The 61,162-nt window shown below is 34.5% G+C and overlaps 2 protein-coding genes and 1 long non-coding RNA gene across 3 annotated transcripts; all 3 read left to right on the forward strand.

Annotated features, from left to right (window-relative positions):
• Nucleotides 1-23,772: 23,772 nt before the first annotated feature.
• Nucleotides 23,773-34,446, forward strand: LOC148253302 (uncharacterized). The gene is made up of 2 exons (XR_015821743.1): nt 23,773-23,980; nt 34,125-34,446. It is a non-coding gene; the product is annotated as an uncharacterized LOC148253302 (long non-coding RNA).
• Nucleotides 34,447-39,774: 5,328 nt separating this feature from the next.
• LOC110807267 (DNAJ heat shock family protein) lies at nt 39,775-46,359 on the forward strand. Its single transcript, XM_088222388.1, has 8 exons — nt 39,775-40,053; nt 40,613-40,731; nt 41,237-41,378; nt 41,561-41,618; nt 43,364-43,406; nt 44,745-44,793; nt 44,906-44,986; nt 45,098-46,359. Exons 2-8 carry the CDS (start codon nt 40,625-40,627, stop codon nt 45,944-45,946), a joined length of 1,329 nt encoding a protein of 442 aa, XP_088078514.1. The 5' UTR covers nt 39,775-40,053; nt 40,613-40,624; the 3' UTR covers nt 45,947-46,359.
• A 644-nt stretch (nt 46,360-47,003) lies between these two features.
• Nucleotides 47,004-48,302, forward strand: MES5 (methyl esterase 5). Its single transcript, XM_022050627.2, has 3 exons — nt 47,004-47,401; nt 47,537-47,674; nt 47,760-48,302. The coding sequence occupies exons 1-3, from the start codon at nt 47,042-47,044 to the stop codon at nt 48,039-48,041; spliced, it is 780 nt and encodes a 259-aa protein (XP_021906319.2). The 5' UTR covers nt 47,004-47,041; the 3' UTR covers nt 48,042-48,302.
• Nucleotides 48,303-61,162: the final 12,860 nt, after the last annotated feature.

Genomic DNA, 61,162 nt, shown 5'->3' on the forward strand with positions numbered 1-61,162 from the left:
CCCTTTGATTACTGTTTCGACGGTAAGGTTTTTGGCATTCTTATAGAGCGAGTGTTGCTCACCTCCTTCTTATTATACTTTTATATCAGCACGATCAAGACCAAATCCAGATAGTGAGAGAATAGATTAAAACATCATCCTTATCCATTCTGTCATATTCAAATTGAGATTGATCATTAATGTAGTAATTATCTTTCATTTTAAGTTTTAAACATTCTAGTAACCCCTATTTGGATATTCTAACAAACGTGCAAGGAATGTAACTTTTAAATTTTAATTCTTCTGTTAAATAAAAAGTTTCAGTATTATTCATATTGCTTTTACTGAGTTAAATGCTCAAAATCCTTGATAGAGGTTTGGCCTTTTACATTAAGTCTTTCTTTATCTTATGAAATATTTTCTAAATTTAAATAAAAATTTTACCCATAAAAACATATAAATTTATAACAAGGAGAAATATATAATATATGATTATAAAATTTAAAGTTTCAATAATATTTTATGATATATTTTCTATAAAATTATCCTTGTGTATTTTATTAGTGCATTGGGAGACAATGAATATATGTTATGAGCTATGTTTAGCATAGGTTAATAGGTTGGATAAGTTAAAAGAATTGGAATTTGTGTACGGTATGGTAAGTTAAGAGTAGATAAGATTCTTACATTAGCATTTATTTTGAATGATTAGATACCTAAGTAACATAGCACAAAAAGTGTGTTATAATTTTCTTGATTCATATTAATAATTGATAGTTATAATAGTGATAATTATGAATATGATAGTAACAATAATGACGAAAATAGTAACAATGATAATGAACATAAGATATATAATGTGACAATAACAATGATCGTTATAACAATATAAATAAAAATTGTTGACAACAATAGTGCAATCATTGTATGTGATGATAACGTCCTAGAGATGATTATTTATGGGGGTATAAGTATAAATAATAACAAGAGTATAATGTTAATTAAACGACAATAATAATATTAACTGCAGTAATAATAATGATAATAATAATAACAAGTGGTGATAGTGGTCGACAATAACATTAGTAATGATAGTAAAAGAAACATGAACAATATATCAATAGCAAGTATAGTATTCTTGTTTCTAATGGATAGCTGTGGGACAATAAAGATATAATGGATAATATGTTAGAATTTTATTCCTATATTAGTATTATGTAAAATAACTTAAGCATAATTATTTTAATAAAGATATATAAATAGTTTGCACCGGGTTACTAACTTTTGTGTATAATGTGGCACATTTAAATGAATATGAAAAATATATTATTATTATTATTTATTAGAGTTAATTGAGATTACTTGTAAATATAGGGTTGCAAATGTAATTATGTATAAGTGCAAGACTTTCTTCCCCAAATTTTCAGTCTAGATTTTTCTCTCATCTCTCTGTATCGACTTCCTAGCAAGTTTTCACTGTAAATTTTATTTTCTTCTTGAATCAGATTTCATCAGCTTATCATAAAGTCTAATATGGTATCAGAGCTATAAAGAGTCAATTCAAGCAACATCAAAAGTTTTTTTTTTTTTTTCAAAAAAAGCCTAGATCTTTGATTTGGAATCTAGTCATGTTAGCTTGTGACTTTCAGTAGTAATTTTGTTGAAGTGTTATCAAGTAAAATTGGAAACAATGTTTGCAAACTCAAAATCTTTGAATATTGAAGAGATCCCCACTAATTCTTTTTACCTCTATCCGAATGAAAGTCTAACATTAATGCTTACTTCTTCACTCTTGACATGCAATAATTTCTATTCATGGTCAAGATCGATGCATATGGCGTTAGTCACTAAAAACAAGTTCAAGTTCGTTGATGGTTCAATTCCTGTTTTGAGCAATGACAGCACATTTTACGGAGCGTGGGGGCATTATAACACTATTATACTAACCTGGATCTTAAAGTCCTTATCACATTCCATAGCTCAATATGTGCTTTCATTTGGTTATGCGAATGACCTCTGAAAGGATTTTCATGATCAATTTGCTCAAGGAAATATGACAAGAATTTCTAATCTCTAAGAGGAACTTTATACGCAGAAGTAAAGTACACGTTCTATACAAGAATATTTTACTCAAATGAAAATTTTATGGGATGAACTATTGAAATATAGACCAATTCCTGCATGTGAACATAATTTTAAGAGATATCAGGAGGAGATAAGGTGATTAGTTTTATTAGGGAACTAAATGAATCCTTTGGTGTTATAAAATCTCAAGTTCTTTTAATGGAGCCAATACCTAGCCTTACCAAAGTGGTTGGTCTAGTTCTACAGCATGAAAACAATTTAATTGCTAGATTTGGTATATAACAGGTTGAGCCGAGTGTATTCTATCCAAATAAGCTCACGCAATCATAAAAAGGAAATAAAACTCCACCTAATAGAGTTAATCCTAAGAGATCGACATGTACACATTGTGGTTTCTTAGGACATATGGTGGATAAATGCTATAAAAAACATGGTTATCCAACTATTTATAGGAATAAACCAAGAAATATATCTAATGTTAATCAAGCTAGTGTTCAAATGGCAAAGACAGGTTCGAATGTGACTGCCTCTCAAGTGAACAATTCTTCTTTGTGTGACAATTCAAAAGTTTTGCCTCCTACCTTTACTAAAGAACAATACAATAAAATCCTCGTATTGATTCAGCCATCAGCACTTTCACAAACCATTCCTTAGATTAGTACAATTTCTACCAATTTCTAGCCTATTTATGAATTAGGTACTATTCATTCCTCCTTTTTCAGTCCAATAAAGCCAAATGAGTGGATAATTGACTCTGGGGAAACTGATCATACAGTTAGGTCTAAGGAACTATTTGTTACATATAGACTAGATGATAACTTATATATAAAAATGCCAAACTCTCAAACTACCAAGGTCACTCATATAGGTGATGTACATATTTCACCTTTTCTTGTACTTAAAAATGCATTATTTGCTCCACAATTCTCTTTTAATCTTGTCTCAGTGAGTCGCTTGTTACAACACTCTAAATATTATTTAACATTTAACAATAGTTATTGTACTATTCAAGATATGAGCTGCCAAAAGATAATTGGTATAGCTGAAGAGAGACATGGATTGTATCTCCTGAAACCACTAAAGACCAAATATCTTTGTGTTGTAAATTCTGTTATTAAATTAAATACTTTATACTATTCTCAATTTGTCAATAATAAAATTATTTGGCATTTCCATCTAGGTCATATTTCTTCGCTAAGACTTCATATACTTCATGAAATTGAAAATTCTGTTGTTCCTTGATCAAATATTACATGTGTAATGATCCACTTTCTCTGTTGAGAAAGGAGCATTATTTTACACACATAACCTGATAAATTTTTGCAGTAATAAGCGAAAACTTAAGATTCAATTATTCTCTATACGGAATTATAAGTCATGAGGTTTACAAATTTTTTACATTACATCGCTATAATATAATTAAACCGACTTTACAAGATAAAACTCTCACTGTCACTAAAGGTTCTTCAAAATCTTTCTTCGACCTTGAACTTGTTCTTGATATGGACTAATATGTATTGAGGGGTGTGAATTGGGGTAAACTTCACAGACTCACTAAGGAAGAGGGGTAGTGCCCAAAGCAAAGACATGCATACACTTAATCACACAAGATTTACAAAACAAATGCATATTTTCTTTAAAACCAATTCTCAAGCAATACAGTAACTATAATTTCACATATCTTAATAATTTATTCTTTTACATATGATTTCATATACATTTACAAATACTCTAACATCACATTTATATAAACAAATAGTATTGTTCACTGGTTTTAGAATACTTGCACTTGCACTTTCTGACAATCATTTGCTCTTGTCATTGAATTACTTATCATTGTGTATGTCAATATTGTTTTCACCTTTCGTAGTTGACTTATCACTTTTCAGTTATACTTTCATTCTCAGTTACATTTTTATTAAGGTTTATAATTTATATTTTTTCGTCTTTTAAGAGTTTCATCACATGATGTTGTTTCCGCTGTCAATGAGGGCACTAAAGATCCTTTCTACCACGTGGATACATCACATATCATTTTTCACTTTTCACTTTCATTTTCACTTTCACCTTTCACTTTCATTTTGACTTTCACTTTTCACTTTCCCAATGCACCGGAACACATAACGATTATGCACTGGGTATCACTAATCACTTTCTAATCACGTCTGGCTGAGGTCATATCCACAGCTAGGGTTTACCACACTTCACCTGCCCAAATGGCTACACACACACCCTCTCCCCATTGATACTAGTTAAACATAATTTTCTGTCTTTTAAATATTCTTATGTTATTCTTTTACTAATCAAATTCATAACTAGATAACCTACTCATGCATGCACCTACATATAAATCATATATATTATATATAAACATACGTATGCAATAAACATAATATATACATCTTATATGCACGGTCATTGACTTAAATAAATATATATACATGCAACACATACAATATAAGTATACTTGCATTTATACAAAGCATATACATATTCCATAAGCATATACATACAAATTATTTACTCATACATACATACGTTATATAACATACAATTATCTATATATGTGTCATGTACACCTATAACTCGGTAATTGACATGCACAAAATCTGCATACACACTAGTAGTAATATACATATGTAAACATAGATCATATATAATATTATATAGATCTTCAATCATATGCAATTACACACACACACACACACACGATGAGTTCGTGAAAATCACGTTAGAAAATTTAAATAGTTTGTAAGGTATGTAAAGAATTTATTTTAATGTAACGAGTTTTATAAAAACATGAGGGCCTCTGAATGAGACTAACCCAATCCCACACCTACAGTCGAATCGAAAAGTGTCCAAATCCTTATTGGTTTGAGTCTACGATATTCTCTAAATTCTGATTACAGTTTGGATAATTCTCTCGTTCACAAACAAAAAATACATGAATTAAATGACGAATATTTGTGGAAATAATTAGAATATAAAGGTGAATTGAGTTTTACTGTAGCACAATCCCTGTCATTAGAATCACCACGCACCGTTGCCAGAGTGTCACAACCGCCACACACTTGGTCGCCGGAACCAGCACGCGCCACCAAAGCCACCCATGCGGCCCCATGCAAGCCAGAAACCATTACAAAATGAGCCACTCATGCAGATTTGGCCTGGATATGGCAGAATCGCATTGGAGAAAGGTGCAGATGCATAAAACCACACCTAGCCACCATTGCGGTTCTCCTTCTTCTCTGAGTGCACTATTACGTGTTCTCTCTCTTCGGCCTTCTGGTTTTGGGCCTCTTTGTTGTACTGCATGCCGCACGCACTAGACTCACCTCACTGTCAGTCTAGTCTGTTCCCTCCTATTCTCTCTTTTCTCTCTCTTCACGACCCTCTTTCTCCTCTATGCACGGATCTTTCTTTCCTCACACACAGGATCTCCCTCCCACAGAATGAGTCACTCCTTTTTTATTGGCAGAGAAGGGGATCCCTGCACGCCTCTTCTTCCTTCTTCTCTATTGTGCAGGTATGTTCTTCTTCTCCTCCTTTGGCTTCCAAAGGCATACACACTTCTGGTTGCCATTTTTTCCCCTTTTTAATCAAAACGACATTGTTTTGGGATTTTCCATAACGACATCGTTTTGTCCTTTACTTTTCTTAATGCCCAATTTTGGGCTATATTACCTGAAACCACTAAGGACCAAAGATCTTTTTTCTATAAATTATGTTATTAAATCAAATACTTTATACTATTTTTAATTTGTCAATAATAAAAATATATGGCATTTTCATGTTGGTCATATATCTTTGCAAAGACTTCAGATACTTCATGAGATTGAAAATTATGTTATTTCTTGTCTAAACATTATATGTGACATCTGTCACTTTGTTAAACAAAAGAGACTCTCTTTTACAATCAGTAAATCAACTAGTGTTTATTGTTTTGATCTTGTTCATATTGATATATGGGGACCAATCTTAATTCCTTCATTATATGGTCACCACTATTTTTTGACTATTGTTAGTGATAGGAGTAGGTATAAGTAGTTGTTTCCTATGAAAGCAAAATCTAAAACAAGAAAAATAGTGTATGACTTCTTTGTGTATGTTAACAATCAGTTCCATACAAGGATTAAAGTGGTTCGAATGGATAATGGGCAAGAATTTAACATGGCAGAATATTATGCGGAGAAAGGTGTTTTACACCAAAAAACTTATCCATACACACCACAACAAAATAATATGGTGGAGAGAAAACACCAATATATAATGAATGTAGTAAGGGCTTTAAGATTTCAAGCTACTTTGCCTATAAAATTCTAGATTGATTATGTCATGCATGCCACGTATTTGATCAACTGTACACCTTCCCCAATCATTAGCAATAAAACTCCATTTGAGCTCTTGTTCAATACTCCTCCAACTTTAAAACATCTTAGAGTTTTTGGTTATCTTTGTTATGGCTCTATACTTGATCCCCATCGTTCGAAATTTGATCTTCGTGCATCCAAATGTATATTTCTTGGATATCCATCTCAAATAAAAGGCTATCGTGTCTATGATCTTCAAATTCAAAGAGTCTTCATTTCTAGAGATGTTAATCTGGTTGAGCATATTTTTCCTCATGTATCCATGTCCTCAAATACTAAATGTCCTGTGCTACCTTTCACTGATGATTTTATGATAGAATTTGACAACAACTTAATCAGCTCTTATAGACAGCAGGATGATATAGTGCATGCCACCTCTAATACACCAAATAATTCTGGTAATCCTCCTTCACCTTCTCCTATTTATGATTCTACTGCTAACCAAAATGTTAAACCAGCATCAACAGAAACTAATCCTATTAGAGCCACAGAGTTTGTTCATAAAGATACCGTAAATCTACAACCAACCAAAAAGTGTATTAGGTTTGTAAAACAACCAATTCGATTTCAAGATTACCATCTATATGGTTTAAAGCCCCAGGTTAACTCCATTTCATCAACACCATATTGTATTTCACATGTACTGTCATATGACAAAATTATCTCAAAATATAAATCATTTATCTCATTTATCTCTAAAGATATTGAGCTAAGACCTACAATCAAGCAATCCAATTTTTCCATTAGAAAGAGGTAATGCATAGTGAATTGAAAACACTTGAAGAGAACCAAACTTGGGACTTGGTTACCCTACCATCTGACAAAAGGCCCATTGGTTATAAATGAGATTATAAAATAAAGAGAAAGGTTGATGGGTCTGTTGAGTGATACAAAGCCCAATTAGTGGCTAAAGGATATACACAACAATCTAGTATCAATTTTTTGGACGCCTTCTCTCTTGTTGCAAAGTTGACTACCATTAGAACTATTTTAGCAGTGGTTGCAGCTAAAGGCTGGTTTTTGTACTAGTTGGATATAAATAATGCCTTTTTACATGGTGATCTGCATGATGAGGTGTATATGACTCCTCTACCTAGTTTTTAAGTTTTTTTTACAGAAATTAAGTATGTAAACTGAAGAAAAGTCTGTATGGTTTAAAGTAAGACAGCCGATAATGGCATTTTAAGCTTACAGATGTATTAAGAAGCCAAGGGTTTTTGCAGGCTCATGCGGACTCATCATTATTTCTTAAATACAATGATTTTTCATTCATTGCTTTGGTCATATATGTAGATGATGTGATTTTAACAAGTAATGATTTTTCTCAAATTTAATCAATCAAGACATATTTGCATGATTAGTTTAGAATCAAAGATCTTGGTGAATTAAGATTTTTCCTGCTTCTGGAGGTTGCTAGATCACATGCAGGTATTAATATTTGCTAGAAGAAATACACTATGGATTTATTGAGAGACACTGGTTTTATTGGTTGTAAGCCAAGCTTCACTCCTATGTCTTTATTTCTTAAACTTTCTCGACAAGATGGGTCGTCTGCAGTTGATGTCATTGAATATCACCAATTTATAGGAAATTTGTTCTATCTTATAAATACTTGTTATGATATTTGTTATGTTGTTCAACAACTTTCTCAATTTTTAGATGCACCTACTCAAGTGCATCTACAAGCCGCTCATCGAGTCTTAAGATATCTCAAAGGTACATCTGGACAAGGGCTATTTTGTCCCAACAAGAATTCTTTACATTTTAAGACTTTTAGTGATCGCGACTAGGCATTTTATATTGATTCCCGATGGTCTATCGCTGGTTTTTACATTTTTCTTGGAAAGACAATTATTTCTTAAAAAATCAAGAAGCAGAATATTGTTTTTAGGCCTTCTTATAAAGCAGAGTATAGGGCTTTGGTTGCAGTCACATGTGAGTTGCAGTGGCTGAGGTACTTGTTTAGTGATTTGTGTCTACCTTTTTATACAATAGCTTTATATTGTGATAACTTGTTAGCTATAAATATTGCTGAAAATCCATTCTTTCATGAGAGAATCAAACATATAGAGATCGATTGTCATGTTGTCCAGAGAAAATTTTCAGAAGGTCTAATTCATTTGCTCTCAGTTCCCTTTTTCCACTAGCTGGCAGACTGTTTCATTAAGGCTTTAGCTATCTCACCATTTCAAAATGCTATGTCCAATATCGATATACAAAACCCATATACTCCACCTTGAGGAGGATTATTAGAATACTTAATAAGTTTTGTTATGATTATAATTAATGTATTTTGTTGGGTTTAGTTTGTAAATATTATAACTATAGGGTTTACTTTGTAATAACTAAAAGTTATGTTTCTCTCTTTGTATAAATACTAAGATCCCTAATTAATAAAATAGAAGAAATTGTCTTTCAAATGTCTTTACTTATGATAATCTTTACAATACACATAAGCATTTTATTTTTTCTCTATCCCAAGAAACTGAACTAACCACTTATACTCAAGCTATTAAAATATCTTGTTGGAGAGAGGTAATGGTCTCTGAGATACAAGCACTGGAAGCAAACTAAACCTGAGATCTTGTTCCTTTACTTTCTGATAAGCGACTCATTTTTTCTAAATGGGTTTATAAGATCAAATGATTGCAGATGTTATATCAAAAGATATAAATCCATATTGATTGCAAAAGAAAACACCCAGCAATTTGGAATTGATTTTCTTGACACTTTCTCACCTATTACCAAGTTGACCACCATTCGGACTTATTGGCAGTGGCTGCTGCAAAAGGCTGACATCTTCATCAGCTGGATATCAATAATGCCTTTTTTACATGGTGATTTAAAGGAGGAAGTGTATGTGACTCTTCCCCTGGGAGTTCATGGCTCTTAGCCCAATCAAGTTTGTAGATTAAAGAAGAGCTTGTACGGTCTTAAACAAGCTACTCAATAATGGAATTTCAAGTTGACTGAAGCCTTGAAAACTTATGGTTTGTGCAAGCTCATTCAGATTCCTCATTGTTCTTTAAACATATTGGTTCTTCTTTTATTATGATTCTGGTGTATGTAGATGATGTATTTCTAGCCAATGATAATTTGGATCAAATTAAATTAGTTAAAAATTTTCTGCATGATACTTTTAAAATAAAAGATCTTGGTGAAATGAAATATTTCTTGGGTATAGAGATCTTGCGTTCTTCTGCAGATATTAATGTTTGTCAACGCAAGTATACTTTGACTTTACTTCATGATATTGGATTTTTAGGCTGTAAACCAACTTTTACACCCATGGTTCCTTCTACTAAATTGACAAAATAGTATGGTCACCTTCTTTAAGATGCTTTCTTATACAGACAGCTCATTAGTAAGCTATTTTACCTTACCAATACTCGACTTGACATTTGTTATTATGTTCAACAGCTTTCTCAATTTTTAGATGCTTCCACTTAAACACATTTGCAAGTTGCACATCAGATTTTGAGGTATCTCAAAGGTACTTTAGTTCAAGGTCTTTTTTATCCGATTGAGAAATCTCTGCACCTTAAAGCTTTTAATGTCTCTAATTGGGCAACTTGTAGTGATTCTCACAAATCCTTTAATGGATTCTGTGTATTTTTTGGTGATGCACTCATTTTTTGGAAGACCAAAAAGCAACAAACAATTTCTCGATCTTCATCTAAAGTTGCGTATAGAGGCTTTGCTATTATAACCTGTGAGGTGCAGTGGCTATTTATTTGCTTAATGATTTGCAGATCTCTTTTCCACCTGCTGCATTATATTGTGATAATCTTTTTGCTATTAAAATTGCTGAAAATCCTTTGTTCCACAAGCGTAATAAATACATTGAAATCGATTGTCATGTTATTCGATAAAAGATTGTCGAAGGTCTTATGTGTTTATTGCAAGTTAGTTCTTCTTATCAACTTGCAGACTGTTTCACTAAGCCACAACTTGCAGACTGTTTCACTAAGCTACTTACTACTACTCAATTTCAGCAATTTGTTATCAAGCTGGGTATACAAAATTTGTATACTCGAGCTTGAGGGGGGGCTATTAGAGTTAATTGAGATTACTTGTAAATATAGAGTTACAAATGTAATTACTTATAAGTGCATGATGTAATACTCAATCCCAAAAATTAGCTTGGGATAATCTTTTTTATTTATTAAAATTATATAAAGAATTTAATTTAATTTAATTTATTTAAATTATTGAGAAAAAATAAAAATGGACAAAATTAAAAATAATTTTGGGAAAAAGGGATGCAATATTGAATAAAATGGGTGTTTTTGAAAGAAAATTTGAAAACATGGGATAAAATCGTAAAAACGGGCAATTTGACCACGTGGGACGACCCAGTTAGCAACCATTGCGAATTAGAGCACGCCGCGTGGCAAAACACTCTGACATCGGTGCCACGCGGGAGGCCACATGGACGATCCGTGTGCCTGACGATTCGACGGTCCCGATCACATCCCGCGCGCACGGATGGCTTAGATGCATTTTCTCTTTAAATATGATCGGATGGACGAGATCAATCGCGATGAACAGTTCAGATTCACCCACATAATCGGCCTAAAAAGGTAACAATCGGACGACTCTCTTCGCTCTACGTCGATGCAAACGAGCGGCCCAGATCGACGTGGGATGGGTATTTAAACAGTGTGTGTAACGCCCGGACCGAGGAGGAAAAAAAAAAAAAAAAAAAAAACACGTCGGCAGCCACGTCAGCAGGCCAGGTCAGCAGTCCCGGCCAACTGGGACCTGCCACGTGGCAAAACCACGTCGTTCCAAAAAGGGCCACGTTGGCGATCCGCGTGGACGCGATCGGACGGCCCAGATTTAAACGCACAGACGGCCTAGATTTAATCAAAAACGGACGGCCCAGATTAAAACAAAATGGACGGCTGAGATCAAAAGGCAAGGGTTATAAATAGAACCCCCACACCAGACCACAAACCCTAGCCGCCTGCCACTCGCCGGAGAAGACGAACCAGAAGCCGGCCGCCGCCACCCGCCACCGCACCGGAGGAACTTCCGATCGCCGATCGAGGTAAATTTCGTACCCCCGACTCGTTTTTCCACGCTGATTCCTCCTGTGGCCAAATCGGAGCCAAAATCCTGGCCAAACGGCCGGAATGCACGGCCGAAGCCTAGCGGCGCCACCGCGCCCTTCTCGGTTTTTGCCTCCGATGAGGCCCTTCCCGGCCTCCGTTTGATGCAATTTTTATATCACCGTGATCACCACTCTTTTCTCTACAGGTTGACTGGAGCCGAATCACCAAAACACGAACCTCGCCGGAGAGCCGCCGCACCCGAGAGCGCCGCCGCCGGTAAGCTCTGTTTTTCCGTGATTTTTTGGCCCCCCAGGGGCCTTAGGGTTGTTTTCTCGCAAGGACCGATGCGAGTGTGGCCGAATTCAGCCGGAAACGGCCGAAAACAGCCAACCCGATGCGAATCGCCGCCGCCAACGGCGGCGCCGTCGCCGGAGCACGGCGGAGCCGCCGTGCCGGAGTTGCGATTTGGGCCGAAAGGGGCCCTGGGCCTAATTTGGGATTTTTTTGGAACACGTGCAGGTACCAGTAGTGCGTTTCAGTTCCCCGAGGAAAATTCAAGAAAAATTAGGGACAGCCTGCAAGCGCACTGTGAAGCCGTGTTCGGACCCCGAAGCGAGTAAGGACCCCTCACCTTATTTCCTATCACGGTTTTAAAGTTCAATAAATGATAAAACGATATTTCATGAATCAACGAATGTGTGAAATTGCTTAGGGTCGCTAATGGAGCCCGAGTCTAGTGTGTTTGTCGGTTAACTGTTATTTGGCATGTTTTACAGTTTTGAATACAGCATAAGGTTCGATGTTTTCATTTTATAGTTTCGTGTGCATATTTTACTGTTTTATTGATTATGGATTGAATGACCGGGATATTGGTGCTATATGTTGTCTGTTTGGCATAAATTATCGTTTTGCTTGTTTGTATGTGATTGATAATACTGACTGAGGGAAAAGGAGAATGAAAGATTATGTGAATGGAAATTGTATAATGTGTTCAGCCCGACTAGATATCCTGGGAGATGGTGGACGGACCGGGTCCGTAGGGAACCCTACCGGGATTGTGGTCTCCCATACCGGACGGGGTATGGAGATCTTGTGTGTTTTGGCACCCATACCGGACGGGGTATGGGGACGGCCCGTTTCACCCTCATACCGGACGGGGAATTGAGGTTTATGGTTTTGGCGCCCATACCGGATGGGGTATGGGGACGGCCCGTTTCACCCTCATATCGGACGGGGTATTGAGGTTTATGGTTTTGGCGCCCATACCGGACGGGGTATGGGGACGGCCCTGGAATCCGATGACGAATGTTAAAGGTTAATGGGTAGCGGGATTGTGGTCTCCCATACCGGACGGGGTATGGAGATCTTGTGTGTTTTGGCGCCCATACCGGACGGGGTATGGGGACGGCCCGTTTCACCCTCATACCGGACGAGGAATTGAGGTTTATGGTTTTGGCGCCCATACCGGACAGGGTATGGGGACGGCCCGTTTCACCCTCATACCGGACGGGGTATTGAGGTTTATGGTTTTGGCGCCCATACTGGACGGGGTATGGGGACGGCCCTGGAATCCGATGACGAATGTTAAAGGTTAATGGGTAGCGGGACCCCTATGGACCCCCACGGATACTAGTAGGCTGGTAAATAAGGAAAAGATATGTTGTATAATGATTGAATTACGAAAGGCGTGATAAGTGTTATGTTTTACAGTTTATATGATTCCATTATTATGATAATGTTATTGCTTTCGTATATTGTTTTATAAATTCCACCGAGGTAAGTGGATGGTAAAGGTTTTATTATTAATAAAAGGATTTGTCGTAAATCATGTTCCATTGGTCTTTTGTGTTTTCTACCCACCTTTACCTCCGTGACGGTGAGATATCGTGATGTCTTTACTGGGCTAGTGTAGCTCATTCCTTATTTAATCATTTCAGATCAAGAGGACATCGTTCCCGAGCCGGTTCCGCAGGAGGATGACGAAGGGGACGCCTAAGGACTCCATAGTCACATTCGTAGTTTTTACTTTCAAGTTTCCCCTTTAGGTAGTTTAATCTTTTATATTTTGTGAGCACATTTTTGGTTTTAGTGTAAGGGAAGTTAATCAATTTTGTCTTCGTTTCCGCATTTGATGTTTATAATATAAATTCCATTTTAAATTTTCGGGGCTGTTACATTGTGTCTCAGGGAATCCTAACCCTAGCCACACCTACCCTAGTCACACCTACCCTCGCTAGAGAAGAAGAACCAGATGTTGGAGAAGGAGACCCCCCCCCCCCGGTCACCGCTGCACCGGAGCCACCGCCAACTGTCAAAACAAGTAAAATTTTCCCATTCCCACTCGAAATTTGATTTAAAGTCTCCTTATGGCCATATTGGAGCAAAAACGATGGCGGATGAGTTAAAAATTTTGGGCAAATCCCGGTAGAGTCGTCGCGACAAAAATCCTAAAACCCCTTCAATCAAGCCCTTTTCATTTTCCATTTCACACAATTCTTTGACCATTGTGTTCATCGTCCCTTTTTGTAAAGGTTAACCAAAGGAGAAACCCCAGTCGCGAAGAAGAATTGGCAGAGCCGTCGCACCCGGAGACCCCTCCTGCTGGTAGTTTCAAATTTTTTATTGTTTTGGCTAACCAAGACTTTCTAACGTGTTTCTTTGTAGGGGTACATGTAAAATTGGCCAAAATCAGCCAAAACCAGCTAGGCCCCATGACAAAGCCGACTCCAAAGATGGCGACGGCACCATGCCAGTATCTTAAAGTTGGCTGAAAAAATTTTTTGACACTAATTTTGGCTTTTTCTGGTATTTTTGAGTACGTGACGGGTATTATAATTTTTGCAGGGAAAATTTAGGAATCCCGGGGGATCTTCAGGAGGCGCAGTAGATAGCACAATCTTTCAAACACCGATTCAGGTAAGGATCCCTCATCAAATTCTCTATTACGATAAATTGAGTCTTAATAATCAGTAATTCCGTATTTTGTAAAAAATAAAAAAATCTAATAATAATTACAAGTTACTAATGGAGGCGAAATTAGTCAGTGTATAATTGCCTTGGTTTACTGTTCATTTTCTCCTATATTGCTTAAGATATTTACTATTGTATTGTGTGAATTAAATTGCTAGTTTAAATTATGTTTTCGGTTATTTGGTTTACTTGGGTTCTCTTGTATTGATTATTTGATCATCTGGTTACTTGGTTATTTGGTTATGCAAATTATATCACTTGCTTAGATGTTGTTTAAATTAATTTTTGAATGTGTAATATGTAACGGCCCCGGAAATTTAAAATGAAATGTGTATTAAAAATATCAAATGAGGAAGCGAAGTCAAAAATTCGATAAACATCCCTTACACTAAAACAAAAAACGTGCTCACGAAATATAAAAGATCAAACTATCTAAAGGTGAAACTTGAAAGTAAAAGCTACGAATATGACTATGGAGTCTTTAGGCGTCCCCTTCGTCGTCCTCCTGCGGAACCGGCTCGGGAACAATGTCTTCATGATCTGAAATGATTAAATAAGGAATGAGCTACACTAGCCCAGTAAAGACATCACGATATCTCACTGTCACGGAGGTAAAGGTGGGTACAAAACACAAAAAGACCAATGGAGCATAATTTACAACAAATTCTTTTATCAATAATAAATCCTTCACCATCCACTTACCTCGGTGAAATTCATAAAACAGTATACGAAAGCAATAACATTATCATCATCATGAAATCATATATAAACTGTATAACATAACACTTATCACGCCTTTTGTAATTCAATCATTACACAACATATTTTCCTCATTTACCAGCCCACTAGTATCCATTGGGATCCATAGGGGTCCCGCTACCCGTTAACCCTTAACACTTGAAATCAGATTCTAGGGCCGTCCCCATACCCCGTCCGGTATGGGCGCCAAAACTATAAACCTCATTACCCCGTCCGGTATGAGGGTGAAACGGGCCGTCCCCATACCCCGTCCGGTATGGGAGACCACAATCCCGGTAGGATTCCCTACGGACCCGGTCCGTCCATCATCTCCCAGGATATCTAGTCAGGCTGACCACATTATACAATTACCCATTTACATAATCTTTCATTCTCTTTTTCCTCAGTCAGCATCATCAATCCACATACAAACAAGCAAAACAGTAATTTATGCCAAACAGACAACATACAGCATCAATATCTCAGTCATTCAATCCATAATCAATAAAACAGTAAAATATGCACACGAAACTATAAAATGAAAACATCAAACCTCATACTGCATTTAAAACTGTAAAACAGGCCAAATAACAGTTAACCGACAAACACACTAGACTCGGGCTCCATTAGCGACCTTAAGCAATTTCACACATCTATTGATTCATGAAATACCGTTTTATCATTTATTGAACTTTAATACCGTGATAGGAAATAGGGTGAGGGGTCTTTACTCGTTTCGGGGTCCGAACACGGCTTCACAGTGTGCCTACAGGTTGTCCCTAATTTTCCCTGAATTTTTTCCGGGGAACTGAAACGCACTACTGGTACCTGCACGTGTTCCAAAAAATCCCAAATTAGGCCCAGGGCCCTTTTTTGGCCAATATCGCAATTCCGGCACAGCAGCTCCGCCGTGCTCCGGCGACGGCGCCGCCGCTTGCGGCGGCGATTCGCCTCGGTTTGGCCGTTTTCGACCGTTTCCGGCCGAATTCGGCCACACTTGCATCGATCCTTGCGATAAAACAACCCTAGGGCCCTCGGGGGGCCAAAAAAATTACAGAAAATTGAAGCTTACCGGCGGCGGTGCTCTCGGGTGCGGCGGCTCTCCGGTGAAGTTCGTGTTTTGGTGATTCGGCTCCGATCAACCTGTAGAGAAAAGAATGGTGATCATGGTGATATAAAAATTGCATTAAACGGAGGCCGGGAAGGGCCTCATCGGAGGCAAAAACCGAGAAGGGACGCGGCGGCGCCGTTGGGTTTCGGCCGTGTTTTCCCGCCGTTTGGCCAGAATTTTGGCTCCGATTTGGCCACAGGGGAAATCAGCGTGGAAAAACGAGTCGGGGGTATGAAATTTACCTCGATCGGCGGTCGAAAATATCCCCGGTGCGGCAGCGGGTGGTGGCGGCCGGCGTCTGGTTCGTCTTCTCCGGCGAGGGCAGGCGGCTAGGGTTTTTGTGGTCTGGTGTGGGGGTTCTATTTATACCCTTTTGCCTTTTGATCTCAGCCGTCCATTTTGTTTTAATCTGGGCCGTCTGTTTTTTGATTAAATCTGGGCCGTCCGTACGCACGCTTGATCTGGGCCGTCCGATCGCACGTACGCGGATCGCCAACGTGGCCCGTCCCCTGTCGACGTGGTTTTGCCACGTGGCAGGTCCTGGTTGGCCGGGACTGCTGGTTGGGTCTGCTAACGTGGCCCCTTTTTTTTTTTTTTTCTTCTTTAATTTCCCGGGCGCTACATAATATGCGATTGGTGGTTGTTTAGATGATGAGAATATACGTATATGAAAGCTTAATGGGTGCCTTGGAAAAGGGTGGACGGACTCGGTACATATGGAACCCTACTATGGACATTATCTCAATTGAAATGGGCTGATAAGTTCCTTACCGGAGGGGTTTTGGAAAGATGGTTCACCTCATATCGAACGGGTTATTGAGGGAATGAAATGTTGGTTCCCATTATCAGATAGGTTATGGGAATAGTCGGATTAATTGTTAAATCGAGATACTAGGTTCACGAGTGGAGAGATATCCCTATAGATCCTCAGGGGTCCTAGTAAGTTGGTTAAAAAGGAAGAATTATAGATCTTATACATGAAATTAAAGTATCATTTGGTTACTTGTCTTCATGGGTTGACCTTGAAAAAACTTGTAACGGTAAGTATGGAATAAAATGTTTTAAAGTTAAATATATTTATTTAAATCAACGGCTCCATTAGTTATTTTGTTATTTTTATGAACCTTCGATTTTCTGTAGAAGTGATTAGTATGATATTCTTACTAGAGTAGTATAGCTCACCATTTTATTAACCATTTCATATCAAGATCTAGATCTCGTTCAACAAGAGGGTTGTGAACAGATCACCTTCTGGGAAAGGGTAGACGGATCCAGTACATAGGAAACCCTACTGTGGACATTACCTCAGTCGAATGGGGTTAAAAAGTTTTGTACCAGAAGAGTTTAGAAAAGATGGTTCACCTCATACCGGACGAGGTATCAAGGGAATCGCATGTTGGTGCCCATTACCGAACAGGGTATGGGGACAACCGGGTTAATTGTTAAATCGAAATACTAGATTCACGAGTAAAGGGATATCCCTATGGACTCCCAGGGATTCCAGCAAGTTGGTTAAAAAGGAAGAATTATAGATCTTATACATGAAATTGAAGTATCATTTGGTTACTTATCTTCATAGGTTGACTTTGAAAAAATCCATAACGGTAAGTATAGAATAAAACATTTTAAAGTTAAATGTATTTACTTAAATCAAGGATTCTATTAGTTATTTTGTGACTTTTACCAACCTTCGATTTTCTATATAAGTGATTACTATGATATTGTTACTGGGATAGTGTAGCTCACCATTTTATTAAATATTTCAGATCAAGAAGACCAAGATTCAGATCCTGTTTAGCAAGAAAATTGTGAATAAATCACCTCCCAGACTTTCCTTCAAGCACTAGTGGAGGTTAACCCCCTAAGATATCTATTTATTTGTTTTGATTATTGTTTGTCTTTCTTTATGAACCAATATAGAAGAGACATTCTTGTAGCCTTATTGGGCATTCCAATTTACTATGTAAGGAATGTAAACCCAACTTATTATTTGCTTCTGCTATTTTAATAAATATTCCTTCTCTTAAGGTTTCGGACCTTTACAATCGGTATCAAGGCCGCGTTCCTTGGACCTATTCCTTATACAAAAACTTAAAACACTAAATACAAACTGTCGCTCAACTATTCTTTATGAAATGCAGGTACAAGGATATGAGGAGAGGAAGGCTTCCACTAAACCAAACAGCCCGGAATGGGTCACTTCGAGAGCATGTTATTCGACTCTTTGAGATGTTTGAGAGACTTATCTTTACCCAGTAGGCCCAGGAGGATATGAGGGAGCTTTCTGACCCTCCCCCACTACTACAGTTTGAGCCACCCTTACTGCAGGAAGGTCTAGATCCACCCTAGTACAATCCTGCTCCTCCACCGTATCATCTAGCACTGCCAAAGTACAATCTAATACCCTCACCATTCAACCAAGTGCCGCCACAGGGCCATCCGACCCCTCCCTGACATAATTTAGTCTCTCTTCCATGAGATCCAGTTTCGTCCATGATGGACCTAAGCTATATTTAAAGGTATAAAAAACTAAATCCATCTACCTTTGCAGGGGCATCCTCTTTTGAAGAGGTCGAGTATTAGTTAGCTGAGGTAGAGAAGGCCTTCGCAACTCTTATGGTGGTTCTTGAACAGAAAGTAGTGCTTGTCACCTACATGCTCATGGGAGAGATAGGTCGCTGGTGATAGCTCAAGCAGGCCACCCTACCCGTTTCAATCACTTGAGAATAATTCCTGATAGTCTTCAATGTAGAGTACCTCACAGAGGATATTCGGCACATGAAAGAGATGGAGTTTGCATACCTGATATAGGGTGATATAACAATGTCAGAGTATGCTTGAAAGTTTCTAGAGTTGGGTCGGTATTCTCCCAATAGCATGATGGATGAAGGTAGAAAGGTAAGGAAGTTCGAGTGGGGCCTCCGTCTTGAGATCAGACAATAGCTGTACGTATTTGAGTTTAGTACCTACTCAGTCGTTCTGGCTAAAGCACAGCTAGTAGAGCGGAACCTTCGTATCTTTCCTCCAATAGTGAAAAATTTCAGACTCCTGGTTCCACACCGCAGGCCAGCACCCACTGTGTCGGTTCAGTAAAATAAAAGGCTTAGGCTAATGACTCATGCTCATCCTCAGGTTGTGACAATAGGACGCGGTAAGACTTGTCAGCACTTTGGCAAGGATCATAGGGACTGACCTTGTTATCGTCTCAACAGTACCTACTGCATATGTGGGAGTGCCCAACACTACGCGAGATAGTGCCCAAGAAATCAAAATCATACCAAATCTTGTATTTAGGGCAGAGCTTACAACCTCACTCAGTAGGATGATGAAGCTAATCCGGACGTGGTACTATCTGTAATTACCTCACATATATTTTGATTGATATTGGTGTTTCACACTCGTTTACCTCACATACTTTTGTAAATAATTTGAATGTATTACTTGAAAAACTTGATTTTGCGTTATTTGTGTATACTCTTGGGAATAGGACACTATTAGGAGAGGTTATATACAAAGCTTGCATCATAGACATAATATATAGGAAACTATGTAGGCCTAATAGCGATAGACACAGGAGATTTGGGTGTAATCTTGGGAATGAATTTGTTAGTGGTGTATCACACCACCGTAAATTGTTTCCACAAAAAACTTGTGTTTAACCCTTCTCATGAAGAGTAATTTACAAATTAATAAAAGTTTCAAGTATATTTCCTCATAATAATTGCCTCATTGGTGTGACGTTTTTACTCACTTGTCTTTTCTATAATAGGCAAACTTAAGAAAGAAGTTTGCATTCAAGAAATCCCCGTGGTCCAAGAATCCCTGAATTTTTTCCTTGATGAACTACCCAGATTCCCGATGGATAGGGAAGTTGAGTTCACCATAGACCTTCAGCTTGACATCACACCTATCTTAATATCCCCAACTATTTAACTGAATGAGAGGGTGACAAATTTGAGGGACCAAATTTTTCTTAAAGGAGGGAGAGTTGTAATACCTGATCCCGAAAATTGACTCGAGATAATTCTTTTTATTTATGAAAATTATATCAATAATTTATTTTATTTTATTTAAATTATTGAGAAAAAATGAAATAGGGACGAAATGGAAAATAATTTTGAGTAAAAGGGGTGAAATTTTGAATAAAATATGTATTTTTGAAAGAAAACTTGAAAACAGGGGGTAAAATAGCAAAAAAAAAAATTTGGGCACGTGGGATGGCCCAATCAGCAACCACGGCGAACCCGAGCACGCCGCGTGATAAAACACTCTGACATCGATGCCATACGGGAGGCCACGTAGGCAATTTGTGTGTCTGGCGATCTGACAGTCTCGATCACATTCCGCTTGCATGGACGGCTTAGATATATTTCTTCTTTAGATGTGATCGGACAAACGAGATCAATCACGATGAACGGTCTATATTTGCCCACACAATTGGCCTAAATAGGCAATGATTGGATGACTTTTCTTGCTCCACGTTGACACAGACATGCAACCCAAATTGACATTGGATGGGTATTTAAACATCACGTCTCAAGAAACTCTAACCCCAGCCGCACCTACCGTCATTAGAGTAGAAGAACCAGATGCAAGAGAAGGTAAAAGTTTTTCCTTCCCGCTCAAAATTTGATTCAGAGTCTTCCTGTAGTATATAAGAGTAAAAAGGATGGTGAAAAAGGCAAAAATCGAGGGCAAAGCCCGAGGAAACCGTCGCGGCCAAAACTCTAAAATCCCTCCGATGAGCCCTTTTCCGTTTCCTGTTTCACACAATTCTTTCACCATTGTGTTCACCGTCCCTTTCTATACAGGTTAGCCGAAGGAAAAACCCCAGCTGCAAAGGAGAATCAGCAGAGCCATCGCACCTAGAGACTCCTCACGCTTGTAGGTTCAATTTTTTTTAATTTTTTTGGTCAACCAAGGCTTTCTAATGTGTTTCTTTATAGAGTTACGTGTAAAACTGGCTAAAATCGGTCAAAACTAACTAGGCTGAGGCAAACCGTCACCGTGGACGGTGGAGCCGACACCGTGCCAAAATCCTAAAATTGGCCGAAGAGAGTTTTAGACACCGATTTTGGCCTTTTGGGATATTTTTAGGTACCTGACGAGTATTTTAATTTTCGTAGGAAAAGTTCAGAAAACTCGGGAACCGTAAGGAGGCGAGTAGGTTACCCTATTCTCTGTTACGATAAATTGAGGCTTAATAATCGTATTTTGTAAAAATTAAAAAAATTCTAATAATAATTACATGTGACTGATGGAGCAGGAACTGGTCTATGTATGATTGCCCTGGTTTATTGTTCATTTTCTCCTATGTTGCTTAAGATCGTTTACTATTGCATTGTGTACGTTAAATTGCTAGTTAAATTGTGTTATCAGTTATTTGGTTTACATGAGTTCTCCTGTATTGATTATTTAGTTATCTGGTTACTTGGTTATTCGGTTATATAAATTGTATCGTTTGCTTAGATATCGTTTAAATTGATATGTGAATGTGTAATATGCGATTAATGGTTGTTTGAATGACGAGAGTCTACGTATATGAAAGTTTACTGGGTGCTTTGGAAAATGGTAGATGGACTCGGTACATAGGGAACCCTACTGTGGACATTACCTCAGTCGGACGGGGCTGCGAAGTTTTTTACGGAAAAGGTTTGGGAAAGATGGTTCACCTCATACTGGACGGGGTATCGAGGGGATGACATGTTGTTGCCCGTTACCAAATGGGGTATGGGTTCAGTCGGATTAATTGTTAAATCGAGATACTAGGTTCAAAAGTAGATGGATATCCCTATGGACCCTTAGGGGTCCCAGTAATTAGATTAAAAAGGAAGAATTACTGATCTTACCAGATGGGGTATGGGTTCAGTCGGATTAATTATTAAATCGAGATACTGGGTTCAGAAGTAGAGGGATCCCTATGGACCCTTAGGGGTCCCAGTAATTAGATTAAAAGGGAAGAATTACTGATCTTATACATGAAATTAAAATGTTATTTAGTTACTTGTCTTTATAGGTTGACTTTGAAAAAACCCATAACGGTAAGTATGAAATAAAACATTTTAAAGTTAAATGTATTTACTTAAATTAAGGGCTCCATTAGTTATTTTGTGATTTTTACCAATTTTCGATTTTTTGTATATATGATTAGTGTAATATTTTTATTGGGTTAGTGTAACTCACATTTTTATTAATAATTTTAGATCAAGAAGACCAAAATTCATATCTCGATCAACAAGAAAGTTGTAAGTAGATCACCTCCCGGACTCCTTTTCAAGTGTTAATGGAGGTTAACCTCCTGGGATATCTATTTATTTATTTTAATTATTGTTTGTCTTTCTTTATGAACCAATATAGAAGAGACATTCCCGTAACCCTATTAGATATTTTAATTCACTGTGTAAGTAATGTAAACCCAAATTATTATTTGCTTATGCTATTTTAATATATATTCATTCTCTTAAGGTTTCAGGCCTTTATACAAGGTCTTGTTTGTAATTAGCTAAAAGTTAAACATAGGTTTTACAGCATGTATAAATACCATCTGACTGCAATTAATAAAAGATGACTTTCTTCCCCAAATTCTCAATCTAGATTTTTCTCTCTATCTCTCTATATCAACTTCCTAACAAGTTTCCACTTCAAAATTTTATGCTTCTTTAATAAGATTTCATCAGCTTATCATTGACTGTTATATTATCTTAGTCCTATAATTATGATAATTTATTTATTTTTTGTTATAATCAAACTGCTTGAATTATTAGAGATATTTCAACTAATTTTGGATTTTATTTTATATTTTTTCATCAAAGGAATAATTTGATTTAATTATGAACCCTTGACCTAACATTTTTATTATAATTGGCCCATCGGGGCTTCATTAGCTTGGAACTCAACAAGACTGGACTTAGATGTAATTGTAACAACCCAAAAATCAAGCTCCAAATTTTATTTGTGAAATTCTGGAGAAAATAAGAAAAATATGTAAAATCAATTAAATTTAAAAATAATTTATTTGAAAATTAAAGCGTTATTTAAAAATTAAAAATATATATTTAAATATCTATATTAAAACTCATAATTACTAGAATAAATTAAATTTTAAAAATGATTAGAAAATATTGAAATCAATAAAGTAAAAAAATTAAATTAGAAGATAGTTAGAAAATTAATTAACTTAAAAATTAATTAGAAAATATTAAATTTTTTAATTTAATTCAACTAAATATTGTAAAATAAATATAAGAACAAAAAAAAAGAAAAAAATTAAAATTAAAAATTCACAATAATGAAACATAGAAAAATTAGGAAATGGGATAGGGGTGGCCACATGGCCACCATGCACATGGATGCGAAGATTCCCTCCCACTCCTCGGTTGCCACATCATCTAATTAAACCACCTCATCATCTCTCCCATCCTATAAATACCAAACAAAATATTTTTTTTCTCTCTTTGATTCCACTAAATAAAAAGAAAAAAAAAAAGAGAAGGAAGAATGGGGAGCAGAGTGAGAGTAAAGAGGGGAAGAAGAGAGAGAGAGAGAGAGAGAGAGCATCAGGATGATCGACATGGCGGAGGGAAGAAGAAATTGACAGAGGACATTGGGGGGTGACCTAACCACCATGAGACCGCCCATCTCACGTATATTCTTCGTATGAACATCCAAACGTGAGTTCATTTTCTTCTTCTTTTGTGATTCTCTTCCTAAATAGTTTAAAGTGACATGTATTATGTTTAAAATAAATAAATTATAGGTTTGCTTGATTTTAAATAAAAAACTTAAATTTAAATAGAGAGATAGTGAGAGTAGTTTGGTGTAGTGAGAAAATGATAAAAATTAAGTTATATCTATATAAATATATATTTATCTAGGATATATATATGGTATATTTCTATGTATATATTTATGCACATGAGAGATATATATAAACTATAATGAATATGTGAAAATATATTTATTTCCATGAATTTTTATGTAAATGTATGAAGGGAAACAAAAAATATATATTATATATAAATATATAGATACACTACGTATATTTATTTTTCATGTGTGTATATATAAACATATATATATATACATATAATTATGTATAAATAAATGCATGTATGAGTATATATGATTGAAATAATATTTTGTATGCATGTATAATCTTTATCTTATAATAAGTATTTATATATGTAAACAATAATGCATGAAGGTATATTAATATATATATATAAATAACAATAATAAACTTTATAATTATAGTCATAAAATTTAAAATATGTTGTAAGTTATAAGAGTAAAAAAATATAATAAATAAATAAATTTAGAAAAAAAAAATGTGTGTACTATAAATATATATATGTAAGGATGCATGGTGCATTTGTGTTTAATACAATAATATATGTAGGTATAGTTTATATATATAGAAATGAATTTTAATAAAGATAAGTATGATTAACACAATATATACATATATGTCAATAATATAAATGGTACTAAAGGGAGATTTTTTTTTAAGTAATGTTATAAGTTTTATAATTATAATTATATAATTGTATCCTATAATATAAATTTTATAAAAAAATGAAATAATATGATATATATATGTACATAATAAATGAGTACGCGTTGTGTGTATATAAATATATAAGCATATGTATGTGTGTGTATATATATGGGAAAATGAATTAAATTTTAATTAAGAATTAGGTAATTATGATAGTTAGGAGAGTTGAATTTAATTGAATACAAAATTAAGGATAATTAAATTTGATTGAATAAATAATTAATAAGAATTAAATTTGATTGGATGAGTAATTGATAAATAGATTAATTTAGCCATAATTTATAATACTTATGTAAAAGTAATTTAAAATACTAAAAGAAATAAATTTTAGAAATCATTTGATTTAATAAATATGTAAACAAATTAATAAATTTTGTTTTGAATGAATAGATGATATAAGAAAATAATTTAAGGAAATAGGAAAAATAATATTTATAATGATTTTTTTTTTAGAATTGAATGAAAAATAGATAAGATAAAATAAAAAGAAATTATTAATTAATTTAAGCAAGATTAATATAAAATAATAAAAAAAAAAAATTATTTACGAAATTATGTAAGTAATCAAATAGACAAAACAAAAAAAAAGTTAAATTGAATGATCGCTTAGTATCTAAAATAGTTGTAGAAATGAGATGGACATGCAATATGATTGCATGAAACTCTTGGGTTCGTCACTGACTTGAGGAGGCTTAGTTGCTGTGCAGGCTTCTATTAATATTTGGATGGTGTTTGGAACTCAAATTGAAATTCTTTAGTCTCAAAGTTTGTAAATATATCTATTAGCCATCTCGAAATCATATCAGCATGTTTTCAAAAATGTTTTCAAACAAAAATTTAATTAAGTTTTAAGTAAGGTTTATAAAATTAAGGATAAGAATTGATAATCAAGCAAGTGGAAGTGTAATACGTGGGCCCATAATTTGGCCCCATAATAATTTTAACATTTTAAATATATAAAAAAATTATTTTTAAATTAATTTATTTTAATTTTTTGTTAAATTATTAGAAAAAATAGATTAGGGATGAAATTGAAAATAATTTTAGGAAAAAATGATGAAAATTTGGGTCCACATAATGTTTTTGAAAGAAAAATCAGAAACTGAAGGTCAGAGTGCAAATAAAGAAAATTTTTTCACGTAGGATCGCCCAGTCAGCAACCTCGATAAACCGGAGTACGCCGTGTGGCAAGGCACGCTGACGTCGATGCCACGCGGGTGAGCCGCGTGTCCCGCGATCGAACGGCCCAGGATTGATTCCGCGCACGTGAACGACCCAGATTTGTTCCCCCTTTAAACGCGATCGGATGGTCAAGATCAAATTGTAATGAACGGTTCAAATTCATTTATTTTTTTAACGCGATCTGACGATCGAGATCAAACACGATGAACAGCCCAGATTAATGCGAGATAAATATAAATATTTCATATCACACTGAACCCAAACCCTAGCCGTCAGCCTCCTACGGGAGAAGAAGGACCAGTTGCAAGAGAAATGAGCCAACCGCTAGCCATCGCCGCACTAGAGCCACCTCCGACCGCCAAAAAAGGTAAAAATTCTTTTATATGCTCGGAATTTGATTCTGAGCACCCATGGCCAAATTGGAGCAAAAAGAACGCCGGGTGAGCCGAAAATTGTAGGCAAAACCCACAACCTCCTCCGATGAACCCCTTTTCATTTCTCATTTCGTGCTATTTTTCCACTGTTGTGATCACTGTTCTATTTTCTACAGGTTAATCGAAGAAAAACACCAAGTTGCGAAGGTGAGCCGGCGAAGCTGCCGCACCCGAAAAATTTCACCGTTGGTAGGTTTCCGTTTTCTAATTTTTTTTGGGCCAACTGAGGCCTCTTAACATCTTTTTTCGCAGTGATATGTATAAAGTCGGTCGAAACTGGCCAAAACGGGCCGAAAATAGCCAGGTCGAGGCAAACTGCCATTGCAGGCGGTGGTTCCATCGTTGGAGCACAGCGATACCACCATGTCGGAACCCTGAAATTAGCCAAAAAGAATACACCGATTTTGGATTCCGATGGTATTTTAAGATACGTGACAAGTATTTTGGAATTCGCAGGGATAATTCAGAAAACCTGTGGACCACCAGTAGGCTTAGTAGAAAGTTCAGTATTTCGAATACCGATTTAGGTCAGGATCCGTCACCCTTTTTTTCATTATGGCAAATTGAGACTTAATAATTAATAATTGTATGTTTTTATGAAAAATTAGAGAACCTTAAAAATAATTATAGGTCACTAATGGAGCCGAAACCAATTAGTTCACAGTTGTTTTAATTTCTTATTTATTTTTTTATATTGCCTATATTTGTTTACTATTATATTATGCGTAACTCAATTTATGATTTTTAGGATTTTTTTGATTATTTTGTTATTTGTTTCCCCTGCGCTGCGTGCCGGTATCCCGGTTATTGGTTATTTGACTGTGTTAAACTATATTGTTGTATAAATAAACTGTGAGTATAAAATGAGATATAGTTATTGCATGGTTGATTGTTATGCTGATAGAAATCTGTATGAGAAAGACTTACTGGGTACCCAGGAAAGGGTTCGGTACATAAGGAACCCTACCGTGAACGTTACCTTAGTCAGACTAGGGCTGGAAAATCACTTACCAGTAAGGTTTGGGAGATATTATTGATATTCATACCGGAAGGGGTATCGAGGTGGTGGATATTTGACACCCATTACCGAACGGGGTATGAGAATGACCAGTTAATTGGATATTGGGTTCACGAGTAGGAAGACATCCCTATGGACCCCCAGGGGTACCGGTAAGTGGGTAAAAATATAAAATGATTGTTCTTGTTATCTTCTATGTGGTACATAATAGTGTATGAATATGAGTTTTCTTAAGTTATTGGGAAAGACTTATTACACAAAATGGAATAAATGGCTTTCTTTATAGTAAATGAATTTATATTAAATTAAGGGGTTCCATTGGTTGTTTTTCTGATTTTTATCAATTTTTCATTTTCTATATCCGTGATTAGTGTGATATTCTTATTAAGCTAGTGTAGCTCACCCCTTCATTAACTATTTCATATCAAGAGGACCAAGATCTAGATCCCAATCAACGAGAAAGTTGTGAATAGTTCACCACCTAAACTCCCTTCAAGAACTAGTGAAGGTCGTCCTTGGATTGCTTAGTGATTTGTCTCTTGTTTATTTCTTTGGTTTTCATTTGTTCTTTAAGAAGGGATATTCTCGTAGCCCTGTTGGATATTTTAAATTATTATGTAAGAAATGTAAACCCTAACTCAATTATCTCGCTTCCGTATTTAATTTATGATGTTATTTTATCCAAGGTTCTGGACCTTTACAGTTGGTATTAGAGCCAAGTTCCTCGGAGCCATTCCTTACACAAAGACCTAAGAAAATACCAAAAAAATGAATTATCACTCAACTATTCATTGTGAAGTACAGGTACAGATAGATTAAGAGAGGACGACCCCCATTAAACTGAGCAGCCTGAGAGGGTTCGCTTCGAGAGGATATTGATCAACTATTTGAAATGCTGGAGAGACTCATTGTTGCCTAACAGGCCCGGAAGGAAAGGAGGGAGCTACCTGACCCTCTCTCGCTGCCACAGTTTAAGCCACCCCTGCAACGGAAGGATCGTGAACCACCCCGGTACAATCTTGCTCTTCTACAATACCATCTAGCACCATTACAGTATAATCCGGTGCCCCCACCGCATCACCCGACACCACCATAGTACAATTTGGTGCCTTCACCATATAATTCAGCACCACCATAGGGTCATTCAGTCCCTCCCCAGTACAATTGAGTCCCTCTTCCACGAGACTCAGTTCCACCCATGATGGACCCAAGCTACATTGAGAGGTATAAAAGACTAAAATCATCTACTTTTGCAGGGGCATCCTCCTTTGAAGAAGCTGAGTATTGGTTATGTGAGATAGAGAAGGTTTTTACGACTCTCGGGGTGGTTTTCGAATAGAGAGTTATACTTGTCACCTACATGATGGTGGGAGTGGCAGGTCCCTGGTGGCAACTCAAGTAAGTCACCTTGCCCGTTCCAGTCATTTGGGAACAGTTTTTGATGGCCTTCAATGGAGAGTATCTCCTAGAGCATCTCCGACATCTGAAGAAAATGGAGTGCACATCTAGTCCAGGGGTGATATGATTGTGTCAGATAATGTCCGAAAGTTCTTAAAGTTAGACTGGTATTCCCCTGAGATCATGATGGATGAAGGCAGAAAGGCAAGGAAGTTCGAGTGGAGCCTCTGTCATAAGATTAGACAGTAGCTATATTTGTTCGAACTCAGCACTTACTCAGCCATTCTGGCCAAAGCACAGCTAGTGGAGATGAACTTTTTTCTCCAGCAGTGGGGAACCTTAGGCCCTCGATTTCACACCGCAGATCGGCACCCATTGCACCTTAGAGACCTACACCAGTTATTCAGGCTCATCCTCATATTTCGGTAAAAAGATGCGGTAGGACTTGTCAGCACTATGACAATGATCATGAGGACTGACCCTGCTATCGCCTCAACAATACTTGCTGTATATATGGGAGTGCCCAGCACTACATGAGAGAGTTCTCGATGAATCAGAAACAGGCCATACTTCCTATCTAGGGCAGAGCTTACAACCTCACTCAGTAAGATGCAAAAGCCAACACAGACGTGATACAGGGTACGTACACTATCTGTAATCATCTTGTAAATATTTTGATTGATACTGGTGCATCACATTCATTTGTCTCATATGTTTTTACACCAAAATTGAATGTATTACATGAACGACTTGATTTTATATTGTTTGTATCTACTATTGGGAGTAGGACACCACTAGAGGAGGTTATATACAGAGCTTGTATCATATATATAACAGATAAAAAATTGAGTGTAGACCTAATAGAGATTGACATGGGGGACTTTGATGAAATTCTATGAATGAACTAGCTAGCAACATATCACATCACAGTAGATTGTTTTCACAAGAAACTTGTATTCAACCCTTCTAATGAAGAGTCATTTAGAAATTAATAAAATTTTTAAATATCATTCCTTCATGGCAATTTTTCTATTACAAAGTGCTTTAATTCGGCTGTTTTCTCTAACTAGGCAAATCTAAGAAATAAATTTGCATTTGAGAGATTTCAGTAGTTTAAGACTTTTCAAATATGTTTTTTTGATGGAATACCCAGACTGTCAGTGGAAAGAGAAGTTGAATTCACCATAGATCTTCAACCAGGTACCCAATCTATCTTAGTTGCCCCTTACTGCGTGAGTCGTGTTGAGATAGAAGAGCTGAGAAAATAGATCAATGACTTGCAGGATAGTGGGTTCATCCGATATAGTGTATCCCCTTGGGATGTTGAAGTCACATTTGCATGGAAGAGAGATGGAACATTAAGGTTATGTATTGACTACATGAGACTGAACAGGGTCACGATCAAGAACAAATACCTCCTCCCTAGCATTGATGACCTTTTTGATTAGTTGCAGGGTGCCCAGATCTTCTCCAAAATAAACTTGCGTTCAGGTTATAATTAGATAAAGATCAAGGCAGAAAACATTCCCGAAATAGCTTTCTGAACTAGGTACGGAGACTATGAGTTCCTGATCATGCCATTTGAACTAACTAATGCACCAGCCATCTTTATAGATTTGATGAACAAGGTTTTCAGACAATTCTTAGATTAGTTCATCATTATATTTATCGATGGTATTCTAGTCTATTTAAAGAGTAAGGGGGAACACGCTCACCATCTGACTCAGGTTTTGCAGGTTCTTAGAGAAAAGAAGTTATATATAAAGTTGAGTAAGTGAGGATTCTGACTCGAGTAGACTACCTTCCTAAGGCACATCATATCAAGGGATAGAGTGTTAGTGAACCCCGAAAAAATTGAGGTAGTTCTTGGTTGGGAGAAATTGACATCGGTTAAGGAGATTCTTAATTTTTTTGGGAATGACAGGTTATTACCGCAAGTTCGTAGAAGGATTTTCTAGCCTAGCTGCTCATTTGAATTGGCTCACAAAGAAAAATGTCAAGTTTAAGTGGAATGAGGACTGTGAAAGGAGCTTTTCAGAATTAAAGAAACGGTTGACTACTGCACCCGTGTTGGCCTTGCCGAGTGGGATAGATAGATATACAATTTATGATGATGCCTCCTACTTGGAATTGAGTTATTTTCTGATGTAGCATGGGAAGGTTATGGCCTTTAAGTCCAAGCAGTTAAAGAGTCATGAGAAAAACTACCCCACCCATAACTTAGAACTTATTGCAATTATCCATGCCTTAAAGACTTTGTGTCATTACTTGTATGGGGAGACTTTTCAGATCTATACCGGCCATAAAAGCTTGAAACACATATTCACTCAAAATGATTTCAACATGCATCAGATATGATGGATAGAACTCCTTAAGGAGTACGATTGCAATATTTTGTATCACCCAAGCAATGGCAGTATGGCAACCGACGCACTCAGCAGAAAAAGCTCAGGTATGTTAGCTCACCTAATGGTTTCAGAATGTAGGAAAATAGGGGTCGCATAACAGATACGACTTCAGGACCTGAAGAGAGTTACATGTTTGGCCCACCTGATTGTTCAACCTCAATTGATTCAGAGAATAAAAGAAGCCCAATCCGCCGATTACACCCTAGTGGCTCTAAAAAAAGATGCAGAACATGGAGTAAATTTAGAATTTCGAGTCTCTACTAATGAGTTGCTCATATTTCAGGACAGAGTGTGTATTTCATGTGACAGTGAACTGAAAATGGATATCATGATAAAGGCTCATAGCTCAATGTGTCATGTATCCCGGAAGCACTAAAATTTTAGTGCGAATCCAATTTTGGTGAAACAGGATGAAAAGAGAAATATCCGACTTTGTTTCCAAGCATCTAGTGTATTAGTAGGTCATGGTAGAGCATCACCGTCCAGGAGGCCTACTTCAGCCATTATCGATTCTATAGTGGAAGTGGGAACACATCACAATAGATTTTGTGACAGTATTGCCTAGGGCACGCTCAGGACATGATGTCATTTGGATAATTATTGATCGGCTCACTAAGTCTTCTCACTTCTTGGCCATCAAGATGACTGACCCCTTAGACAAGGTAGCAAGAATGTATATGCAGGAGATAGTCAGATTACATGGAGTGTCAGTGACTGTAATATCTGATAGGGACCCTAGGTTCACTTTGGTCTAGTTTTCAGTAAACCATGGAAATAAAACTGTCTTTTAGTACTACATTCTACCCTTAAACTGATGGACAATCAGAATGAACAATCCGCACACTGGAGGATATGCTCCGATCTTGTGTTCTTGACTTCGGGGGCCATTGAGATGATTATTTACACTTAATAGAGTTCGCCTACAATAACAACTACCAAACAAGTATCGACATGGCTCCGTACGATGCGTTATATGGTCGTCCATGCAGATAGCCAATCTGTTAGGAATAGGTAGATGATAGAAAATTATTTAGCCTAAATCTTGTGGAGGAGACTACAACCAAAATAGTTAAGATTAAGAAGAACATTCAAACGACTCAAAGTAGGCAGAAGAGTTATACGAACACCCGGAGGGGGGATATGGAATTTGAGAAAGGTGATCGAGTGTTTCTCAATATCACCCATTTCAAGGGAATCAGTAGGTTTGACAAGATAGGGAAAGTAAATCCTCGATTTATTGGGCCATTTGAGATCTTAGACAGAATTGGTACCGCCACCTATAGACTGACACTACCTCCAGAACTATCTAGAGTCTATAATTTGTTTCATGTGTCCATGCTACGCAAGTACAACTCGGACCCTTCTCATATCTTGGCCCACGAGCCCGTTTTACTACAGGAGGATCTATCCTATGAGGAAGTACTAGTGGACATTATAGACTGAAAGAGCAGGGTACTCCGCAACCGAGAAATTTCCTTCGTTAAGGTCCTTTGGCAGAATCACATACAGAAAGATGCCACATGGGAGTTAGAATCAGACTTTAGAGCCCAATATCTCCAACTATTTGACAGAGTGAGAGGAAAACAAATTTGAGGGACCAAATTTCTTTTATGGGGAGGAGGGTTATAATACCCGGGACAAGAATGTGGCTCAAAAATAATTTTAATATTTTAAATATAAAAAAATTATTTTTAAATTAAATTATTTTAATTTTTTATTGAATTATTGGAAAAAAATAGGTCATGGATAAAATTGAAAATAATTTTGGTAAAAAATGGTGAAAATTTGGGTCTGAGGGGTATTTTTAAAAGAAAAATTAAAAATTGTGGGTCATAGCAGAAATAAAAAAAATTTACCACGTAAGACCGCCCAATCAGCAACCTCAACGAATCGCAACACGCCGCGTGGCAAGGTGCACTGACGTCGATGCTACACAGGCCCAAATTAACGCGAGATGGGTATAAATATTTCGTATCATATTAAACTCAAACCCTAGCCGCCAGCCTCCTACTAGAGAAGAAGAACCAGTCGCTGGAGAAGGGAGCCAATGGCCGATGGCAGCCACACCGGATCCACCTCCAACCGTCAAAAAATATAAAAATTATTTTATATGCTCAGAATTTGATTTCGAGCACCCCCATGATCAAATTGGAGCAAAAAGAATAACAGGTGAGTTGGAAACCACGAGCAAAGCCCGGCAGTACCGCCAGAAGCAAAACCCGCAACCTCTTCCGATGAGTCCCTTTTCGTTTCCCGTTTTATACGATTTTTCCACTGTTGTGATCATCACTCTGTTTTCTACAAGTCGACGAAGCCACCGCACCTGAAAAATCCCACCACCAGTAGGTTTCCATTTTTTGATTTTTTTTTCGGCCAACAGAAACTCCCTAACGTATTTGTTTGTGGGGATACATATAAAGTGGGCTAAAACTGGCCATTACTAGACGGGGTATGAAAACGGCCGGTTAATTGTTTAATTGAATATTAGATTTACGAGTATGAAGACATCCCTATGGACCTCCAAGGATACCGGTAAGTGGGTAAAAATATAAAATAATCGTTCTTATTATCTTCTTCTATGTGATAAATAATAGTGCATGAATATGAATTTTTATAAGTTATTATTATGAAAGACTTGTTACACAAAATGGAATAAATGGCTTTCTTTATAGTAAATGAATTTACATTAAATTAAGAGCTCCATTGGTTATTTTTCTGATTTTTACCAATCTTCAGTTTTCCGTATATGTAATTAGTGTGATATTTTTACTGGACTAGTATAGCTCACCCGTTCATTAACTATTTTATATCAAGCAGACCAAGATCCAGATCTCAATCAATAAGAAGGTTGTAAATAACTCACTACTCAAACTCCCTTCAAGAGGTAGTGAAGGTCGTCTTAGCATTGGTTAGTGACTTGTCTCTTGTTTATTTCTTTAATTTTTGTTTGTTCTTTCAGAGGAGACATTTCTGTAGCCTTATTGGGCATTCTAAATTATTATGTAAGGAATGTAAACCCTAACTCTATTATCTCACTTTTGTATTTTATTTATGACTTTATCTTATCTAGGGTTTTGGGCCTTTACAGGAAGAAATTAAAAAATGGTGATACTGAATGTTTTAATTTGTCATTTGCTTATTACATGATTGTTGAATGAAGATTGTATGTTTTAAATAATGTATGATGGTTGATGATTGATGGTATGATGAATTGAATATTTTGAGTAAAAAATTAATAATAGTGTATATTCACAAATAATATCATGAACACATAAAATAATTCTCATGAATAAAATAAGATCAACAAAAAGAAATATACATTCTTAAATTAAATTAGAGATTCTAAATAAAACTAATAAAATTAAAAACTAAAAATAATAGAAATATTAAAACATAAATAATAAATAAAATGATAACTAAATAAATTACAATAAAAAGAAAAGTGTATGATTAAGGGGAGTTAATGAGTTCTATAACGATGGATGTAAAGGTCCAAAGCTAAAAAGAAATGAAAACATTGCATTATAGCAACTATAAGTAGAAGCAATTTAGAATTTAGAGTTTACATTTTTTACACAGTAAATTAGTATGCCAAATAAGGTTACGGGAATATCTATTTTACAGCAATTCAGTAATGAAATAAAAGGTTACAGCAAAAGAAATAAAATCCTATGGGGTTAACCTGTACTGACAACTTTGACAGGATATGGGAGATAACATTTACTTACAACCTTCTTGCTATTTAGGATATGGATATTAGTTTTCTTGATATGAAATAGTTAAATAAGATGATGAACTACACTAGCTCTGTAAGAATATCATATTGATCATTGATATGAAAAACTGAAGGTTGGTAAAAAAAATAATAAAATCACCAATGGGGCCATTTACTTTCTTAAATAAATTCATTTAACTTTAAAACTATTGTTTCATACTTACTCTTATGAATTTCAAAAAACGACGTGTAAATACAATAACTTGAATAACATTGAATTTCATATTCAAATGAGCAATAATAATAACCTACCTTCTTACCTACTTATCAGTATCTTTGGGGGTCTATAGAGATCCCCCTATGCGTGGACTCTAAATCCAAGTTATTGATTAACTAGCTGTCTCCATACATCATCTGGTAATGGTTGCCAAACATACCACTGTCTCAATACTCCGTCTGGTATGAAGGTGAATTATCCTCCCAACTCCTTCCGATATGGAACTTCTGAGCCCCGTTTGACTGAGATAATACCCATAGTAAAATTTTTTCTATGTACTGGATCCATTCACCATTTCTCAGGGTACCCGATAAGCCTTTCATATATAGATTTACATCATTAACCACTCATCAGCCACACACCAATATCACATTTTACCAATAAACAATAAGTCATGCAATAAACAACATGTAAACTAATCCACAGTAAGTCAAGCAATTTAGACAACAGGTAAATCAAAAAAACATAATTTGGACATTTATTTCGACAAAATTAACAGATGAGGATAATGCAATTCGATAAACCAATTTATTGAAAAAGTAATTAAAACTAGTAATTTAAAGCACACGATATAATAATAAGCATTTTAAACAGTATAGGAGCAAATAAATAACAAACTAACGCATAAATATACTAACAAGTTTCAACTCCATTAGTGACCTAAAATTAATTTTAAGGTTTTCTAATTTTCACAAAATAAGTGTTATTGATTATTAAGCTTTAATCTACCATAACAGGGAGAAAGGTGAGGAATTTTTACTCCAGATCGGTATTCGAGATATTGTACTTTTCACTGCTTCTCCTGGTGGTCCCCAGGCTTTCTAGATTTTTCTTGCAGAAATTAAAAATATTCGTCACGTGTCCAAAAATATCCCAAAAGGCCAAAATAGGTGTTTTAAAATTGTTTCGACTAGTTTAGGGTTTTGGCACAGTGTCAGTCTGTCGCCGTGTCTCTCGACCTAGCCATTTTCGGTCAGTTTTGACAAGTTTTGGCCGGTTTTGCATGGAAACTTGCAAAAATCAAGTTAGGGGGCATCTGTTAGCCGAAAAAGACAAAAATCGAAACCCTACTAACGGGAGGGTCTTTGGGTGTTGTGGCTTCGCCGTTCCTCATTTGCGATTGAGATTCTCCTTCGACTAATCTTCACTAGAAAAGGACAGAGAATACAACGATCAACAAATCGTGCAAAATAGGAAGCGGGAAGGAGGTCATTAGAGAGGGTTTTAGATTGCGGCAGTGACAGCTTGAACGAGCTTTGCTCATGTTTTTCGGCTCACCCGTCGGTTTTTCGGTTATCATATGGGCATAGAGAGATTCAGGATCGAATTCCGAGCGAGAATGGGGAAAAAATACCTGTTCAGCATGGACGGTGGCTCCGATGCAGTGGCAACGGTGACAGGTCTCCTTCTCCAAGGTTTGATTCTTTCCCCAACCACCCTTCTTCTTCTTCTCCGGTCACTCCTCTGTTGACTAGGTTTTTGGTTTCCTGCGAAGATGAGTTTAAATACACATTTTCATTCGATCCAGGTCATCCGTTCGAGTTGACGTGGAGCGAGAAGAACCGTTCGATCGTTGCTTGTTTAAGCTGATCACGTGTTCGAATCAAGGCCATCCATAGCGATTAATCCTATCCATCCGATCGCATCTAAAGAGGAAACAAATCTAGGTCGTTCATGCGCGCGGGATGCGATCTAGACCGTTCGATTGCCCAGGCATGCAAATCGCCCACATGACCTTCCGCGTGGAGCCAATGTTAGCGTGTCTGCCACGCGGCACATTCTGACTCCCCGTGGTTGCTGATGTGGTTGTCCCATGTAGCCGTATTTTTTATTTTTTACGATTTTATCCCATATTTTTAAATTTTCTTTAAAAAACACCCCCTATTCATAGTTTTACCATTTCTTCCTAGAATTATTTTTAATTTCCTCTCTAATTTTATTTTTCTCAAAAATTTCACAAAATTAAAATAAAATAAGATTAAATTATTTAAATGTATAATTTTATAAATTATGAAATTATCGCATGCCAAATTTCCTAGGCCGGGTGTTATAATGGAAAAGAGACAAATTAGGAGAATTAGAATAGTGTAAGATATAAAGTAAGGTTAAGTAAGAAAGTGTACAAAGTCTCTAGGGAATATAATTAGTTTGGTAGGAAAAAAAATCAATTTTAACTAGAATAGGAAAAAAAAACAAAACAAAACAAAAACTTGGAAAAAAATAAAAATTTAGAGATAATCTATTTAAGATTGGTTTGGCTGAAATTCAGCAGTTTGGTGAACCCTATCTTTGGATGGATGGAAACCATTCCAGACGTGGTTTGGGTGTGTGTCATGTTTCGGATCATCGAACGATGAACTACTATGACCAATGTATGTTTTGACTGTGTATGCATCATCTTATGATAGTGAGAATCCTGATCCTATAATGATACTAATTAGATAACAAATTCACTCATTCAATCTCAAAGACAACTCTAAAACTTTTTAATTTGATGACTGTGTTCAGACAAATTGAGCATCGGAGATATTCTCTGAGGAGTTACGGATGTCTCGATTTGACAAAAAATTTGTGAAAAATTCTAGTATGTGAATTAAAGGAAAATTGGTAGATGAGTATAGTTTTGGAACCAGATGTGATGTGATAATAGTGTGAGATATAAGTGGTTATAATTAGGGAATTAAAAGAGGAAAAAAATGAGAAAAAAAATTTAAAAAAAAGGAATTTTGAGAGATAACTAGTAAAGGAGAATAGTAAGGGGAAAATACTAGAAGGAAGTTAGGGAGAAATAATGAGAGATGAGATAGGAATTGGAATATTTCTGTATTTCATGATTTTCAAACATAAAGGAAAATAAAAGTTTTATATTTCTAATTAACTGTATATTGGTATGTTGTATGCGTAGGGTGTAATCTATTCGATATACTTATTGAGCATGTTGTTTTGCTCATTCCGTTCAAATTCTAATTAATTTTCAAATCAGGCCAAGAAAGATACTTTATAGAGCCAAATCATAAATTTCATGTTTTAGTTCATCTAGTGAGTTTTAGTTCAGTTGTAGACTCTACAGAATTTTGTAATCTCATAATGTAAATTATGTTACATGTTGTATAAATAATGAATAGTTTTTACTTTATTTTAGTTTAAATTTATATTGTATTTTCTGGTTCAGTCGTGTTTGACGGCATTTTTCTCGTTAGGGAACTGGGGGCTGTCACAGTAATGTATTAGAATGTACATTAATTTGGATTTTGGAAGGAATGAGTTTAAATGGGATTAAGATGAATTTTAATTAATGAATTACACTAAACATGAATTGAATAAATGAATTATGGTTGGAATGTATAGAATAACTTTGGATTTGGATTTTGTGATTTTTATCTTTTTCGTAATTTATTTTAAGGGTATAAATTCCGAAAAAAAAAAATCCTATACAACTTTGATTTTCTGATTTTAGTTTTGTACTTTAATTTGGTTAATTGAGTTTGATTACTTTGATTCCATTAAATTATTAGAGTTCTGGATTGATTGTTTACTCTTTATAGATAAGAAGGTAAATAATCTACCATATTAAGTGAGGAAAAAAATTTATAATGAATTAAAAGTTATATGTTTATAGAAAAAAAAAACACAAATATAACTGTAAAACTTACAAATAAATTATGTGAAGGAAACACATTAACTGTAACCAATTTTTAAATATAATTACAAAAAACATTTAATAATGCTCAATACTATGACAAAATATTCTGTTATTATATAATTATATTTTATTTTTTTTTTACTAGAATCATAATTTATTACAAAATTTAAATAAGTTTTTTTTTTTTTTAAAAAAACATAAAAATAAATTTATGTTGGATTTAAGATTGATTACTTTGTGCTTATAATCAATTTTAAGTTTTCCAATTGTAATAATCATGTTAGTAACACAAAAAGCAAAAATATTTATAAGTTATTAAAAATAACTTTTTAAAAAAATATAAAATAAGCAGCATTAATTTATTTTAGAATTTTTATTTTTATGTAACTATTTACTTAATTATTATTTTAATTAAGTAATGAAGTGTCTGTAATAAGATTACAAATTTAATTCAAATTTGTGTAGAGATAATTATTTATTTATTTTTTAACACTATTTAAATATATAACTACTTATTTTTTAAAACAATAAAACAATCTACTACTTTAATCACAATGATTTCGATAATTCTAAACACCCTCCTCTTAGGTCCCATCAGATTTACCACATCTAACAAAAAACTATGAATTAAAAAACAAGTTAATTTTTTAGAGAAAAAACAATTAATTTTTTTTAGGGAAAAAAATAAATAAATCAATATTTGAAGAATGTGATCCCGAGCCGAATAGTGTTCAGCACTTCACTCAATGTTCTCTATTGTCCACATTTTACCCAACCCCTTCAGGCTCCGCCACTTGTATGTTTTTTTTTTTCTTTCAGAAGTCTCCCCGTGTTGGTCCAACAACACATCTCTCCCGTCCAATCGTCCGACCAGATTTCTAAACCTTAAAATCAGAATAATCTGACGGTCAAGATCATTAGAGTATTCGCTAAACAAACCGAAAAGAACCACAAGATCATAGCTATGTCTCTTGCTATCGGGTTTTCTTCTCCAATGAGAAGCCTCTAGCCTCATCTACCACCTGCGCCCGTTACTTTCTCTTCTGCGAACTCTTCTCAGCGGCCCACTCTCTCTGGAGAGAACGAAACAACTCAGGACGACAATAATCAGGTTCTTTTTTGCTCAATTCTCTCTACTCAAATGCCCTAATTTTATAGATAGAATACTAGGTTTAGTGCAGTACATGCTCTTATTGACTTCTCTGTATTCTGTAAATGTGTTTCTGCGTCTACTTTCACTTGTTTTATGCCATTTTTTTTAAAAAATTTGACTTCTTGATACTGTTCAAAATTGTATCTTCTTCGAGTGCAGGCGCTATTTTGCTATTTGTAAATTTGTTATTCTAGTATTATAGAAGTTCTATAGTGTTAAGCGACCAACGAATAGGTTTTTTCCTTTCTCCCTACTCTAAATCTTGGAAATGAATTATCAGGGTTTACTTTCAGACATTCCTTGAAGCGTGTTTTCTCGATTTTAATTGTAGGAAATGAAAACAGATAATGGAGTTGTTTTTGGTGCTTGTGGATTACTGTAACAACTGTAATTAAGAAATGAAACAAAAACCCTAAAGAACAATTCTGTTGAATATCATTTTTTATCATTGGTCATCTTTGAATTATTTTCAATAAAAAAATTTTAGATTTATTTATGAGGTCCGTTCACTCTGCAGAAAGTATATTGGATGGCCATAATACAGTGTGGAAGTACATGGGTTGCTCAATGGGGTATTCGTCCTCAGTTTATGCTAAGACCATACATTGCGCGCAGGATTTCAACACCTCAATATGGGTAAGCATTCTGCATATCTACTTTATTTCTAGATTCCGAAACATCGGATTTGCAGTTTGGCTATGACTCTATTCTTCTAGAAACTCAAATGGCTCTTCGGATATGTTTGTTTTGTTAGTATTATGGTAGGCTTCGGCAAGTATGTCATGCAAAAATGAATAATTAAATTAGTTTTGGGCCTATGTTATCCAGAGATTCTAGACAACGATAAGCTGCAGCTTTTTTTTCTTTTGTAATAAATGGAACCTGCAAAAAATGGTGAAATTGTCTATTTTCACGCTGGTGCTATCAAGTATTCTGTTGCATGGAGTTTTCCAAGTATTACGTGGTTGAAGGAGTCTTTGGGTTGATATTTTATAGAAATATGTCTATATTGAGTTACTTGGGTATTTTAACAGTGTGCTGCTGCTTCTTGAAGCTGAATGATTTAACTGCATTATGAACAAGATAGTCTTCAGGATATCTTTTGTGAAGAATGATTTGATATCTCATTTCCATTTCACAGTGTCACAAGCAGGATTAGCGATTTGTCATCCTCAAGTTCAAGCTTATTTTCGCGTGATTCACTACCATCATTATCATTAAGGGGAATGACACAAAGTTCTCAATATCGTAAAGGAGCAAGGTTCATTGTTAAGGCTGATGCTGTGAGTTTGAACTTAGTTTTTTTTTTTGCTTCACGATGGTCTTGAAGGATCGGTGTTTTTGTGTGTGTATATGCATATTAAATAAATACTCATCTGGTTTTATGATTGGGTCTTTTCTATGTTATTGATATGATGCCTGAAGCTTTCGTATTGCTTAATGATTAGTCTCTTTACACATGCAGGATTATTATTCTGTCCTAGGTGTCTCAAAGAATGCAAGTAAATCGGAGATCAAAAGCGGTATGCTCTTAATGCTTTTTTCTGAGTGGGATCTTTTACAGACTGCTAAAACTTTTCATAGTTGCATATGGGACAAATCTAAACTTGGTTCATGAAAGATATTACAAGGACATGTTTTCTCTGAAAGGAAAATCTTAACATTTTCCTATATTTGGCGCGCTTGGATGATCCTCCAAAATCTTGGAAGATAATATAAATATCTTCACATACGTAGAAGCACATTAATGCAGCAATCTCAGGGATTTTTCTTGAAAAGCACGTTAAAGTTATAAAAAAATAAATAACTTTGAGCAATACATTGGTACGTACTAATTTTTTTTATGAAGCTAATAGATAACTATTCATCCTTGTAGGTAAGTCGATATTGTTCATTAATAGATGGATTGAAGAAAAACCAAGGAAGAAATAGAGCAAAATGGTGGAAGAAATTGTCAGCTTTTCCTAAAAAAGTAGATACTTAGAAAATAATGAGGTGATGGAAGATGAATATAATAAAGGAATGATGTATATGATGTTTGACAGGATTTGTGAAGTAAAAGGGACGAAGAACTTCACTTTTTGAATAATTTTTTTTTACTTCGTTAGGTTAGAAAATAATTTTCGGTTGATTATCTTTTGCCAAGTGAACATAGGAAGATAGGGAAAAATAACTTTCAAAAAGTCATTTTTTTGCAAGCAAAATGAAACCTATATTTCTTTTGTTTTCCACTATCTTCACTTTGCTGTCTATTAATGCTCTATTATTCCGTATGTTTGTTTTGTTGTAATCTGTGTTCCCTCCCTATGCACACGTATTAAATATCCTTTTGGCTCTTGGCTTAGTGGACCTTAACTGCGGTATTCAGTGTAAGATTACTTATCTTAGGTCAGGGATTTGAAGAATAATTGAAGTATTTAGTTTTATGCATCAAATGTGATGCAACAGAGATAAAATGATTGTGGTTTTACATTGCAACTTCCTTCAATCTCAAAAAATTTAGGAATTTAATACAAATTATTTTGATAAAGGAAATGAGTAATTGGATTATGCATTACTGGTTGTTGGTTTTAAGTTAATTACAATTACAATTTACAGGTTTCCATGTGACAGATAAAAGCTTAATTTGAATGGAACAGTGGTTGATGATAGCAGTTTGCTACATCTTGATGTTGAATTTCATTTCTGGATCATTATAGTTGTATTCAAGCTCCAAAGAAAGAAAACTATTGAATTCTTGGATATGATGCCTATTTCTGAAAACTTTTGGTTTTATTGTGGGCTCATTGAAATTGTTTATTTATCCAAATCTGGAAAGAATTGCTTGGAACTTCTTAGACTATATTGAATCTTCATAAAATACTCGGTTTTTGGTGTCCTTTTTTTTTCAAAAGAGAAATTTGATGTAGGTGAGTCAGTTATAATGTGATGATATAAAAGTGAAAATTTGAAACTCAAGTGGGATGTGAAAAAAGGTGTTTTAGATTGGATTGTTGCTAAGACATATTAAAGAACCATTTTATTCACTATGCCATTTCTTTTGGTTTGGATAGCACAGTTTTCATTCCAACTTGAAAAGACAAAAGCTACAAGAAGAGAATATCATAATTATCACATTTACATGATTAGTTGTGATTATGATTGCTGGCATCTAGTTTATTTTTGTTATGAATTTTCCTTCTTGTGAATTAGAACGCCTGGATTAACTAGTTGTATCAGAAGCCTTTTACTGTTTTTATTGTATTTGTATTTTTTATTCTTGTTTCAGCTTATCGGAAGCTTGCTAGGAGTTATCACCCAGATGTTAACAAGTGAGTGCGGATTGTTTGATAAAGCATGACTTGCTTCCCTCTCTGTTACCAACACTTCATTCTCATTTGTCAACATTGTTGTTCTATATATCAGTTAATTTTCTCATAGCATGTCTGTTAATTTTATCATAGCATGTTGTCACATTCTAAGCCTTGAAGTTGATGGACCTTAGACATTTTTGTGGTTAAATAAAGACATGAGATGATACTGGGTTGTAAGTCTTTGGATTTAGGAGTTAAACAAGGATTTGACTTTTATTTTTTGAGGACTGAACGCCTAAGGACCACTAAGATGAATTGACCTCAAAACAAGTTAGAATTGGCTAGTTGTAGCTTGATGCAGGAACTGTAGTAACTGAGGAAAGTAAGAGCTCTGAAATTTCAGCTTGTGGGACCTTAAAATTGTTTGCCCCCATGCAAGTGTTGTGTCCTTGTAAATAATTGGGAAGATATGGAAACAAACACAATAAGGATTTGGGATAACAACTGTTGACAGCATTCTGCTATGAACCCTGGTAAAGATGCACTTTGAGTGCAAAATCTAGGAAATGGAGCCTTTGGGTTATTGACATTTTTCCTTTTGATCTGAATGCGATAAGTGATGTAAGAAGAGCATCCCAGTAAGAAGTGCAGTTGTTAAAGAAAATCAGTGTGCTGAAGCAGAGAGCAATGGAGATCAAAGTCTAAGTTTGGGATGTATATCCAGGAAAAGAGAGGGAAATTCTTTCTGCTAGTAACTGATATAAATTCTAGAGCTCGTCAATGCAGTGGATACTTTTATGACATAAAATCATAATGAAATCAGATGAGAACCTTGAAGCTTATCCAAGTTTTTTCATTCTCCAAAATAACATAAAAGAAAGGTAGCTAGTGGCATGAAAATACTCATGAAAAGTACACTGGTACTCATGAAAAGTACCAGACACAGTAAACCCCTTTCTATCTTTCTTCTTATGCGTTAAAAAAAGCAGCATAAACCTTTTTATTTATTTTCTAGTATAGACTATCTTCTTTTGGATGATGAGTAACAGTAACATAAACTGCAGAGCCACAGCCAGAAATATGGTGATGGAATGTGTGCATGGTATCTATTCAAATCTTATTGTACAATACCAACTGTACCAATTTCTATTCCAAAAATAAAAGAAGTTCGACCAAAATTATGTTTTGCTTGAATGTTGAACATGCAAATTTGCATGATAGAGATCAAATATATAGTATACTACAACTTTTGAATTGCATCTTTTGTGGGTCATTGAGCCGGTTACATGCACTTTTGTTAATCATTGTGGTGATTTTCATTTTCGTTATGGTACAATGCTACTCCTGTTTTTACAGAGAACCTGGGGCAGAGCAGAAGTTTAAGGAAATTAGCAATGCATATGAGGTTAGTTTTGTTGTTAGTTTGGTTTGCAAGTACATCTGAATTGCTAGTTTGCGGCAGCTTTAGTAGCTATCTTCTGAAATAATTGATCTTTGAGGAATAAAATTGAACTCAGGTCTTGTCAGACGATGAGAAACGGTCTTTATATGACAGGTATGGAGAGGCTGGACTTAAGGGTGCTGGTATGGGCATGGGGGTAAGTTAAATTCTATTGATGATTAATAAGATCACTTGTTGCATTTGTGATTCTTTCGTAAATAATTGGCACAAAATCCTTCTAATGGTTGGAGTTCATTTTCTATACCAGGATTTCAGCAATCCTTTTGATTTGTTCGAATCACTCTTTGAAGGCATGGGTGGTATGGGTATGGGTGGCATGGGGAGAGGATCTCGAAGTAGAGCTGTTGATGGTCAAGATGAATATTACAGTCTTGTCTTAAACTTCAAAGAAGCAGTTTTTGGGGTTGAGAAAGAGATCGAGATAACCCGACTCGAGAGCTGTGGAACTTGTGATGGATCAGGTGCAAAACCAGGCACCAAGCCGTCAAAATGTACTACATGTGGTGGGCAAGGACAGGTTGTCTCATCAGCAAGGACTCCCTTGGGTGTCTTCCAGCAGGTTATGACCTGCTCTGCATGTAATGGAACTGGGGAAGTGTTTACACCTTGCAACACATGTTCTGGGGATGGACGGGTAAGGAGGACTAAGCGGATTAGTCTCAAGGTTCCAGCTGGTGTGGATTCTGGTAGTCGTTTAAGAGTACGATCGGAAGGTAATGCTGGAAGGAGAGGCGGGTCACCGGGTGATCTGTTTGTTGTGATTGAAGTTATTCCAGATCCCGTTCTAAAGCGCGATGATACCAACATTTTATATACTTCCAAAGTGTCATACATAGATGCAATTCTAGGGACTACCATCAAGGTTCCAACAGTTGATGGCATGGTTGATTTGAAGATCCCAGCCGGAACGCAACCAAATACAACCCTGGTAATGGCAAAGAAGGGGGTTCCGTTGCTAAATAAAAGTAACATGAGAGGTGATCAGCTTGTCCGTGTTCAAGTTGAAATCCCAAAAAGACTGAGCAGTGAAGAGAGAAAACTTATCGAAGAGCTTGCTGATTTAAGTAAGGGCAAGGCAGCTAGCAGTAGGAGATAGTTGCTTGAGGTATCATTTTCTATCCATCATCTATATATTCGTTGGTTGCCCCATCAGTCAGCAACCTCTTTCCTGAATGCCAACTTTTGACAATTTGGGAGCGTCACAAGGAGGGGGAGTTTAGTAGTTGTTCTGGATAGTTTGAACTGTGGAATGGTAAGCAGGTGTTTTGCAGGTGTAGGTAGATTTACATACCTTGATAATATTGTTTCATACAATTAAAGGAAAGTAGGGGGAGGGGAAAGAGGAGGGGAATGGAGGTAACCTTCCTCTTTGATTTTGTCTTGTACTTGAATGCTCACCTTTACTATTTTATTTACTATTCTTTAAGAAACTAAACAACAATTTGATAGTGGCATGTAACAAGTTGATTTTTGTTATTATGATGAATTAGTAGCTCTCAAGTTCGAATTTGCATTGTATTAATTCTTTTCTCCCATAAAGCATACCTTTTTCTACTTTTGACTAGCGACTCTGTATAAGCTATGAAAGGTGGTGCTTTTTATGGTGACTTGGTTATTATGAGGTAATTCGTAGGATAAAATATATATATATATATATATATATATATATTTTTTTTTTCAAAAATAGTTATCTGCCTATGTGGTTGTCACAGCATTTATTTTTTGATAATTGATTATGAAATTAACTCAAAGACAACATCAAGCACAAAATCTGCAAGTTAGGTAACAATGATAGTATCTTGGTTCAGTGCCTGTCGCTATTTGCATAAAGATTTTGTCCAAATAATTGACGCTTGTTTCTTCCTTCGCATATGATCTCCACTTAAAAACAGAGAGTAAACTATGAGTTTACCTGCTATGATCTTTATTTTATTATATTTCTATCGCAATTGCAATAATTCAATAGTGTAAAACATATATTTTATTTTGAGGGATTTATGAGGAAATTTCTCAAAACCTTTCTCGAAAAAAAAAAAATTAATTTTTAAATTTAATTTAAGATTCCTCTATATAGAAATTTTGGATTTATAATAATTTATCAATAAAATAAATTATTCTTAGTTAGAAGAGATGGAGTAAAAGTTTAAACACTATATATATAAGAGGATCGAAGCATGATTGGAAATTTGACATGGAGCAGAAACACATAGTGTTGGTACATAATGCATTTCACGGAGCATGGATATGGTACAAGCTGAAGCCGATGCTCGAGTCTGCTGGGCACTGCGTCACGGCCATGGACCTGCTGGCATCCGGCACCAATCTCCGACCAATCGAGGAGGTTCAGTCGTTCCAAGAGTACTCAAAACCATTGTTAGAGTTTATGGAACGGATCAGGGAGGGGGAGAAAGTGATGGTGGTGGCTATAAGCTTGGGAGGCATCAGTGCCGCCCTCGTCGCGGATAAGTACCCCGACAAAATAGCCGTGCTTGTCTTTGTCAACGCCTTCATGCCAGACACCAATCACACCCCATCTTACGTTCTTGACAAGGTCTGTAGCTCTCCTTTATGATTTTCTTTTTGGTCTATATAAAAATAAAGAGTTTATTGTAAAAATAGTCTTTAAATATTTAACCCATTCTTTGATTTGAGACCATTCTTGGACTGTTTATTTGTTTGGTTGAAGTTTATGGAGAATCCACCTGATTGGAAAGACTGTAAATTTTCATCTTACAATGGAAGAGAAGATGATACAACCATAACATCAGTGACAATGGGGCCAGACTTCATGAGAACCTTTCTTTACCAACAGTGCCCAGCAGAGGTAAAAACAAAATTGATTTTCTTTTTTTAAAAAATATCACCTTTAAATTTATAAAATTATTAATAGGTAAAAAAAAAAAAAGCAGGATTATGAACTTGCAAAGATGTTGACAAGAAGAGGGTCATTTTTCCATGAAGTTTTGGGGAAGGCTCCAAAATTGAGGGAAGAAGGATACGGTTCAGTGAAGAGAGTTTATATAATGGGCGAAGAAGACAAAGTATTGCCTAAAGAATTCATGTCATGGGAGATACAAAATTATGGGGTGGACAAGATTTATAAAATTCCCGACGGAGATCACATGTTGATGCTTTCAAAACCTAGACAGCTTCTTGCTTGTCTCCTAGAGATTGCTCATGCGTATGCTTGATCTACGTACGTGTGCGTGTGCGTGTGCGTGTGCGTGTGCATGTGCGTGTGCGTGTGTCAACGTATGTTTCGCTGAATAAAAATGGTGGGAATGCCCATGTTATAGGGCTTTGTAGTTCTTAAAAGGTTTTGGTTTAAATTATAATTAGGGTGTTTTAGGCGAGTTAATTAACATTTAATCTCATTGAAATGCTGGCGTAAAGACTGTCTTGCAGTGGGTATATTTGATTAAGTTAATATCATTTTATAAGCATTTTCCTTACATTTGTGAGAAATGATTAATTTTATCCTAACTCTTTTAGAAATTAACTAAGACAGTAGCTAGTGCGATTAAAAGATTTAAGTAAAGTAATTTATATTCATAACTTTATTATTTAAGCATACCAATCATACAATAAAATTATAGGACAATTTTTTTAATAAGTTCATATATTTAATAATTAGATAATATATATAATTAAAAATTATAATGAATATGAAAGTATGGTTGGATCTAAACTTACAGTATTAATACTTTAATTAACTAATAATTAGTCACACCATTCGATACTTCTGACCCCTCATTATAAAACACATGGGTCAATTAGTCATTCTGAAGCTAAAAGCATCCCAAGGGTTAAGACAAAAATAAACAATTAAACTAAAAAATGAAGGTCTTGAAATACCACGTAAGTGATCTTTTTATAAATTATTTAACATTTATAACATTCATATTAATTAATCTAAAAAATGATTTTATAAATACTATTAATTAAGTTACTAATTTAAATAGATAGTTTTCATATATAAATTAATTTTTGTTTAAAGAATTTATTAAACTAGCTGTTTTGTTGAAATGTAGCAGAAAAGTAACTTTCATAGCAACAATTATGATTTCAACTAAATATTTTATGATAAGTACAATAATAATAATAATAATATTAGGAAAAAATAGAAATTGAAATACTGTATGGTTTATATCTATTATTATTTTTTATTTAGTTCTTCAATTATAATTATTTATTATGTAAATTGTAATACCTTGCTGGGCACCAGCTAGGTACAGAAAAAAAAAAAAGAAAGAAAAAGAGATAGAGAAGAAAAAAAAAGAAAAAAAAAAGAAAAGAGAAAAAAAAGAAGAAGAAAAAAGGAAAAAAAAAAAGAGAAAGAAGAAAAAATGAAAGTGTGGCGACCAAATATGATGTTGGTGCGCTGCATGCGATAACGTGCGCTAATTTGATCATCAGCGCGAGTTATTTTTGATGACACGGGTGTGATGGCGCATGGTGATGTTAACGACCGGGACCGTGTGTCCCAAGGTAAAATCTGTTTTTCATTTCGCGTAATATAGTTTTTAAAATTATTTTTAATTTAGTATATGTATTTTCTATTATAAACGAGAAAAAGTATCCAAATGGTATTTTAATTTCCGAAAGGATTGTAGATCGAGCTAAAAAGGATTCTTAAAATTTTTTCAATTACACCATAAGTAAAAATTATGTGTATTCCGTACGAAAATATAAATTATATATTTATGTAAATGTGTATATGTATAATACATTATGTGTGAATGTTTAAATATATGTATAATATAATATGAATATAATTAGTATGTTTAATTTGTATTTATGTGTATTTATATAATGTATATATATCTACATTATTACACATATGTATGTATAAATATAAAAATATACGATAAATGATATATGAATTGATAAGAACAGAGCTGATAAGAAAAAATACATGAATAAATATATATATATGGTATGTTGTGTGTTATTGTGTATACGTGTTTAAGTATGAATGTGTGTGTATATATCGGTAGAGATCGAGTGTGTGTGAATATAAATATATATTATGTGTGAGATATGTAGTGAGAGTACATGTCTATATTGTAATATATGTGTGTGTATTAATATGTGTGTACATGTTATAGATGTGAAATGTATAACCAATGTATATACGTGTAGAATTTAGGTACACTATACTTGTTGTGTGATCTGGTGCAGATATACGATGCATTGTACTTACTGTATAATCTGGTACAGTTGCATAAGGAATTTGAAGATCCTGTGTTTGCTGTGTGATCTAGTACATGATAATTCAAAAAGTAATTTGAAATGTATGACCCTTATGTGCATGACAATATTGTGTATTTTGTGTGTGTGTGTGTTTGTATTTTATTATGTGTAAAAATTGAGATCTTAGGTATGAAATAAGTAAATTGGAAATAAGAGAGATTTGGAAAGAGTATGGAGTGTAAGGACCTTGGATACCTATTCGTTTAGTCTGAATAGAGGAGATGAGGGTGCGTGTGTGGCTGAAGTTCAGCGAATATGGTGAACCTGCACATAGATAGTATTTAAAACTTAGCCCAGACGTGGATAGGTATTTATGAGCGGGTCACCTTGTAAACGTAACTGTTGTGACCAATGTGAGATTGTGTGTCATATCCATATAATGGGAGGATCCTTTTCGCCTCTCCTCAATAATGATATAAACGGTATCGTGCCATAAAACCTTCGATGTGATAGTCCAAGTGTATTGTAATATTTCGAGTATAAGTGTGATTTGCAATAAGAACAAGAATTAGATTAGAAGAGTGAGGATTAGAATATGTTTCGTGATGTGATTTGTTTTATTGTGTACTTCGATTGCAATGTTTGTTTGACATTTTCTTAATGATAAATATTATTATACTTTATATATTGCGTGAATGTACGTACGTAAGTCTCTGTTATAGAATTTTTTTTCTTACTGAGCTCGTGAAGCTCACCCCAATTCACCCCTCCATCTAGGTCGGATAAACTCCAAGATCAATAGAAGATGGAGAAGGAAACATTATTTGTTTCTATTTTACATTTGTAAATTAATTTAGATGCCTCAATTATTTGTAAATAAATAATTATCCAGTCACAAGGGATATGTATTAAATTATAATTCTGTTACATATTTAATATTTATTTGTTTCACTAGTTAGAAATATTGTGCTAACATCTGTACTCACTGACATTAGGATTTGGGTTGTTACAAGTGGTATCAGAACACACGTTCCTCGAAACTAGGCCTTGTGACATGAGACGTAAGGACTTTAGGAGGTCTAGGTTCAATAGAACTTAGGAGAATAACTCTTTTGAGATGCTTTGGATCTTATTTAAAAGATTTTTCAACATGAAAAATAAGAGAACGGTATTCAACAAATCTAACGATAAGAACCATATAGGTTACTTTCTAGCAAACTTAGGACTCCACAAATTAAGGGTTCACCGTAAAGTTAATGGACGATAATGATACATACGCAACATTGTCGTCGAAGTTCATAAGTGTTAAGGAAAACCATCAAAGCCTTAACTTTTTATTGACCTATTGACCTCGTAGAGTCAAATGCTAACTACCAAACTCTTAGGATTAAACATCTAATTTCCTTTAAGATAAGAAAAGAGTTCTTAAGGGGGGGAAGAAATCTCCCAATTGAGAGAAAATTTTTCAGGAGTGAGAAACACTTTCCCATTTAGAACTAATGCCTTAACTGGGAAAAAACTTCTCATCTAGGTATAAGTCCCTAAAGTGGCACCAGAATTCTCTCAAATAGGAGTTTCTTGAATGACAAGAATCCTTTAGAATGAAAAACATTTCCTAGTGTGATGAATTTTCCCATAGAATAGGAAGATTTCTTAGTAAAAAAAGGAAAAAAAATCATAGCAGGGAAGTTTCCTAAATGAGAGCAACATTCTTTAAATAAGAGAAATCTCTTAGGTAGAAAGAAAATTTCTTGAGTAGAAAAATTTTCCAATAAGAATAATGAGATAGCCCTGAACAAATACACTCCATATAATAAACCCTAGGGTGATATGAACGAAATGACGATTTAATTTTTCTAAAAATTCTCTTTGCATCCCTCTATGAAAAGAAATACCCTCACTGTTCCTAAATTCTTTTTTCAGGTTTATTTAAAGACTCCAATAGTGGTTCTGAATCTTAGGAAAACAAATAATAAGATCCTTAGGAAATAAACTGCCATTCTAGGAATTAAACTCACACAACGCCTAATTAGTATCCTCATTTCCAAAAGTTCTAGTACTCTTAGAAAAAAATTCTGTAGGTAAAGGGTACAGTCATAAGAGTTGTCCGCAGACCCAACTATTAGTAAATTTTCAATATGTTACTCATCAAAGTAGCACAACGGAAGCGTGATGAACCACAATCATCACACCTAGGTAATTTTTCTCTTTAAACCAAAAAGAGTAAATTAATAGTGTGAGAAAATGGTGACTCGTATCGAAGTCACAGAATTCTTGGAAACTTAGAGTGTACTTGCGAGAATTAGAACTAAACGTAACTACTTGCAGCAAAACTAATGATTGAATCTGCTACTAAAAGAATTCCTAATCACCTCCAAAAATAATCATCAATTTCGTAACACTCTAAGCCCATTTCAAACAATCATGGTTTAATTATTAGAAGTTAGAAAATCAATAAATTAAATTAGACACTTAAAACTTAATGATTGATATGGCCTTAGCTGAAATAATAATTCTCTAAGTATACTAACTGTTTTTAAGAAAATATGAATAAAGCACCATCATGTTTAAACTCACAAATAGAGAAACATGCCATAGAAACTAATCCAACAAAATGAAATTGAGAGAAATGTGAGCATGATTTCACCGAAGATGTTTCCACCCAATGAAAATATTGTAACATCATTACTTGATTGGAACTGTTCTTAAATAACCTTCATTATGAAATTAAGTTCTAAAGAGAGAGGAAACAAAGTTTTAAAAGATGTGTTCTGATAACAGAATCATTACCACGACAAATTTTAGAAAAGTAACTCATTTATACTAAGGAAAATATAAAATAATTAGGCATCAAAGGCATGCCTTTAAACAAACATATTTTTACATATAAGAATTAGAAAAAAATGATATCACAACCTAAAATAATTCTGTTAAAGAATATGTCATAACCACTCTAATCTGTTGACAAAAATGTCAATACAATACATGGATGGTTGTTTCAAGTTTCTCACAAATAAAAATTTCAAAGATCAAATTTCCTTGAAAGAGAGGAGATTTGCACATGAGAGAAAGTTTTCCAAGTAATAGAGATTTCCCAAAAGAGATAAACATCTTAGTGAAAGAAAAATACCCTATTAATAAATAAAAATTTTCCCAAGTGGGGAGATAAGTGATTCCAATTCCTTGACGTGTAATTTGGAGGACCAAATTATTTTAAGGGGGAGATTTGTAATACCTAGCTGGGCACCAGCTGAGTACAAAAGAAAAAAAAAAAAAAAAGAGAAGAAGAAAAAAAAAGAAAGGAAAGGAAAAAAAGAAAAAAAAAGGAAAAAAAAAAGAAAAAAAAAGGAAAAAAAAAAGAAGGAAGAAAAAATAGAAGTGTGGCGTCCAAATACGATATTGGTGTGCAGCGTATAACATTTTTGGTGTCACGCGTGTGATGGCACGTGGTGATGTTGGCGACCGAGACCACATATCCCAAGGTAAAATCCGTTCCTCATTTCACGTAATATAGTTTCTAAAATTATTCATAATTTAATATATATGTTTTCTATTATAGACGAGAAAAATTATTCAAACAGTATTCGAATTTCTAAAGGGACAGTAGATCGAGCTAAAAAGGATTCCCAAAGTTTTTTCAATCACACCATAAGTAAGAATTATATGTATTTCGTATGGAGACATAAATTATATATTTATGTAAATGTGTATATGTAAAGTGCATTATGTATTAATGTTTAAATATATGTGTAATATAATGTGAATATAATTAGTATGTCTAATTTGTATTTGTGTGTATTTATATAGTGTATATATATCTATATTGTTACACACATATGTGCGTATATATAAAAATATATGATAGACAAGATATAAATTGATAAGAACATAACTGATAAGAACAAATGCATGAATAAATATATATATATATATATATGGTATATTGTGTGTGATTGTGTATAGTATTTAAGTATGAACGTGTGTGTATGCATCAGTAGAGATTGTGTATGTGTAAATATAAATATATATTATGTGTGAGATATGTAATGATGTAGTGAGGGTACATGTCTATATTGTAATATATATGTTTGTGTATTAATATGTTTGTACATGTTATGCATGTGAAATGTACAACTAGTGTGTGTATGTGTGGAATTTGGGTATACTGCACTTGTTGTGTGATCTAGTACAGATGTACGATGCACAGTACTTGCTGTGTGATCTGATACAGTTGCATAAGGAATCTGAAGATGCTGTGCTTGTTATGTGATCTAGTACAAGAAAATTCAAAAAATAATTTGAAATGTATGGCCTTTATGTGCGTAATGATATTGTGTATTTTGTGTGTGCGTGTGTTTGTGTTTTATTATGCATAGAAATTGAGATCTTAGGTATGAAATAAGTGAAGTAAAAATAAGAGAGATTTAAAAAGAATGTGAGTGTAAGGACCCTAGATACCAACTCGTTTAGTTTGAATCGAGGATGGGAGGGTGTGTATATGGCTAAAATTTAGCGAATATGGTAAATCTGCACATGGATAGCGTTTGAAACCTAGTTCAGGCGTGAATAAGTATTTGTGAGCAAGTCACTTAGCAAACATAGCTGTTGTGACCAATGTGAGATTGTGCGTCCTATCCATGAGATGGAGGATTCCTTTTCGTCTCTCATTGATGACGATATAAACGGTATCGCACGATGAAACTTTAAATGTGATATTCCTAATGTATTGTGATATTTTGAGTATAAGTGATGTGAGCATGGACATTGGTCAAGTTGGTGGAGAGAATATTTCAATGCCAAGTGGGCCCATTACAAGGGAGAAAGCTAAAAGATTACAACAAGTCTTCCAACTTTTTATCCAAGTATGGATCAATGAGAAAGATGGGATTGGACCCATTAAAAAAGTCCAAGAAAAGATGACAACATGGCCATTAGCCTAATGATATAATAGTATATTATATTCACCCCAAGTGCAAGAGGGAAATAAACAAGAAAATGAAAAAATGTTGCAAGATATGAGAAGGAAAAATTCTCAGGGAATTTTATTTCCTAATCATATGGGAAATATTCACAATTAAAGATTAGCAAATAGGAAAAATTGCTCCTAAATTGCAAGTTATCTTGAGAAAGAGAAAAGCTCTTTAAATGCCAAATCTCACAGAAAAGAAAAATACTTGAGAAAGAGAAAAATATTTTGGCAGAATCTCTTCCCGTAAATCAAGCATAATTAATTAAGATATTCCCTATTTAAAAAGTTTTCCTCATAGGGAAATCATATCTATGCTATTTTAGTTGTAATTTTTTTTAATTCTTGCTAGTTTTCTATTCTAGTCTAGATTTAATTTCCTATGTAATTTCTACCATTAATTAGAAGATTATTTTTTCCTTATTATTCGAATGACCTACACTATAAATAGACATTCTATTTATAGTTATAATTCAATTAAGAATATTTAGCTTATTAATAAAATTCAAGTATTTTTGTTTTAAACTTTTAAGCTTGCAAGAGTGAGTGAGTGAGGTTTCGACCGACTTGTTGTGCTAAGAATTGGGATCATTTATTGAGGTAAGTCTCATGACATCTTTTCAATTCTAGTTCTTTATTTCTTTCTTAGTTACCTTAGTTTTCACTCCCATGTTGAGTGTGGGTCAAGTATAGAGGGTTTACTTAGGGGTTTGAGTTTCTGATTGCTGATGTATATGCAGAGTTTTGAATTCCATTGTTGATTTTGGATTCCGCATCAGTAAGTGTGATTTGAAATAGGAACAAGAATTAGCTTAGAATAGTGAGGATTAGAATATGTTTCGTGATACGATTTATTTTATTGTGTACTTTGATTATGATACTTGTTTGACATTTTCTTGATGATAAATACTATTACACTTTATATATTATGTGAATATATATACATAAGTTTTCGTTATAAAATATTTTTTCTTATTGAGCTCGTGAAGCTAACCCCAATTCACCCCTCATTCAGGTCAAAGGAAGTCCAAGATCAATAAAAGATGGAGAAGGAAACATTATTTGTTTCTATTTTAGATTTGTAAATTAATTTAGATACCTCAATTATTTGTAACAAATAATTATCCAGTTAAAAGGGATGTGTATTAAAGTGTAATTCCGCTGCATATTTAATATTTATTTGTTCTACTAGTTAGAAATGTTATTCTAACATCCATATCTATCGACATTGGTATTCGGGTTGTTACATAAATGTCAATTATAATTTACATATTTGATGCATGAATAGATCAATTTCACTTCTATTGTTAATTTTATACATATAGATTTATGTTTCTCCATAAATTGAATTGAACATGTAATTGGCTTAAGATTAAAATAATAAATTTCCCTCTAATTTTTATTATATTTATAATAGATTCTCATTTTTAATGTATGCAATAGAATTTTGAATAATCCAAACATGATAATTCTTATTATTTCTAAATTTTACACGAAGAAAAACAAGTTCATATGAATATCAACATGATTATTGGGAAGGGTATTATTGGGAAGAGTAACATGCTTCCCGATAATCATGTCCCAACATTTCTACTTTAAAAAATTGGTTATTAAGATCTATAAACAAAATTTTATGGTATAAAAGTTCAATAATAAACTATGAATGATAATAGAAAAATTTTAAAATAAAAAATTTAGAAGAAGACGTCTTAAACTTACTTTGAGACAACTTATAAAGATCTATAAACAAAATAGAGAACCAAAACAAGAAAATGCAAGAATAATCAAGAGAACTTTAAGAGGAGGTGACAACTTGAGAGAAATCTTAATCGGATTTTTTTTTTATATGATTTTAGAAAATTTGAAGAGTTAAAATTAGGTACTTATACCATACCTCCAGTAAAATAATGGTGCACATAGATGACACCTCAACAATGCATATTTTAACTTAATACATGTATATTTAAACATATAAATACACAACACACGGGTTACCTGTTGAGTTATGTAATCCATAATTTCATTACCCATGGGCTTAGGTAATTGATCTATGCAATTATTAGCCCTTTAACATACCTCTTCAAGATGGAGAGTACACATTTTATGTTCCCATCCTTGATCATACGTTGGCTAAAAAGGACGTTTGATAGTGTTTTAGTGAATATGTCTGCAGGTTGTTGTTTGCTCCCTACATGTTTTGTTACAGTGCTTCTATCTTGAATCTTCTCTTACACCAAATAACAGTTAAACTCGATATATTTAGTTCTTTTATGAAATACTGGGTTGATTACTATGTGTATCATAATTTTGTTATCAAAATACAGCACAACCACTTCAGAATGGTCAATCCCAAAGGTATTTAAGAGATACCCCATCCAGGTCAGCTCATAACATATTTGTCATGACTTTATATTCTGCTTCAACAGATGATTTGGAACTAGTTTGTTGCTTCTTAGACTTTCAGGAGATCAGAGAAGTACCAAATAGAATTTGGTATCCTTTAATATATTTTCTAGTGTCCAAACATCCTTTATAATCACTATCACCATAAGCATTTAGCCTCAACTATTATGAACTAACATAAAAAAACCTTGCCTATGAGTGCCTATGATATATTTTACGATCTTGTGACTGTATTCAAGAATATGTCTTTAGAATTTTCCATGAATTGATTTAGGAGTTGTATGACGTAAAATATATGGTCTCGTTATGGTTGAATACATAAGTCTCTTAATTAGTCTTCTATACATGATTAAGTCAATGATAACTCACGATCTTCTTTTGACTATTTGATGTTCTGATCCAACAATATTTTTGAGCTTTTCTCCCCTAACATACCAGTCTTTTAATAAATTTGGGGCATATATTCGTTAACAAATGTGGATCCCCTCTTTCAATTGGGCTACCTCGATCTTAAGAAAATATTTCATATTTTCTAAATCTTTACTTTTGAATTCTTTTTCATAACTTCTTTCAATTCTCTAATAAAGTAATTATTTTTTCCTACCACAATTATGTCATCTACATATACTAATACTGTCGTGAAGTTATACGCATCTCTTCTCACAAAAAAGGCTTTAATCAACCTTCAATTGAGCGAATCCCTACTTAATAATGAAATTTGATATTTTTTATACCATTATCATGAGCTTGTTAAGGCCATATATGCTTTTTAGTAGCCTATACTCTTTTTGTTTTTTTTTTTCATTTGGATACCCTAACAGCAACTCCATGTACACTTAGTCATTCATGCTACTATGTAAAAATGCAATTATGATGTCAAATTACTTAAGGTGTCAACCTTTAACTACTACTAAGGAAAGAAGTAATCAAATATTTATTATCTTTATCACTGGTGAAAATGTCTTATAGTAATCTAATCCTTTCCTTTTGAGTGAACTCTGAACCACGAGTCTAGTTTTGTATCTTTCAAATGTTTCATCTGAATTGTATTTAATTTTGTATACTCATTTACATCCCATGTGTCTCTTTTCAGGAGGCAAATATGTGATTCTACATGTTTCATTCTCCTCCAAAGCTTCAATCTCGTTTCTCATTGCATTTATCTAATTGGGGTTTTTTACAAGCTTCATCATATGAATTTGGTTCTGTTTTTGAATTTACAACCAATAAATGATTTTTATGTATGTCATGTATTCCAGCATAAGTGATAGTAGATGATATAAGAGCTGTTTTCTTGGTTACAAATCTTCTTCATTAGGTTCTTGTGGTCTGCGAGTGGAAGTGTTGATTTGTTAACATATATAGTACTTTAAACATAAAGGAAATCTTTTGGCTCTACTTGATCTTTCTTCTTGGAGGATTGTTGTCAACATTGGATTCATTCTATGTGTGAACTTCTTCGACTACTTCTTCATCAACTCTCTGTATTGTTGTAGAGTAACAATGTTTTTTTTCATTCGGCTCATCTTGTGTGCTCATGTAATTCTCCATTATGCATTCCTCACTTATGTTATATATAAGACTAGGAATCTTTGTACCTCCTATATGGACATTGTCTAAGTTAGAAGAATTCTATATTTCAAGATCACAACTTGATATCTTACAGGGAAACACATTCTCATGAAATTATCATATTTCTTGAGAAGATAATTTTATTTATCTCTATATCAAGCAGTTTATATCCCTTCACACTAAAGGGGTATCCAAGAAAAATGCATCTTCTAGCTTTGGGATCAAACTTATGCCTATTTCCAATCAAGGTTGATGCAAATGTCAAACACTCGAAGATTATAATGTGATTATGCTCAAGCTTAGTCTCAAATAATATTTCAAAAAAGTTCTTGTTATCAATGATAAAGGAGGGAATTTTGATAATGAGATAAATAACTATTAAGTTAAAATCACTCTAGTGTTTCAGATCAAATCCATTTTGAAATTTTAAAGCTCTGCTATATAAAGTATCTACTGTTGCTTTCTTTCCACCTTGCCAATTCTATTCAAGAGTTTTAACACCACTTTTTTTTATGTGTAATTCCCTTATGTGATGAAATTTCTCATCTCAAATTTTCTTTCATTATCACTTCAAATGATTTTGATCTTTTAATTAAACTGTGTTTCAACAAGAGTATAGACACTTTGCAAAATAAGTTTGGTATGAGACTTGGTTTTCATCAAATGTACTCATGTACATCTACTATAATCAACCAAAACTAAAAGAAAATATTTATATCTATCATATGAAATTTTATTGTAAGGTCCCCAAATATTCCGATATATCAAATCAAAACATCATTTTATTTTATGTTCAGTAGTGCTAAATTGGAGTATTGCATTTCAGCGAAGGGGCAAATATTATAAGTTTTACAATTCTTGTTTCTCAAGATGCATGAAGAAAAATTTAACCTAGACTAAGATGGATGTCCAAGACAATAATGCAGGAATCAAAAGATTCATCTTGATTGGGTCCATGATGACTACATTAGAGAACCTTTATTGAAACCTACCTTTGAGACTTTCATCCTACTTGAGCTCATATAATCCATCCTTCATATCACCCATCCTAAATATCTTCCACGTCATAAGATCCTATATTACACAAAACTCCAGTGAGAATATTAAACAATACTTGACATCTTCAACTAACCTCATCGCAGATATTAAATCAAAATTAAAAGATGTTACACAGAAAATATTGCATAGAGTTATATAGTCAATATCTGGACTACTCCCACATGAGATACATTCACCTTGTTTCTCTTTGGCAACACAACCTCATAGGAAGTGTCCATTATAATATTTGCATATAAATGTAGTTTATTTATGATATGATCTGATTTACCAGTATCAATGATCCACAAAATATTTTGGCATTTATATGGTTTTACTATATGAACATTGAGACAAAGAGACTCCGAGAAAATCCAATTATAAAAGGTTATTGTCAAGGAGCTGAAGGTGATTGTATTATATATGTTGAGAGCTAACTTTGTTTGAGTAATGCCATAAGTTGCGTGTACTGCTCATGTGAGAGAAGGTTGCTTCTTTATGTTAGTTGGTCCAGATAAAACAATGAAAGAAACCTGATTAACATTGGGTGCTCAACGTTTCCATCAAGCTTCGGTTCTTTTGGATACTCTCGAGGCTTGTAACAAACCTTTATTTTATGTTAAGATATATTGCAATTAAATCACAAGATTCTATCGGGGTTTGCTTTTAAACACCTTTCTAAGGAATGTCATGCTATTTTGCAATAAGAACAATAATATTTTTACGATTTGGGTTGGGACTTTTATTATTATTTTTTTGTTTCTTTCACATTGCATGCCAAAACGCGATTAGTCACAATGTTTATTGAGATTTTCTTACATTTATTTCTTACTAAATGATCGAATACACTTCACTTAAACTAGGAAAAAGTTTTATCAATAGTATCTGAACCTTGATGGCTTTGTAGGACACATTCAAACACATAAGAAACTCTACCACACAGTTTCTGTTTATATTTAACTATAGTTCTAGATCTACCACAAATATAGTCTGACGTTGATTTACTTTTCATCAAGCCATCAAATATGACCTTTAATTTTGAGAAATAGGTACTTATAGAATCCCAGTCTTGTATGAGATTTTGCTATTATCTGTTTTACCTTATAAATCCTAAACATGTTCTCCTGCGCATACTTCTACGCC

Source organism: Carica papaya, chromosome 6 (assembly GCF_054855325.1).
Source record: "Carica papaya isolate Zhongbai chromosome 6, ASM5485532v1, whole genome shotgun sequence".
In the NCBI taxonomy this organism is placed as follows: Eukaryota; Viridiplantae; Streptophyta; class Magnoliopsida; order Brassicales; family Caricaceae; genus Carica; species Carica papaya.

Excerpts from the sequence above, each read along its gene's own strand:
- LOC110807267 (XM_088222388.1), top strand. The coding sequence starts at position 40,625 with ATGGCCATAATACAGTGTGGAAGTACATGGGTTGCTCAATGGGGTATT. Across the intron at positions 44,794-44,905 it reads AAATTAGCAATGCATATGAG|GTCTTGTCAGACGATGAGAA; the intron begins GTTAGTTTTGTT and ends AATTGAACTCAG. Across the intron at positions 44,987-45,097 it reads GTGCTGGTATGGGCATGGGG|GATTTCAGCAATCCTTTTGA; the intron begins GTAAGTTAAATT and ends TTTCTATACCAG.
- MES5 (XM_022050627.2), top strand. The coding sequence starts at position 47,042 with ATGGAGCAGAAACACATAGTGTTGGTACATAATGCATTTCACGGAGCA. Across the intron at positions 47,402-47,536 it reads CATCTTACGTTCTTGACAAG|TTTATGGAGAATCCACCTGA; the intron begins GTCTGTAGCTCT and ends GTTTGGTTGAAG. Across the intron at positions 47,675-47,759 it reads ACCAACAGTGCCCAGCAGAG|GATTATGAACTTGCAAAGAT; the intron begins GTAAAAACAAAA and ends AAAAAAAAGCAG.